The sequence below is a fragment of the Diceros bicornis genome, chromosome 14 (genome assembly GCF_020826845.1).
Source record: "Diceros bicornis minor isolate mBicDic1 chromosome 14, mDicBic1.mat.cur, whole genome shotgun sequence".
NCBI classification, from domain to species: Eukaryota; Metazoa; Chordata; class Mammalia; order Perissodactyla; family Rhinocerotidae; genus Diceros; species Diceros bicornis.
This window is the reverse complement of record NC_080753.1, coordinates 28,444,533-28,512,202: the sequence shown is the minus strand read 5'-3', so window position 1 is coordinate 28,512,202 and position 67,670 is coordinate 28,444,533. Positions and strand designations below refer to the sequence as shown.

General features: G+C 45.1%; 2 protein-coding genes across 2 annotated transcripts; both read right to left on the bottom strand.

Moving 5' to 3' along the window:
- Positions 1-4,780: 4,780 nt before the first annotated feature.
- ETV7 (ETS variant transcription factor 7) lies at positions 4,781-26,081 on the bottom strand. The gene is made up of 8 exons (XM_058554495.1): positions 25,891-26,081; positions 24,215-24,350; positions 13,536-13,700; positions 12,986-13,111; positions 10,602-10,832; positions 9,050-9,192; positions 7,338-7,438; positions 4,781-7,224 (listed from the first exon to the last, which is right to left on the bottom strand). Exons 1-8 carry the CDS (start codon positions 25,894-25,896, stop codon positions 7,107-7,109), a joined length of 1,026 nt encoding a protein of 341 aa, XP_058410478.1. The 5' UTR covers positions 25,897-26,081; the 3' UTR covers positions 4,781-7,106.
- A 2,063-nt stretch (positions 26,082-28,144) lies between these two features.
- Positions 28,145-52,897, bottom strand: PXT1 (peroxisomal testis enriched protein 1). The gene is made up of 3 exons (XM_058553965.1): positions 52,729-52,897; positions 36,966-37,096; positions 28,145-28,889 (listed from the first exon to the last, which is right to left on the bottom strand). The coding sequence occupies exons 1-3, from the start codon at positions 52,895-52,897 to the stop codon at positions 28,785-28,787; spliced, it is 405 nt and encodes a 134-aa protein (XP_058409948.1). The 3' UTR covers positions 28,145-28,784.
- Between the last annotated feature and the right edge of the window lie 14,773 nt (positions 52,898-67,670).

Below are 67,670 nucleotides of genomic sequence, written 5' to 3'. Positions count from 1 at the left end.
GCAATCCGTACAGGTCAGCCTCCTGGCCGCAGAGCAGGATGAAGAAGGGTGGAGAGCAGTGTGAATAAGGGTGAAAAGTCGCTCAGAAGGAGTAAGGGACATATTTGATATGTCACATGTCTGAGTCTGGCAATGGAATCTGGGCAGAAATGATGGATGCCTCTCCCCTTGGTCTAGCCCATAAAACACCCTCCCAATCCTCTATGCTCTCTCTCACCCCACCTGCTGGCTGGAGGCCCCCAACTTCCCACATGGAAATTACATGAAGAGATAGTAGCGCCTCCATCAGTCTGGGTCCCCAAATGTCTTCATGGAGAGGATCCCCTCCCGGTCCCACCAACCAAACTTTGCATGACAGAGAAACAAATGTCTATCATTGGAAGCCACTGAGAGTTCAGTTTATACGCCACAGCTACGACTAATACCATGGTTACTTTAACTAATACAGTGGAAACAGAATCATCAGGAGTGGCTTCCTTAGAAGAGGAGCTGGATTTTGATCTGGGCACATCTACCTCACTATAAAGTGGGATGAGTGAATTTGTATTATCAGAAAGGCACTTCATCTTGCTCAAAATAAAGATGTGGTTGAGCCACCAAGGTTTTGTTTCTGTCATGTCTTTGGGACCTTCTGCTGTTAGCCTAGTTCAGACCTCCTGCTCTGTCAAAGGCCCTTTTCTCTTTTTGTGACTCATCAAGACCCGAGTTGGTGAATTATTCACTGTTCAGCCAGGAGAACATAATGTTCTTTATTGCAAAGTTTGTGGAGGGCTAGAGTTGGCATGGTCTGTTCCAAAGCTTGGGAGGGGCTCTAGATGAAAGCCAGCATCCCAGACCCTTGGGGTGGCCTTTGACATCTTGGATCTTCAGTTTCCCGTCCTTAAAACTGGGTCAGATCATGATGCTCATGTGGGCTGGTGGGGGAAGAAGTGCCTTTGTCAGGAGCCTCAGATTCTCTGGAGATTCGCACACCATGTCCAGCACCCCCCGCCCCAGGTCATCTGCTCCCTGAGAATCTGATACGCACCCCCCATTCCACGCCACAGCCTGAGAGCCTGAGCATGTCACTGGCTGCAGTGTGTGATCATATGACCAAGGGGAAATCCCTTCCTGATCAATTGCTGGGATTTCAAGAGCCACGTTTAGAACTCCGGGGCTTTCCAGCCAGAGCACTTTCGACAATACACAGTGCTTCCTTGAGCTGGGGTGTTTAGACGGACGTGACCTAGAGCACTGAGGTCTGTTCGGGAGACTTTAGGATCTCACTCGTCTTAGCTTGTGGCTCCCCCACGGGCAAGGGTGGAAGACAGAGAGGGATAGCTCTGGGCCAAGTTGGTATTCCCCTCCCAGCCCTCCTGTCTACATTATTCACACCCATTAAGATTGCCTCTGACTGCACATGACAGACATAACAACAGTGTCTATCTCAGGTGTGACTTTCACGGTGGGAACCACAGGCCAAATAGAAGGAGGACAGACAGACAACAGGGGGAAAATCGATGTAGATGAAGATGACCTACTCCTCTTTTCACATGCTTTTCACATCTCTGCAGCTCAATTTAAAATTGGCCCCTTGCCTTGACTCTATTTCACTCTCCTTCATGGTGCCTATCACTGCCTGACATCGTATGCTGTGTTTACTGCTTACCTATCTGTCTCGGTTACCACTGTATCCCCAGTTTCTAGAACAGTGCCTAGCATACAGTAGGTGCTCAATAAATATTTGTTAAATAAATGAATACATTATTTCATTTGAGGTTTCTCAACAACTTAATGTGGCAAGCAGGGCAAAGGATACTGTTACCCATTTTACAGATGTGGAAACTTAGGCTCAAAAGGTGGACTTCACTAAACCCACCAGGAACTAGGGGAGACTCAGTCCTTTTCTTTCCTAATCAGGGGCTGCGTGGGGAAGAGGGGTGAGGGTAGAGAGGCTTTTGATACACCCTGGCCTGTGTCCCAGACCTGTGAAAGGTCTCCTCGTGGCCTCAGCTCAGAAATTTGATAAACCACTCAGGGATACAATGATAAGAAAATGAGATAATAAGTTCCTCCCAACAAAGAGACTGGGAAGATATGAATTTCAGAAACCAGTGGCCTGTGGGTTGGGAGAGGAAGGGTGACATTATCACTGAACAGGTGGCTTCTTGGTGCCATCAGCTGCATCCTCACTCCTGCTACTCCTCGTTCCTGGAGGTGTTCAAGCAGGGTCTGGATGTGTCCTTACAGAGTGTGCCTGAGTTGGAGAGCTGTACTCACATCCTAGTGGGAGAAGGCAGGCTTGCTGCGTCACAGAACAGGCACTGTTCCCAGACAGTGGTCCCCAATACCACTACAAAGGGGCTTTTGCACCACCTGGTGGACGTGGTTTTAAACTGCAGGCCTTTCCGTGGAGAGGAGCCCGCAGCCTGAGTGTCCCAGAATCCCTGGCAATGAAGCCAGAATAGAGGCTCTCACAGTTTCACCAGGACTCATCAGTTTTCAAGAGCTCAGCGGGGCCCCTGCAGTGGACCAAGCGTCACCAAGCCTCAGAGAGGCCACTGTTACAGGGAGGATTTATTAACGTGACTCGGGGGTTGCTGAGGCATGTCCCTGGGATTGGAGGGGACACAACACCCCAAACTTTACTCCAGATTCCTGGGATGACAAACTGGGAAGCCACCTGGGGTAGGGCAGGAGAAGGCTCATTTGTTCTGCTCATCTTCATATTTGGGAGTGACCTTGAATTGTCTTTGCCCAGAGGTAAAACTTCCCAATTCAGGTCAGTCCTGCATGAGCCTCCATGAAACCACCAAAAAAACAAAAACAAAAACCACCACAAAAAAAAACCCTGTAAGTTTTTGCCCCATGGACATCAGATTCCGAAAGATTTTGACTACCAAAGTGATATTTTCATTACATTTATTATACTACTATTTATGTTTATCTTACTGTATCACTTATTATTCACCATAGGGCTTTGCAACTGCTGGGAGAAGCCATGCTAATTACCACGTGGAGTTCACTTAATTTGAGCAAAATCGAAAACATCTGAGGGCTCAGGGGCCGGTGCAGCCCCGCTCGAGGCAAGTGCTGAACTCTGCTCAGCTTCCTGGGACACTGAGACGGGCTCCAGCTCCCGCCCCAGACTTTCTGCTCCAGCGTGACCCGCAGGGCTGAGCTGCCCCCAAGGTGAACACGCTGCCTGCCCCACGCTGAGCCCCCGCCCCAGGCCAGCTGCTCCCCGCACCATTTCTCCTTCCAGTTTCACTACATTTCTGAGAAAAGGGCATAGTTTTAATCAACGGTCCATCCCAAGCCTAGACCTGGGCGTCAGAGGCCGGGCTCCTGTGACGTGAGTGAAGCCCCCAGTGCAGCGCCTGGGACCACGCTCTGGGTCAAGTCTGTTGGGTGAACAACTGAAGGCGCCCTGTGGACTGGCTTCAAGCGATGCTTTTCTCCTCAAGCATCAGCTGCCCCGGGAAGTGGGTTATGTGCAGGTGCCGCCCTGGCGAGTTTCCTCTGGCTGCTCCACATGGGTCAGACAGCCCCTCCCTCTCCCCAAAGCCTCCCTCCTCACCCTTGGGAGGGGCTCGGCCCCTTCCCTGTCTCAGTGAGCCAGGCTGACCCAGGCATGAACCTCAAGACCCCTTTGCCCTCCCTCAGGGACGGGCCTCTGCAGTCAGCCCCGCTCCTGGTTCCCCTGCACCCCGCATTCTCCCTGACCCCTCATGATCAGAAGGCCCACAGCACCCCATTGCCTCCAGACCACACCCTCCAAAAGGGAAGGGGGGAAACAGCAGGAGCCTGTATGATCCTCCTTAGGGACACCTTTCCTGGTGCCTCCCAAGCAGAATTCACCAATGCCACTTTGTCCCCTGCTGACCCCACGGGCGTGCTCTCACTTCACGCCTCCCTGGGGACTGCGACAGCGACAGCGTCTGCTCACCAGCCAGCTCTGCTTCCCACACTGGCGTGTGAACTTCCCGAGGGCGGGGCCCTGCTCTCCTCTGTGTGCCACCCCCACCCCCAGCCCTCCCCATATGAGCGAGTATCCTACAAAGATTTGGGAATTTAAAAAATCAAGATCATGACTAAAATATTTTTGAAATATGCACATTCTGATTTCAGAACAACCCACTTTAAACTCCCCACCCAAATCTTGGGGCTGTCCGATTGGCGGCTAAGTTCAGAGGTCCCACCAAGTGGCCAAGCCAGTGCGGAGGAGGGGACCTGACACCAGCCTTCAACAAGCTCCTTCTGAGCCAGCACCACCCTCGCATTTACCACCAGACGCTGGGTAGATGGGCGGTATCGAGACCTTGCCCTGTAAATGTGTTTTCTGCACGTCACTATAAAACTGTGGAGAGAACACTTGAGTAGAAAATGTGAATTAACGTCATAGGGAGGGACCAGAGGAAGAAGCCAAGAAAGGTTGCCACCACTGGGATCCTGCAAGAGAAGGAGAACGGATCACCAGCATCAGCCCGGGCTGCCTGCAGTAAGAGCCCGAACGTGGCAGGGCCACCAGGATTAAAGAACGTGCCAGACGTCGTACACCTTAAACTTACACAATGTTACATGTCAATCGTGTCTCAATAAAGCTGGGGAGAGTGCTGGATCTGGAGCTTCCTTAGGAGGGAAAAAGATTTTCTCGGCAAGAATCCGTATAATCGAGAAGATGGGGAATATGGGAGCCCATGCTTCTGGGTTAATGTTGTCAGCCACTTGACTGGATGGAGACAGTGACTTGGACCATTGATTTAATTAACGAATTTCTTAACATACTCACTTTTTTTCATAAATTATTTATTGTGAGTTTAATATAATCTGGCAAAAAAAGAAAGACATGGTTGGCTACTTTTTCAAATCATGAGAATACATTTCCTGCTTTTTAAAATTGTGAGGAAGTTCATTTTGACATATGTAGTTTTCAGCGACCTACCACTTTTCAGGAATCTAGTTGTGTAAAGTGGATATAAACCCAGAGCCTCACCTGGTGCCAGGTACACAGCAGGTGCCGATTAATGTGCATGGAAGGAAGGGCTGAATGAATCCCTTTATTCCTGGCACCCAGGTGTCCAGCCCAGGCCAGGGCCTAATGGGCCTAGGGAGGTGGGGAAAGGTGGAGCTCAGCCCAGGGCCGAGTGGAGAGTCCAAGGATCTGGGATCCGGGGCGGTGGACCCTGCCTGAGCCCACGGCCCATTCCTGGCCCAAAGAGAGGTCTCCTGCTGGGTGAAGACATAGTCCCTGCGATTGACAACTATTAACACAGCAGCAGGCAAATGCCAACATTGTAACCTAAAGAAGTGACTTACGACACCATCGTCTTGTTTAAACCTCCACATCTTGGACCCATGAGCAAGATGCAAGACAAGAAACATGGCAGCATTAGAAGCTAGCATGCTGAGTCCGGCTGTGTGACTTTGAGGAAGTCACTCCCCCTCTCTGGCCTCAGTTGCCTTATCTATAAAAGAAAGGGCTGGGCAAGTGGATTTGGGCGGTCCTCCAGTCCAGTTATGTAGTTCTGGGCAGGGGACCATGAGAAAAGCTATGGGGTGTGGGTTCATCCTAGAGCAAAGTTAGGGATGGAACAGTCCCAGGGGAGATGAGCGGAGGCAAGGATTTTCCTATTGACCCTTTTTGCCAAGGCCACCTGGCTGGCCCCTCCTGGGGTGGAACTGCAGAGAACCCCAGGCAGGACTAAGCCAGGAGTTTCCCTGCTCATGAGCGGTCACAGCTTTGAGTCCCAAAGTCCAAGACCCTTATCAGCTTCTCCCGTCAGTGACTCATGGCCAGCTCAGGCTCACCACACGGGGGGTTTCCTGACTCGCTGGAGGGGAGAGGCAGAGGTGGTTTCCTCCCTCCAAGAAAGAAGATGCGAATCCAAGAAGTTCTGTTTTCGATTCAGTGATAGCACCCCCTTCCCTCGCTCCCCCCACCTCCCTGGGAGGCTGCAGGGCAGAGGCTCTGGCCCTCAGAGGCCCTGGCCAGCACTGGGGGTTGGGGAGCAGAGGGGAGAAGCTGAACTAACAGGACAGAGGCACGCTCATGCTTTAGAGCAGTTTTTGGTTTGCAGAGTTTTCTTAGCTAACACAGATTAAGTGCTCCTCACAGAGCACCTCACAAACATTGTGTTAGGGAAGTTTTCTGGCAATCCTGTGAGATCAGGTCGGGAGTAGCATCCCCATTTCACAGATGAGAAACCTGAGGCTCCGGAGAGTGTAACAGCTGCCCAAGGTCACGTTGCAGATACGGGTATGCGAGCATAGGGAGCCACGCGGGGGAGGGGCAATCTTCACTGGGTCATAGCCACAGAGTCACCAAAGGACTGAAAACTGAGGACAAGGGGGTTGGGCCAAGGGAAAGGAACTGTTCAGCAAAGACGCTGAGGGCAGAGAGCTGGGGCCGTGGCCTCTGATGAGAAGCGCCTGATACATTCTGAGGCACTGACAGAAAACAGGTGACATCACTGGGTTGTGGAGAGGCGCCCGGCTCTGCAACCCTCTGCCTCCACTTCCTCATCTTTAAATCTCAGGGGGCTGGTGTGTGAACTGAATGAGAGAAAATCTAGGCAGGACCCTTAGCACCAGGCCAGGCACACAGCCAGCACCTCAACGTCAGGTATCGTTGTTGCTATTAGTACCGAGGTTGACAAAGCAGTCGTTCTTTTTTCCATTTCATGCATCAGCCCCCTGAGGGCGCATTTCCTGAGCATGCCCCTTTTACAGATGAAGAAAGCTGAGGCTCAGCGAGGGACCTCTGCTTCCCTCCTCTGGAAGCTGAAGGAGTTGTGCTGGATCTCTCTCAGCGCCCGGCTGTCTCTCCCAAGCTAGGCAGGTACCGAGGGGCAGGGCAGGGAGAGAGCTCACTCCCTGTGTCCCCACTTACCCCAAGGCTGCGCAAAGAATGATGCCCCCCATAGTGTCCTGGATGTGGGGCCTCCCAGTTCTCAGCCCTCCCGGGTCCCCAGGCAGCTCTGAGGTCCGAGACAACAGCTGTGATCCCACAAGTACAAAACCCAGCTGCCCTGGGAGGAGGGAGGAGGCGCCGCGCAGCCAGCTGCCGTCATGGGAGACTCAGTCTCTGCCCCATCGGTGCCTGGTGCCCGGAGTCCACGTGCTCCTCATGGAGAGACTTCCTGAATCTTCTCCTTGAAATCCAGCCTGTCCTGCTCCTGGCTCTCCAGCTCCTCCAGGCGGCTGCCCTTGTCCCGGATGATCTTCCCAGGTGTCTTCAGAAATCTGGAAGCCAGGCTCCAGCTGCAAATCAGCCCCTGCCCCAGCTGCAGGGGGCTTCCAGCCCACCCAACCCCAGCCCCGCTTCCCCTTTGCACCTTGGCCCCTAGGTGGCTCACCTGAACAGGAGTTTCTGCCCCGGTTCCTTCTTAATGATGTTCAGCTTATAGTAGTGGCGCAGGGCACGGGACATCTTCTCGTAGGTCATGTTCACCCGGTTCTGGAAGGCAAAGCAGCCCTGTGTCACCCCCACTCCACCCCGCTCCTTCCAGGCCTCGGTTTCCACACTGGGAAGGGAGCAGCTTGGACTGGATGGTTTTTTAGCCCCTCAGCCCAGGGTGCTATGAGGGTGTAGGAGAGTCCTCTTGAGTGTGGAAGGAGAAAGGCAGGGGAAGGTCGGGGAGAAATAATGGGATGGTTCTCTCACCCACCTGGGTGAGAACCACAGGGCAGGAGTGAATCGCAGGCTGCTTTTAAATAGCGAATGTCACAAGTAGTAACAAATAAAGATATATTTAGTTGAAGACACAGCACGGTGGGTGGTACGAGGACCTTGCCACCAGCTGCGTGACTTTGGCCAAGGCATGGTTTCTTCTCTCTGGGGGGTGGGCAGTACAGAGTAGGAGCAAAGAGACTAGGCTTTGGGGTCAATGAAGCCCCAGCTCCTCCATCTGGCAGCTGTGTGACCTCGGATGAGTTTCTTTACCTCTCTGAATCTGCTTCCCCAGCAATAAAATGAGGATAAAAACACCCGTCTCACAGATTTGTTGCGAGGATTAAATTAGTTAATCCATGAGCGCACGCATTAAATGGAATTGCTACTCTCTGGGCCTCAGTTTCCCTCCCTGTACTATACGGGGATTTGACCAGATAAGGATGCCCAAACTTTAGTCATCTGCATCCTTCCAGCCACCAGCACTACTGAGAGGCAACAAAATAGAGCAGAGCACAGAGCTACAGGGGCTGGGTTCAAGTCCCTGCTCTGTCACCTACTCGCTGCAAACTCTTGGAGAGGTTGATAAGCCACTTTGGGCCTCAGTTTCCCCACCTGATAATATCTGCCTCACGAGGTTCTTGTGAGGATTGAATGAGTTAATACACGTAAAACCCTCAGAGTAGTGCTGGGCAATCGAATGCTGTACCAATTTAGGAAATGCTTGTACTACAGATTATCATTACTGTCAACAGTTTTCTTTACAAGATTCATTTTTTTAACTTAAGCGAATTTATTTACAGACAAGGACAGTTGCTTTATTTCACCACTGTAAATCATGAGATTAGCATCGCAGTTAAATTTTTTAATCCTAATTCTTACTAAAATAAATACTTAATTATTAGAATTTGGAGTAAAGCACCCAGAACCCCCGGCAGACGCCATTTAGGTATGGGCGTTCCTCACGTTGGGAACCCTGGCCTCCGTCGTCCCCAGGCCCTTCCAGCCCTGACACCCGATGCTCCTGCGGGCACTGAGACCTGGGTTTCTGTCCCAGCTTCCTCCAGGGAACAGCTTCCTCATCTGGCCTAATGGCCCCATAGCATGCGATGCTCAATTCACGTAAACAAGCTCTGAAAGGCTCAAACGCTGAGCAAAGGTGGGATTAAGCGATTAGAAGGCAAGATCCCTGAGTTCAGGGACAGCCTCCATCCTCAAGAAGTAACTGCCTATCCCTCGGGATTTCCCAAAATAAAATGATCCAAACACTTCTGGGGCTGCTGGTGAAGCCCCTGTCAGTTGAGGACTGTCCCCTAGTGCTGAGGGGTCCACTCTGACCCCCTGCTCTGTCCTCTTCTTGATATGTTGAGACCATCCCGCCTGCTGGCTGAGGTTCACCTTGTGGTTTCCCCAAAGTCTGGCGAGCCCATTTGGATCCACAACTCGGAAGATCTTGGCGTCCTTGTCTTCCCACCTGATGTAGGGCTCGTACCTGGTGTCAGAGAGCAGCTGGTACACGTAATCCCACAGCAGCCGGCAGTCTGCAATTGAGCACAGGGGGTGCAGACGGGGTGCTTTCCCGGCGCTGTGAGCACAAGAAAGGGGTGCTGGGGCTCTCGGGGCTGGGGCCCAGGCGTGCGGCAGGATGGTGAAGGTGACGGTATTAACAGGAACAGCTACTCGTGGGGCTCATTACTCAGTGTCTCACTCAATCTCCCTAAGTCTAGGTCATCCCCAGGGAGAGAAGAGGAAATGGGTTCAGAGGGGTACAGACATATCCCAAGGCCCCGAGCTCCTAACAGGCAGGCAGAGCAGGGAGTCTGACTCAGCTCTGCAGTCACCAACGCCCCCCTCACGTGGGGACAGGCAGCGGGGCAGGCGGTGTGGGTGCTGGCCGGTGGCCGGAGCCCTGTTTCCAAGTCCCTCTCTGCCCCTGGCCCAGTCACTCAGCCTCCTGGATCTCTGTTAAACCAGATACATGACATCCAGCTTCTCGAGCCCCTAACGGGAGGTTCAGGAAAACCAAATGTACCACCACAGAAGACAAACGGCAGAGGAAGCCTGGGAGCAAGACCTAAGTCCCACTCCCGGGGCGGCCTGGCTGGGTCATTTCCAGCCAGTCACCCAACCTCTTCCAACCCAGTTCCTCATATGGGGTGACGTGAGGATTAAGAACACAAGAGATGAAAGCACCCTCAGCATGGTGCCTGGGACAGAGTAAGTGCTCAAGGAATGCTAAGTATTATTATTAAAAAGACCAAATCATCGTGTTTTAGTGATTCCCAGCCATTTCCAACCAAGAAGCCAGGCTTCTGCCTTCTTGTCTTAGAATAAATGCAGTAGCCCCGCCAGACTAGAAAACACCCTTTGGAAAGGCGGGCAGCTTATCTGTCAGTCTGTCTGGTTGCCCGTCTGTTAGTCAATCTTTTAACAACGAATGTGGAGTGGGAGTGTATCACCTGGTTAGAGCTCAGGCTCTGGAGCCAGACCCACCTGGGCTCACATCCTGCCACTTACTGCTGTGTGATCATGGGGAAGTCACTTAACCTCTCTGTGCCTCATTTTTCCCTATCTGTAAAATGGGGCTAATAATAATACCAACCTCAAAGAGCTGTTGTGGGATTAAATAAAGGCCTTAGAACCATGCCGGCATGTAGTAAGCACTCAACTATTCAAAAATAAATAAAGTTTTAAAGGGGGGAAACTTCATACCAATCTGACTGTCTGACTGTTGTGACTGGCTAAACTGTCGCTGTCCTGGGGACAGGGTGGGCTTGGCGACCCAGATTGTGGCCAGTACACAGGACAGTCACCCCACACCCCCACCACCCGGCACAGACCCTCTCACCCCCGAGATGAAAACAACCTTCCTCTTCTTCACCTGTGACCCCTCTGGGACTTGGCCTCAGCACACCTCCCTACAGGCGGGGGGACACAGCCTCCTACTCACCTGCAATCTTGCCGTCGATGGGGGCCTGCGGCACTGGGGGGCAGGGGCAGGCCCCCTCAGCCCTGCAGCCGAGCTCCACACAGTGAGGTAGGTTGAGGGACTCCTCCGTGCCGAGGGGCCAGCTGGCCAGGCCAGGGGCATCCAGGTGGCTCAAGGAGCTGGCAAGCCCCAGGTCTGGTGGCTGCTGCAGGAGGTCCCTTTGGGGGGCCACCTGAGAAGGCCCGGTCCCCTCTGCAAGCAGATGAGCAACACTGATTCTGTGGTCCTCAGCCTCCCCCAGTCCAGACCCCCTCATGATGTGCCTGGGAGCCCCGTGCGAGCACTCCTAATGCTCTTCCTCCATCCAGCCCCCGGTCAGAAGGTCAGGAAGGTGGTGGAGGGCAGGAGTGGGGGCCAGACAGCCTGGTGCGAACTCCAGCTCCCCGACAAGTAACTTGATCTCTCAAACCTGTTCCCTCATCTGTACAATCTGTTCACAAAGCCAAGGGGTGACAGAGCCAGGCCCAGAACACAGGTGCCCTGATTCTCTGTCCAATGTCCTCTCCATCCACCCAATAAACATTTGCTGAGCAACTTCTACGAGCCAGGCATTGTTCTAAGAATCTTGAGGACACATCACTGAACTCAAAAATGCCCCTGCCTTCATGGAGCTTATATTTGCAGGGGGTGGGGGCGTGGATAGATGATTAAAATTTAAAAAAATAGGGGCCAGCCTGGTGGCATAGCGGTTAAGTTCATGCACTCCACTTTGGTGGCCCGGGGTTCGTGGGTTCGGATCCCAGGCGTGGACCAATGCCCCACTTGTCAAGCCATGCTGTGGTGGCATCCCATATAAAATAGAGGAATATGGGGCACAGATGTTAGCCCAGGGCCAATCTTCCTCAGCAAAAAGAGGAGGATTGGCAACAGATGTTAGCTCAGGGCTAATCTTCCTCACAAAAAAAAAAATAGAAATAGTATACAATATGCGGGGAACTAAAGCACTATAAGGCAGATAGGGAATCCTGGGAAAGGTGCAGGTGCATGCTGGTCAGGGAAGGCCTCACTGACATGTTAACATTTGAACAGACACCTGAAGGAGGTAGAGGAGTGAGCTCTGTGGGTATTTAGGGAAGGGAATGCCAAGCAAAGGGAATAGGAAGTGCAAAGGCCCTGAGGCAGGAGTGTCTCTGGCTTGTTCAATGAACAAGGAGGCCAGCGTGGCTGAGCAGCATGAGTAAAGGGGAGATGGGTGGGAGAGGACAGCAGAGGGCGGGGAGGTCATTGTTGGGACTGTGGGTTTGACTCTGCGTGAGACGGGAGTCTCACGGGTCATATGGAAGATTTGGAGCAGAGAAGTGACATGACCTGATTTATGACTCTCTCTGGCTGCTATTGAGAATAGATTGCAGGAGGTCAAGAGCGGAAGTAAGGAGACCAGCGAGGAGCTTCTCCAGAGGTGATGGGGGCTGGACATGGCAGCAGTGGAGGTGTGTGAAGCGGTTAGATTCTGGGTAGATTTTGAAGGTAGAGCCAACAGGATGTGTTGACAGTCGGGATGAGAGTGGGAGGGAAAACGTGAGCAAAGATGACATCCAGTGTTTTGGCCCGAGCAAACTGGAAGGATGGAGCTGTGTTTTGCTGAAGAGGGAAGACTGAGAGGAGCAGGGTTGGGGGTGGGGGAGCAGGAGTCAAGCATTTGCTTTGGGAGCCGTTAGGGCTGAGACGCCTGTTAGAGACCCGGTGTGGGGCAGGCAGTGAGGGGTGCGCAAGTCTGGAACTCAGAGAGGTCCGGGTCATATGGGAACCATCGGCACTAGGTGGTATTTGACACCCGAGACCCGATGAGATTACCCAGGTCTGAGTGTAGACAGAGAAGAGAAGAGGCCCCCTGAGCCCTGGGGCACCCCAATGTTTACAAGTAGGGGTAAGGGGAGAGACCAGGAGACTGAGAAGGAGCGATCGCGGGCTGTCCTGGAAGCCAGGGGAAGAGTCTGGGGGAGGAGGGTGGCCACTGGGTTGAAGGCTGTGAGAGGTCACAGTGAATAAGGACTGAGAGGGGATGTGGACATCCCTATGCTCAGGTCCCTGGAGACCCTGACCAGAGGGGTATCCGTGGAAAGATCAGGAGGAAGGGAAATGAGACACCGCACAACAACTCTTTGCGGAAAGGAGAGCAGAGAAACGAGGAGACAAGAGGCAAGTCTTCTCAGCCAGAGGGCCGCAGCACCAAGGGCCACCGGGAGTGTCCCAGAGGGCAGAAGGGAGGTGAGGAGGCAGGGCGGGGAGGAGGGGGGAGCTCGGCCACATCCCTCCTCTCTCGCTGCTTTGCCTGGAGGAAGCCCTGCCTCCCAATGAGGCCCGTTTGGAGGAGGGTCTCAGAGCTCCGCGAAGAGCCGCCTCACCTTCCAGGGGGCAGGGGCAGTGCCGAGGGGGTATCTTCTGCCTGAAGGCCCCTCCGAAAAAGGGCCCACACACCAGGGCTCGCCGCTGGGTCTTGATGTACTGGAGCAGCTCATACAGGACGTCACCTGGGGGTGGGGGCCAGAGGGCAGGCTGCTGAGCATGCTGGTGGGGAGGGCCAGCGCCTTCCCCTGCAGTCACCTGCCTCTCGGGTGAGGGCGGTCCTGTCCCGTCACAAGCTTACAAGCTTCGTGCTGATGGGCGTGAGAGGCGGTAGCGTGGAAATGGGTGGGGAGACCAGGGCCACAGGGAAGAGGAGGGGAACGTGAGAAAGCAGGACAGGCCCCTGCGACCCTGAAAACAACCCCCAAAGTGGCTCCTTTACTGCAGATTCTAGCTGCGAATTACCGGGCAAACATCATGGAAAGAGGGGCGTCTGCAGTGCTGGGAGGGGAGCATGATGCTCCCGCCGACGCCCCCTCCATCTCCCTCCTGGGCCCACCCAGGTGTCCATCAGAACGTTTCAGAGGGAAGCCAGCGAGTCTCCCTGACCTGAACCTGGCGCGCGGAGCCGGAAGTCATCCTTGGTGAGGATGCAGAGGGCGCGGCCGTTCATCTCGAACCCGTGCTCCCCGGTGCGCTGCAGAGCGTACTCCTGCTCGGCCCAGCGCAGCCAGTGCAGCACATCCTCCCTGCTCCAGAGCGCCGGCTGGATGCCTGCAACGCAAGGACTCAGGCTGGGGGGAGGGCACGGGGCAGGGCGGGAGCTCTCCTCCCATCAATCACTCCTCCTCCTCCATCAGGCCCTCACTTGAATGTCACCTCCTCGGAGAAGCCCACCCTGAACACTCCATCTGAGCAGATGCTCTCCTGTCCTGCTCCTCACGCCCAGTCATTTTCTCTGTCACTGTGTCCTGTTCTTTTCCCTCCTGGTACCTTCCTTTCTTTGTAATTACATTTTACATTTAATAAAATTATGTGTTCGTGTTTATCATTATCTACGCATTAAGTATGTCATCACTTATTTATTTTTGGTACTCCTTCCGCTCTCCCCCTGGCCTGTTTTCCAATTATTCACTCAACAAATGATTAATGAGGAACTACTATGTGCCAGGCACTGGGCTGGGTGTGCTGGGCACACAGCTGTATGTATTCAGCACCTAGGACAGTGTCTGGAATAGTAAGTGCTCGATAGACGTGTGTTGAGTAACTGTGTGAATGACTGAACAGTCCTACGGAGAAGGTGTCACTGTTACTGTTTTCCAAAAAGTGACTCACCCGAGGTCACACAGGTAGCATGCGGTACAGCCAGGCCTGGATCCCGGGTGTCTGACTGCTGTACTCTTTGCTCTGTTGTGCCAACTCAGACGTGGGTTTACTTGGGGAACAGCCCAGAGGACAACGGAGTCTCTTACACCCATATTCAGATCATGTGTTCTCGTCTCTGGCAACACTCAGAGGGGTGGCCGTTTTCCTTTATTCCCCTGACGCTTCTACTCTGCCTGGCCTGTTATGCTCCTAACACCAATTCTTTACCTCACCATCGGGGTCGTGTTTAGCAGGGCCTCATTATGACGCACATGGGCCCCTGTGTCTTGCCTTCATGGGCCCCTTCCTCCACTGAAAAAATATTTTAAATTGTATTTTATGGCTGCACTGGTATAAAGAGGAGTATATTGTTATATATTAAAACATTTTCTTCTGCCTAAAAGTTCATTTTTTTCTTCTGATTTTAAAAGAATTGGAACATTTTCATGGGCCCTTCACAGCATTGGGCCCCGGCACTGCGATGGCTCGGCCTGGTGGTTCGCTCTCAGTGGGGCTTCTCCTCCCAAGAGCTTCTCGTCCCTCTCAGAACCCCCAGCCACGAGAGAGTGGGAGGAGCTCAGGGCTCAGGGGGTCCAGTCTGACATGTAGGGAAACTGAGGCAGAGGGGAGCAGCGACTGTCCAAGGCCACACCTTGGCAGTGACAAAGACTAAACCAACCTCTGACTGCCTTGTACCCAAGACAACACAAGAGACAATACTAGTTTTCATGTTTGAAGAAAAAATGATGTGCTTCACCTACTCATTCATCCATCAGCCAGTATCTAACGAGCACCGGCCATGTGCCAGGCACTGTCCCACTGCTGGGGACACAGCACAGAGCTGGGCTGGCAGGAGGAGGGACCCCAACAACCAATGACTGTCTAAAGATGATCCTGGTAAGCAGCACAAAGGGAAGGTACACTGACTACAGATGCAGAAAGCAGAGCAATGGAGCCCAGCTCAGGAGGAAGGAGGGGCTTCCCTTACTTTATTGTGGGACCTAAGGATGAATAAGCAGGAAGAATAAACGTCTGAAATTGACCAAAAAGTTATTCGAGGGGAAAAAAAATGGAGATGACAACTGGCCTTTATGGTACCACATACCACAAAGCCGTGTAATCAAGATCTGACGGCATTAACCTAAGATCAACAGGTATCATTGGAAAAGAAGAGGGAGGCCAGAATTGTGTGTACGTGAGTGTGTGTGAGCGTGTGCGCGTGTTCAAAGTTAATACGTGACAGAGGTGGGATTTTAATTCAGTGGGAAACGATAGTTAATTTAAAATACAGTAAAACCACAACTGGCTCTCCCCCTGGAAAAAAATATATTTGGACCCTCACCTCCCACATTCACAAAAATCCATTTCAGATGGATTAAGGCCTAGTGAACAGAAAAATAGAAACCTCAATCGAAGAGGAAATAGGAAGCCACATGTCCCAAACAAGGGTGGGGGAGACCTCAACCATGACGGGAAACTCAGAGGCTATAATAAAAAATGAAAGATGCATTTGGCTACCTTAATTTTTGTATGTGTGGCAAAAGATACCGTAAACCAAACTAAAGGAGGACAGATTTGGGGGAAATATTTGGAATGCAGATGACAGATAAAGGGCTAATGCCTGTCATAGGTCAAACAGCATCTCAAAATTGATTTTTTTTTAAAAGACAAAAATACTTGCCAGCAATTCACAGTGGCGCAGGATTTCTCAGCCTCAGCACTATTGACACTTCAGGCCTGATAATTCCTTGCAGTGGGGCTGTCCTGAGCTTAGCAGAATGGTTAGCAGCATCTCAGGCCTCTACCCACTAGATGTCAGCAGCACATCCCCCCACGAGTTGTGACAACCAAAAATGTCTGCAGACATAGCCACTTGTCCCCAAGGAGCGGGGAGCAAAATCACTGTCCGCTGAGAACCTCTGCAGTAGAGCAGATCCACTAATAACCATGTGGCAAGATGTGACCTCAACAGTCAGGGACAGGCACAGAGAAGGAGATGTCATTTTCATGATAATACTACACCTGGCAGGAATGCAGGGAAAAGGTGGCCCTGCTGGTGGAGAGAGAAATTTAGAGCGTCCGTGGGAGATCAGTCCCGTGGTTACAGAATTGAGATGTAGAAAGCTGAATGGTGTAAAACTTAGAGACCACACGATGATGACGTTAGGTGTCGGGGTGGGCCTGCACTGCCAGCCAGGGCTTGCGGGGCTCCGAGCGCCACTGGCAATTGCTTTATTTGTGGGGTTGCCTATTTCATGATATTTGAGGCTGTCAGCCTGAAGATTCAAACCTACAACTCCTGAGTGAGGGGTACATTTTCCTGTGTTTGGGCAAAGGGTGGGGATGGATTCCACACCCCTGTGGCTGCTCTGCCTCCACGAAAACACTAAAATCAAACAAAGAGTGGAAAACCCTGAACTTTGCAGATATTATCAACCACAGGTGTGGTCCTGCTCCCAGGTCCAGAGAGATGGGCAGGGGACTTCACAAGCTGTCTCTGAGAGACCCTGAGGTCCCACATAGCCCACAGTAGCATCTGGAAACTTGAAGCCTGTCATCTTCCTGGAGTGGAATTTGGTTTTTCTTTCATTACCTCCTGCTCTCTCCTACCCTCACCTTTCAGCCCATTGCTGCCAGCACCTCCAGTCTAATCAACAAAGAAAGGGGACCTTTTTAAGACATGTTCCTCATGTCTTCAAAGAATACTAAGGCCAAAAGGCTTTTCCAATAGGGCTTGAGCCCCAGGAAAGAACCAAGTTCCAAGCAGTGGGTTAGCCACCAAGGTCTCAATCAAACCCAGCAGCAGGTCAAAGCCCCTCACACCAGTCAAACTGCCACTTACTGGATCAGCCACCTGGCTCTGGGCCAAATCCCCAGGCTCAAGGTCTGGTCTAGCTCAGCCCCTTGCTAGCCAAGTCACCTCATAAGCCACTCACCCTTTCTCAGCCTCAATTTCCCCCTCTGTGAAATAGGATAACAACATTGCCCCTCTGGGCTGCTATGCTGTTTGCAGGGCAGTGTGGTGCAGAGGTTAGGAGCCCAGGCTACATGCCACACAACCCGACATTTCCATTCCTAAGTAAAGACCTAAGAGACATGGTGAACGAATCCACCGAAAGACACGTATTCGAATGTCCACAGTGGCTCTGTTCACAATAGAAAAGAACTGGAAACATCTCAAATAGCCATCAGCCAGAGAATGGACAAATTGTCATGTTTTCATGCAACAGAACGCTGCGTGGCAATAAAACAGAAAGTACAAACGACGGCTACACACAACGCGTGGATAAAGCTCAAAGCTGTTAAGTTGAAAGAAACAAGCCAGACATAAAACTACGATCAACAGTTTACTGCTAACAGACAGTGCTAATTTAGGGACAGAAATCAGAATAGGGGTCACCCTTTGGAGGGGAATTGACTGGGAAGAGACACAAGGGAACTTCCTGGGGCATGGAAACAGCTAGATCTTGATCTAGATGCTCTCAGCTACACGCGCCAGTACATACATAAAAATTCATGGACCTGTACACTTAAGATTTGTACACTGGATTGTATGCAAATTACACCTAAAAAAAAAAGTAACAGTAATAACATACAACAACAAAAAGTACCGATGATGGTGCCAGGCCAGTTGTAAATGACTCGAACTAAATGATTGTGTCTCAGTTTCCTTATTGTCATGAGGACGATGACAAAAACAGCACTGGCCACACAGGGCTGTCACGAGGATTCTATGAGATAATCAGTTTAAGACCAGTGTCCAGCACGTGGGAAGCGCTTTCCAAGACAAAGACAGCTCCTGCTGTTCAATGAGGTAACACGTGTAAAACGCTTGGCAGGGGGCCCAGCACACCCGAGACCTCAACACACGGTGGCTGGTGAGAGTTACCTAAGGCGCCGACTCCCGGAGAAGTCTCCCTCCCAGTTCTGCTATGAGCCTTGCTGGGTCTCCGCTTCCCAATCTAACCCCACCCTTGGGGCGCCACCTGCAGACCAGCCCATGGCTTCTCCCTCTCCCGGCAATGATCCACAATGATCCACTGTATTTTTCAGTTCCTTCATGTCAACCATCTTGGGCTCTCAGGACTCCAGCCTGCTCTTACCTTACTCTCCGTGTCCCAGCGACTTGCTCACTGGGGATTTCCAGCTTGGCCGGCTCCCAGCTTCGGGGACAGATCTGGGCAGAGCCCCTGGCTGGGGGAGCCGGAGGAGCTGCCTGTCCAAGACACAGCTGGAAGGCTCAGGTGTCTCCCTGAAGAGTCAGCACTCTGTCCCCACACTCCCAGAGCAGGGCTGGACGTGGGGGGTCCCCTCCCCGTCCTCGGCTGTATTGCCCTCCACTGCCCTCATAGATACTCCATAAACTCCATAACTCCATAAATTGTCTAAATGAGGGAGCTGAGCAAGCAGTGACGGGCCTGAGAGACTTGTAGGCATCCTGACCAAGCCCCTTTCCAGCCCCAAGCCCCTCCCAGCCAGGTCTCTCTTTCCAGCACCCCTCTCACTCTCTTGCTCAAGAAACTAACATGGCTCCCAACTATCAACCCCATCAAGTCAAAACCCGTCTGTCCAGTTTCAAGGCCCCCTCAAGCTGCCCCTCCCCACCTGATCAAAGCTATTCCCACTACTCCTCACCAATCCCCTGCAGCTTACTAGGTCAAGTGGCCTCCAGGAGCCGACTGGCCTCCAGAGCTAGACTAACTTTTAGCAACCAAATCAGAACTAACTAACAGCTGGCTTCTACCTATGGACAGGGTCCCCAGGAGGAACGCAGGAGACATGCAAAGTGCTTGGTTAGTCTCCTAAAACGGGAGTTGTCGTCTTCTGATGCTGGAGGCTGCTCTCAGAGCGAATGGCAGCTGTGGGGTCTGAGGTGCGCAGGTTCTAACACCAGCTTCAGCATTTCACTTGTGAGCGACTATGGACAAGATAATTCACCTCACTCTAAGGCCAGTTTTCACAACTGTAAGGTGGGGATAATAAAAGAATCTACTTTCCAGGCCTATTTGAGTGTATTTAATCAGACAGTGTACACAGACGCCCAGCACAGTGGCTGAGTAAAAACCCAAGAAATGGCCTTTATTGTGATTATCAGCATCTTCACTGGTCGAGCTGCCTGAAAACAGAGGGACTAGCTTGTTTCTCTGCCATGACGACTGCAGTTTAGCAATTACCATTGTCCTTAGTTGATTGTGTGTCACTGTCCAGAGTCCCCTGAAATCCATCACCCATTGCTTGCCCTGGCTGTCTTGGCCAATATTGCTTCAACCTTGGTAATGACACTCGGCCTTAGGGTCGGCACCTGACTGTGGGGGCAGGGCCAGTGCACACAGTTGTGTTGTGTCTTGCACAAAGGCACCGTCTGGGGGAGGAATAGGAGGGTGGGGGTGTGGCCAAGTCAGGCCCTGGCTGGGTTTGACCTGACTTCTTCCCAAAGAAGGAGTCAGCTTAGGGACAGGGAGGCTCTTTGTCCTCAATTGTTGGTTTGGGGAATCTTTGATCGGTTTGTCGTCTGCCATGTTCACTTTCACAGTCAGGTGAGGGCACCACTGCCAATAGTCACAGCTTCGTTTCTAGCCTCCATCCTCCCCGCTCCACTGCCTCTCTCTTTCCAGCTGCATCCATCTGACTTTCTGCTTCCAATATGCCAGGATCTAGGGCAGCGTTTCTCAAAACATTCTTTTTTTTGAGGCAACATTGGTTTGTAACATTATATAAATTTTAAGTGTACATCATTATATTTCAATTTCATGTTTGTCTCAAACCATTCTGACTCAACCCACAGTAAAAAATACATTTTATACCATGACCCACACATGCATATAGATATAAATAGCCAAATCAAAGTATTCATGAAATCACAGCTACCTTCATTATTTATGATGTACTTTGATATGTTCTATTTCATTATGATTTTGTGTGTGTGTGTGTATGTGAGGAAGATTAGCCCTGAGCTAACATCCAATGCCAACCCTCCTCTTTTTGCAGAGGAAGACTGGCCCTGGGCTAACATCCGTGCCCATCGTCCTCTACTTTATACGGGACGCCGCCACAGCATGGCTTGATAAGCGGTGCATCGGTGTGCGCCCGGGATCTGAACCTGCAAACCCTCGGGCCGCCGCAGCGGAGCGTGCGCACTTAACCGCTATGCCCCCGGGGCGGCCCCTCTATTTCATTTTTTAACAGTACTTATCTTGACTCCTAAACTGATTTCACCTCCTTAGTGAGTCTTGACCAACACTTTGAAAATCACTATCAGGACTTAGCTGCATAAAATGAGGTCCTTGAACGCACTTCCAGCAGCAGCCGCACGGCACAGGAGTTTATGAGAGATGCGGAATCTCAGGCCCCACTGCAGACCTGCAGCATCAGAGTCTGCATTTCCACAAGGCTCCCAGAAGACTCACGTGCACAGGAAAACTTGAGACACTCTGGTCTGGGATACCCGGAGGCCACATTTGTGAGAGTTCTATCTAGTACTAAAATAAGTGCCGAGGACTCTCTCATCGGTGAAAGATGTGAACCTGAGCAGGGGCATGAAAGATCTGCTGGTGCTCCCCAAGGGCCCTTTTCTCTTGTTGTACACTGCCAGGGAGCTGCAGAGGGGTGCCACCCCTCTGCCCGTGACATCTGAAAATCAGAGGTGGCACTGGACATCTCCTCCTGTGGCCTAGTCACAGCCAGGAGCTCTGAAAGTCAGTTTCAAAACACCGAGATGTCTCAATCCCCCTACACCCAGCAGTGGAAAGTTCATGGAGCTTTTTTCCAGGAATAAGCTCCTGGAAAATGGAGAGACTTAGGACCTGGGTGTGAGGCCCTGCCTGGCCATTAGCACCACAGATGACTCTTGTTCTCTGTCATCGAATGAGGCCGTGCCGGTGACCATCTCTAAACTGCCCCCTCTTAAAATCCCCTGAGTTGTCCCTTGAGGTGGCATCACCTCCTCCCTGTGACCTCAGGCTGGGTCCTGCAAGTGGTCCTAGGGCCTGCACCGCCCTGCCTCACCCCAGCCTGGGCAGACCGTCATGGATGCAGACCCGGGGAGGGGAGGTGCGAATCCTCTTTCCCTGTCCACTTGCACAGAGGGAAGCATGGCTGTGAATCTCCTTTTCTGAGTGGCGGGCACTCTGCTGGAGCCCCCGTGGATCCCACCCCTCCATCCCAGCCCACCATCTGTCACTAGACATTGCAATCATCCTTAGAGTGGACTTTCCACTGCTTGACTGCACATCTTTGTTATTTCAGGCAAACATGGCAAAGTGAGCTCCGGCGGGAAATGGCTTATGTGCTCCATGTGGCGCCGATTCACAAAGGCAAGCAAGATTGGTTTTGTCTGTTCACCTTCCCGCAGAGGCAAATCAGCCCTGATGACTAGAATGGAAGCTGGAGGTGGAGGAGGGAATGGGGTGGGCGACTGGGAATAAATGTCAGAAAGATGCCCAGCGATGGAAACCCAATTTCCAGAAATGTGAGAAGCAGGCTGACATCATCCCAGCCATCTGAAAGGTCAAACCCTCATTGGGTGTCAGCAGTTTGCTTATTGAGGATGTTGTTTACAGGAAAATGAGTCATTTAATGTGCCCTATCTTTTAAGACTGTTAGATATTTACCAAGGGCAAGAACTATGTTGTCTGAATTTTTTCAGAAGTAAATATGAGTCATGGAATCTAAGACGAGAAGGACAGAAGACTCTGTTGGCGCCCCGCCCGTGGCCCTTGCTCTCACCTCTACCCTCTGAAGGCGGCAAATGCCAAACGCTGGCACCTGACTGCACTGACTCAGCCAGTGTCCAGGGCGCCTGGGAAAGCTGGGAGTCGACAACCCTGGTGGCAACACTCATCCCATCGTGCATGGGAAGTGGGTAGATGACGACCAGCTGCCTTCCCCCTGGGCTGGGATAACTCAGGGTATGCTCTCACTGTCCCCCAAGGTCCCCATTGGGACTGAGCTCCAGCTGCCCACAGTGCCACCTGGCCCGAGAGAACACTCTTGGCTTTCCTTCTCTCCTCTGTGGGGGAGTGTTTCAGAGTCTACTTCTGGAAAATTCTAACCCAAGGCAATAGGACTAGTACTTCAGGAGCTCTAAATAGGTCACAACGACCCTGCATCCAGAGTTGAGTAAGCAGGGAACAGGCTGGCTCAAGAGGGGAGGAAATTCCCATCACTGGAAATGTGCGGGAAGACTTGGTGACTATCTCAGAGGGGCCCCACTGATGGGGGGTTCAAAAAATTAAAAGGCTTGCATCATTGTATTTACCAAGGTGGTGACTGAACTTCCTAAATCCCCACTGCTCTTCCCGTACCCTCTCACCCAGTAACTTTGAGCTAGGTTCCCAGGGGGAAGGGACAGGACTGAAGGTTACATGACCTTGGGCAGAACACAACCTCCTGGGCCTCCATCTCCTTATTTGGGATACAAAGGAGTTACCTGAAGGGACATCTAGGGTCTCTACCAGGGCAAGCCGATTGTGGGATTGGTCTTTGAATACGGGGTGGGGGGAGGCAAGAGGGAACAATCCAGAGGGCCCTGCAGAGAAGACTCTCCCCCTCTGAGGCTCCATGTCCTGAGCTGCCCTGAGGGGACTGATTAGATGACCTGTAAGATCCTTCTCAGCAGCAACATTCAGGGCCTCAGGTCCACCTCAAAGTCCTGTTTTTCCTCATCACCACGGCTTGGGCTGGGAATGGAGCCCAAATCCTACTCTCTGTGTGACTGTTGCCAAACACCTCCTGGAGCAGCCCTGAGCCCCAAGCTACCGGTCAGGGTTGGCATCTGGACGAAACGAGGCAACAGAGATTCCTTACAGAGCTCCCCACCCCCTCCCCAAATCGCACTGCCGCTGGGGATCTCTTGTGTCCGTTGAGTCCCCGCCTTCCTTCTAACAGTGAAAAGACAGGCTCTGTTCCCCGTTAAAAGAATGCCAGGGAGTGGACGGCAGAAGTATTTGGGGGCAACAAGCTCTTCCCAAGGGCTGTGAAGTCATGCCCCACAGTCTGCTCAATCCTGTTGATGGCTCAAAAAGCAGGCTGTGGCCAGAAAATCGGAAGGATTTGAAATCAATAAAGCAGTGTTCCAGCCACCGGGCCAGCAGAGCAGGAAGTGGCCTGGATGCTTTACAACCCAGGTAAGATGTGCCTGCCCCAAGATCCCGACCCAGATTAAAGATCCCACCGGCAGTCAGCTAGCCGCCTAGCCTATGATTTCCATGGCTTAGGAAGTGCACTTAAACACCTCTTAGAAGATTATCAGCAGGACCAAGGTTTGGCCTTAGCATGGAAAGCCTGTGTGATCCGGAGCGTGTCATTTAGCTTTTCCACCTCTCAGCTTTGCCATTTGAAACAGGCTTAAATACATTAATCTACAGCCTGCTCCATGGTGATGAGTTTCCTCCGGCAAGAGCATTACTTAGGGAAATAAAATGAAACAATATGGCCAATACGTTTCCCATGGTTATCTCTGGGTGGATTTGATCGTTCTATATATTCTTCTCATGCTTCTCCGCCATTTCTCAATTTTTGACAATAGGCATATGTTACTTTTATAACAATAAAAGTTAAACATAATTATTTAAAAGAGGGCTCTACGTACACACAATTGTTCACTGTTTAGCCCCGTCCAGCTTCCTCACTGGCAACGTCTCCAATTCTTTGTTTTTAGGCTGGAAGGGACCCAATAGCTCATCCATCTTAACCCTCCTCCAACCAATGAGGAGACTGCCCACCCTCACGCACGGCCGTATCAGCTTTACTCCCCACAGGGAGAATTCACATTTACCGCCTCTGACTTCCTCACCAAGGCAAAGTTAAAGAAAATCTAGCAAAGAAATAGCAAATGGAGGGAAGGCAATTCCTTAGATCAAGAGGTTTATACATCACATTTATGTCCTTTAAAAACATCTGCCTTTCTCCTCCCCTCTACTCACGGAGTCTTCCTGGCAGCTTGCAGATTCCCCCCTCGCCCAGCAGGTTCACTCGAGAGGCACATCTGGCTTGGGCCTGGGTGCCTGGGGATGGTGTGGCTGCCTCGGGGCTCACAGGAGAACTGGCCAGTGCTCCCTCCTAGAGAGAGGAAAAGCCAGGGCAGTCAAAGACGAGCATCTTGGTGAAGGCTCGGTCATCCTTAAATGTATCAAGAGTTTTTTTTCAAAGGGAAAGAGCATCCATCTCCGCATCTACCTTAAAGGTAGGAACCACATATGTCTTCGGCTTGGGACTATCAACATCTTGTACAGAGTGGACACTTGATAAATTACATCTTTCCAATTCAAGCTTTTCATGCATGTGCCTAACCCCACCAGAGGGCTCCCCTGCCATTCTTGACTTGTAGGCTGGAAATCTGAGGGCCTGGGACTCACTGGAACCTTGGTAAGAGGACACAGGGAACCTGAGGGGCCAGGATAAAAAGACCTTCAATCAGAAATAAACAAACAAGTAAACACTATTTTCAAAAGAGAAAAAGAAAAGATAAATTTCTGAATACCAAGATCCCACCAAGGGAAGTCTGTATCTTTACGATTTTAGAAGCAGCCCAGCCCCCAGAGGGGATGTGGCTCATCCATCAGGAGGAGGGGATGAAAAGAGTGACAGGATTTTGTACAAACAGGGGGATCCTTGGGGCTCATGCCCAGCCATAGGCTGTCACATCGTGAAAAGTAAAAGTGAAACCAGTCCCAGCAAGGGTCACTTTCTCACTCTAGGATCTTCAAGAGCATTATGGTCATCTCTTGGTGTCTGAGGAGGGCCATCTGCAGAAAGACTGTGGATCTGGAGCCGGCACAGCAAACTCCAGAAGCCTTGGCCACTGCAGAAGAGGTACTCCCTATCGGGGTAGTTCTCACTGCATTTCTGGCCAGCGCCCCACTCCCCTGCCCCCCTGCCCCCCTGCCTCAGTTGGTGCTGTCTCCCAGGTAACCCAGCATCAGAGGCTGCCGCCGGGCAGTGGGGGTTTGCCAAGCTAGAGAAGGGGCTCAAGGCCTAGGACTTGCAGGAAGCTCCCTGTCTGCGCCTCCATCCTCTTCCAAGCATGAGGAACGGGGAATTCCGGGCCTGCCACTGCCTGGAAAACTCCAGCCAGGGAGGCGCTGAGGGTTAGAGCTCTGGGTTTCAGCACGAAGGCCAGGGAGAGGTCTGATAAAATTAGGATGTGAATGTGGATCTTAGAGAGGCGGGAGTGGAGAAAGGCTGGAGGTGGGAAGGGGGCCCAATTCTGGGGGCAGTTCTGAGGCTCCTAGGGGAACATGACAAATGGAGGGGGCAGTGCTGAGGAGGGGAGGCCTGTGTGGTGGCCTTTGCCAGCTGTGAGGGTCTGGCTTGTGTAGGGGCTTCACATCTGGTTGCTGTAGGGATGAGGAGGGGGTAGGAGGAGCAGTACGTAACACAGAGGGTTTCAAAGAGAGAGGGAAAGACTGGAGGTGAGTGAGGTGGAGGAGCGCGAGGGGCGGTGAAGGATGGATGGTGAGGTTGGGAACGTGTTGGAAAGTAAGATTCCAGCCAGGGAAAAGATCTGATAAAATGGGTATGGAATTTGAGGTGGTGGAGAAGGGATGGGGAGCAGGTGGCTCCGCGTGCGCGCTGCCTGGTTCGGCCATCGGGCTCTTACCTGCATTACAGGTGGAGGCGAGGGAGCCACTCGGCCGGCCGTCGTGAGCGCTCCACTGGCTGCGGCTGCTGGGCCCTAGGCTGGCGCTCTCAGGCGCTCCTTCCCCAAACCCCTAACTTGGCCCCGAACACTGAAAGGTCGCGTGGGAGGAAATTCTTTCGAGAAGCGCGGCGTAGCCTGCGCTTGGGTTCCCGGGGCGAGCAGGCGCGCAGGGCTCTCCGGTAATCGCTATCCTTCCGGGAAACGAAAACGAAAGAGCGGGATCCGCTTCCCCTACGGCCCCGGCGGGCTCGGGGGAGGGCAGGGGCTGGCCCCCGCGGGCGCAGAGCCCCAGGGCTCTGTCCCCTCGCCGACAGGGAGGCGTTAGTCTTGCTAGCATCCTTCCGCCGGTGGACAGCCCCTCGGGGAGCCTGGCCCTGGCTCCCAGGGGGACGGAGGAGGGGTTCTGAGGAAACTGGGGAGCCGAGGGAACCCCTGGTCCTGCGCTCCGGGCAGCGACAGACCAACTTCATGTCACCCTTGTGCATCGCGCAGATGGATGAGAGGGGGCTTCCCATGCTGTCTGCCTGGACCAGGTGCCTTTCCCCTTAGGAGGTGAGTGACCTTCCTAGCCCAACCCGGCCGCTGCCTGCCATTTGGCGTTTGGCCCACCGGAGGCCCCACCGCCCTGGGTCCAGCGCCACCGTCAGAGCGCCTGTGGTGCTCCTCCTGACCTAGACCTGAGTACTCAGTGGCTCCCCACTGGCACCTTTCCCCAGGCCTCTGGCTGTGCCAGGTGTGGCGCCCATCTGCCCATCACCCATGTGCACCTGCCTCAACTCCCCCTGCCTTGAGGGGAAGCCGAGAGAGGTTGTAAGCACTAAAGCAAACCCACCACCTGCCAAAGAAAAGGAGGGAAGAAGCCTTAATAACCTGCCAAAAATCTGAGGGTGTAGATGCTGTTATAAAGAAGGCTTAGCACTGATATTTCATGAGCTCCTAGAAACCAGTAAGAACAAGCCAAAAACCCAATAGAAAAATGAGCAAAGGATATAAATAGACAGTGCACATGAAACAAAAAGCCAAATGGCCCCTGAACATAGAAAAGGATGCTCAGACTCACTCACTATAAAAGATGTGCAAATTAATTATTGATATCACTTTTTACCCATTAATTTGTCAAAAATTCAAAATTTTAATAACATAATCTGCTGGAGAGGCTGCGAAGAACAGGCTTCACTGGATGTATAAAGTGGTACAATCCATGGAGAGCAGTATGGCAGGATCTAGCAAACTCACGGATGACATGCACCCTTCACCCAGCAATCCCATGGAAATTTATTCAACAAATATACCTGTACCTATTCAAAATGTACATGGCTATTTATTTCAGCATGGCTCATAATGCCAAATGATTAGAAACAACCCAGGCATCCATTAAAAGGGGGATGATGAAATAAATTATGGTACATTTGTTTAGCAGAACGCTGTGCAGCATCTGACCATGAGCTCTCTGAGGACCATGGCACACTCTCCAAGGGGCAGTACAGCATAGCAGTTAGGGACCTGGACTCTGAGGACAGGCAGCCTGGCTGGGAATACCAGCTATGTCACTTACTGGCTGTGTGCCCTTGAGCAAGTTAGTTAACCTCTCTACTGCCCCTCTCTGCTAGCTATTATCTCTGTCTCCTTAACCACAAAATAGAGCTAATAACAATACCTGTCTCAAAAGGTTGTTATGAAGAGTAAATGAATTAACATTTATAAGATACTAGAACAGTGCCTAACCACCATGCTAAGCAAAAAAATCAAGGTACAGAACAGTTTGTATTACATGACACCTTTTGTGTGGAAATATATGTATAAATTTTTTTAACTGGTATTTGTAAAGAAATTCTGGAAGGATACATAACAAACTAATAAACATAATTAGGATTCAGGGTAGAAAATAAGAGCAAGGGTTTTCATTGTAAACCTTTTTATATTGTTTTGATTTTTGAACCATATGAATAAATACCTATTCAAAAGAATTAAATAAATAAATAAGAAGGAAGTTTTAGGACCTGTTCCATGCCAGCAAGCCAAAACCTAGGTGATGATGGAAATAAATAGGCATTGCCTGAGACAGACTAAAAAAACGGGGACATCTCCCTTGGGAAGGACAAAGGGCATGCAACATATGATCAAAGTCTACAAAATGATGAACCCATATGAGCAGGAATAAACGAAATCCCTCCTTCACAAAAGAAATATGCACGGGTGTTTCATGCTCAATAAAATAACATTTATTTCATATTTTAAGTTATTAACTTTTTAAATAACACTTTTCCTACAAAGAAACCAGAATGCATATATGAAACTTATAATTTATAACAACAAACTCTCTTAATACTTGTAATACTTCTAAAAGCGGGGAGACAGGGACTACGAGGTAGACAGAAAGGTGAAGGAGAAGACCAGGCACTGCAGATTTGGACCTGGGCAACAAGAGGGGGCCAACAGGTCACTGGAGAGCCTGGTCCACAGGAAGAGACCTGGGAGCAAGCGCCCATTTCTGTGACCGCCTGTTTGAGGACAAGGTTCAATTTCTCTCATGGAAGGAAATGTTCAAGGTGTCCTCACAAGGAGCGCTGGGACCATCCACAGCGCTGGTGTTTCCTGAGTGGCGAGCCCCCCTGGGTTCCTAAGGACTCCCTGGCCTCTACCATGAGGCACACACAGACATCTCAGAGCTGCTTGGTCTGAACAGACAAATGGCCAGTGAGTCCACAGTTCTCCAACAAACCAGGCAAAAACCAACAGTGATGGGTAACAAGAAAGGGGGATGGTGAAGGGTCTTCATCCCATCTGTGCCTGTGGGATTCACATTTTCTCAGAGGGTAGAAGGAAAGCAGAACTTGACGTTTATATTCCTTCTACATCAAATGGTTGTCCCAGAGGAAGTGCAGCAACACGTGAACTCCTCCAAAGAAAACGAAGACAAAACGAGCCAGTGCGTCTCTGCCTTCCTGTTGAAGATCCTGTTTAAAAAGAGAGAGAGGTTCAAAAAAAAAAGCAATAGAATAAGCCAAAGTTAGAAATGCAACATTCATATTAATTCAGTCGATGGCTGCAAACAGGTTTCTGGGGCTGCTGTATGAACTGTATAGAGCGGAAGGAGACTATCTTGTCTGTTCTATAACATCCGTATTCTCCACGCGGCCTTGGGAAGTTTTCCTCTGGACATGTTTTCCCATCCTCACTATCAGCAAATTGGGGCACTCTTTTCAGGACTGATAACCTCGTCCTCTGGCTTCCCAGAGCACTTTCTTAGTCCTCTCAAAGAAGCAAGGAGATTTGCTTTGGGGTTGGAAGAATGGATAGGACATAGATGGGTGAAGAGGAGAGTGAATATGAGCAAAGTTGGAAGTGACAGGGAGCCAGCTCGGTGGCATAGTGGTTAAGTTTACACGCTCTGCTTTGCTGGCCCAGGGTTCACAGGTTCGGATCCAGGCTCTGACCTAAGCACTGCTTATCAAGCCATGCTGTGGCAGGCGTCCCACATATAAAGCAGAGGGAGATGGGCACGGATGTTAGCCCAAGGCTAATCTTCCCTATACACACAAAAAAGTTGGAGGTGACGAAGAGCACAGCAGGTTTGTGGAGCAGTTACTAAATATGGGAACGAACATCAGGAGAAGGAGGCCAAGGGTCAGATACAAATGGCTGTCCCCGTCCCTGCCTCTCCTCCTGCCATCTGTTCTCGACACAGCAGCCTTGGTGGACTGTTGAAATGTGGCTCTTCTGCTCAGGGCTCTCGGATGGTTCAGCCTCTATCAGAAGAAAAGTCCTTAGGTGACCTCAAGGCCCTACCTAATCTACCCCCCACCACCTCTCTGACCGTATCTTTTACCACTTTCTCTCTTGCTCAACTGCAGCCATACTGGCCTCCTTACTATATTCTTCAAACATGCCAGACACTCTCCTGCCTCAGAGTCTTGGCTATCCACCTGCCTCCACTGCTCCCCCCAGACGTCCACGGCTCCCTCTCCTACCTCAGCGGTCTGCTGCCCTGTGAGGCCTTCCTGTAACTCCTCTACTTAAAATTACAAACCCCTCAATACTCCTCATCCCTTTCCTTGCTTTATTTTTCTCCAAAACATTTATCACTATCTGATAAGCTATATACTTTACTTATTTGTTTACTGTTTGTCTCCCTTCTAGAATATAAACTCCATGAGGCTAGGGAGTTTTGTCTCTTTCGATCATTGCCATATCTCCAGTACTTAAATGGAGCCTGACACGCAGTAGGTACTCAATAAATATTAGTTGAATAAATGAATGAACGAATGAATGATAAACGATCAGCAGCAGGCTAAGAATTTAGACTTTGTCCTATCGGTAACTGGGAATCATTAAAGGGTTTTTTCCCTTTTATAGTTGGTATCACTTAGGAAAGTGAATGCATTTCCTTCCAGTAAGGCAGACAAGCAATTGTCTAGAGCACTGAGTCACATGCTCATATATTTAAGTTCCAGTGCTGCCACTTCGTTGCTGAGTGACCTGAGATAGGTTACCTAACCTCTCTGAACCGCAACTGCTTCTCTTGAAACACTTATGATAGTAACTCATAGGGTAATGGGGAAAATTAAATGAAACGTAAGAGTATCTCAAAGAGTACCTGGAAGAAATTGTTTAATAAATGTTAGTTTCCCTTCCTTTTTTCTAACAAACTAAGAAATTTCTATGCATTACTGCATCAGTTAGGGCCCCAGAGAAAACAAATGGCACACTCAAATTAGGAGGATTCAGGGAGAGTTAAACAGAGAGACAATCTACAAAGACTGGGGAGACCACAGAGGGTGGTGCAAACCAGAGCTGATAACATCAGTGTTACCACTCCCAGGCCTGTAAGGACAGAGGGGGCCAGTTTCTAGAACCCAGAAGGAGAGTCCTGTGGAGAAAAATTTCAAAGACACATTTAAGATCCTAAAAGTGATGGGAAGACTATTTTAAAACACATTTTATATCTAGGAAAATTACATGCTCTAGATTTAAAAAAAAAAAAAAACAGACAAGGTCCTTGAATAAAAACCCTTCATAACTAAATAGCACAATAGAAGATGTTATTTTAAGAATCAAGGCCTGTTTGAAAACACAGAACACTTGCCTAGTGAAAAGAACGAGAAAACAAGCTATGTGGCCGATTAAGAACAATCAGTTCAGCAGACAAAAATATGACTTGGTGAGCTCCTTCTAGGGAGTTCCAAGAGCAAGAATAAAAGTTTTAAAAACATCAAAAGCAGGAAGGCATCTGGAGAATCAATGTGACCACTTAATTAAAGAGTACAAAACATGAACAGATGATGACTATATGTGAAGAAATACGTGACAGATTTGAAATTTTGTTAAAGTTGCTTGATTTAAGGCTTGCAGCCGCAGAGTAAAGCCTTTAGCATTTCAGAGCCAAACTTAGAAGGAATTTTTAAAATTATTTTTTAAATGTGCTGTGGTCTATTTAAAAGCGTTCTAAAATGCAATTTTGTGGTACAGGACAAGATATTTTTAAAAGTCTAGGTCAAAGCTGGCTTTGTAAAATGCTGCAAGAAAAGCTGGGGCTGGCATTAGGACAGACATATAGATCAATGGAATAGAATTGAGAGTCCAGAAATAAACCTTCACATTTACAGTCAATTGATTTTCGACAAAGGTGATAAGACAATTTCAATAGGGAAAGAATAATCTTTTCAACAAAGAGTGCTGGGACAAATGGATCTCCATATGCAAAAGAATGAAGACAGACTTTTAACTCACACCATATACAAAAATTAACTCCAAATGGATCAAAGACCTCAATTTAAGGGCTAAAATTATAAATCTCTTAGAAGGAAACAGAGGTGTAAATCTTTATGACTTTGGATTAGGCAATGGTTTCTTAGATATGACACCAAAAGCACTAGCAACAAAAGAAAAATACAGTCAGGAATAACCACATTTTGGTCAACAACGGACTGCGTATACAATTCATTCACAACTTCAAAGGATTTGCCAAGGATGAGGAGGTTGCAAAAATCAACAAGGCTGTGGTTGAGAGGGCAAGCAACTTGAACCTGTGTGTGGATGAGGATGACATTGAGGAGCTCCTAGAGGTGGTTCCTGAGGAATTGACTAATGAGGACTTCTTGGAACTAGAACAGGAACGTATAGCTGAAGAAGGGGCAAGAGAGGAAACTGCGGAGAAGAACCTTCAAGAAAAATTCACAGTCAAGGCTTTAGCGGAAGCTTTGGAAGACCTCAACAAGCTCCTTAAAAATTCTGAAAACATGGACTCCAACACTGAAAGGTTTTCATTAATAGAGAGGAATGTTCATGGTGCATTATCTGCTCACAAGTAAATCTATGATGAAAAAAAGAAGCAAACTACCATGGACTTATTTCTGAAAAGAATGACACCTCCTCAAGAAGAGCCTCAGGCAGGTCCTTCAGGAGGTATTCCAGAAGAAGGCATTGTTATCCTAGGAGATGACAGCTCCATGCATATTACTGCCCCTGAAGACCTTCCAGTGGGACAAGACGTGGAGGTGGAAGACAGTGATATTGATGATCCTAACTCTATGTAATCCTAGGCTAATGTGCGTGCTTGTGTCTTAGTTTTTAACAAAAAAGTTTAAAAAGTAAAAAAAAAAAAATTAAAATTTTTAAAAATAGAAAAAGCTTATAGAATAAGGACACAAAGAAAAATTTTTTTTCAGTGAGGAAGATTGTCCCTGAGCTAACATCTGTTGCCAATCTTCCTTTTTTTGCTTGAGGAAGATTGTCCCTGAGCTAACATCTGTGCCAGCCTTCCTCTATTTTGTATGTGGAATGCCGCCACAGAATGGCTTGACAAGGGGTGCGTAGGTCCACACCTGGGATCTCAACCCACAAACCCCTGGCCGCTGAAGCGGAGCATGAGAACTTAACCACTGTGCCACAGGGCCAGCCCCAAGAAAATATTTTTGTACAGCTGTACAGTGTATTTGTGTTTTAAGCTAAGTGTTATTATAAGAGTCAAAAAGTTAAAAAAAGAATTCTAAAGTTACAAAGTAAAAAAGTTACAGTAAGCTAAGGTTTATTTATTTACTTTGTGAGGCAGCTTAGCCCTGAGCTAACATCCGTTGCCAATCCTCCTCTTTTTTGCTGAGGAAGATTGGCCCTGGGCTAACATCCATGCCCATCTTCCTCTACTTTACATAGATGCTGCCACAGCATGGCTTGACAAGTGGTGCATCGGTCCACACCCGGGATCCAAACCTGCGAACCCTGGGCCCACCGAAGCAGAGCACGTGAACTTAACCGCTATGCCACAGGGCCGGCCCCCAAGGTTAATTTATTATTGAAGAAAAATATTTTTTATAAATTTAGCATAGCCTAAGTGTAAGGCGTTTGTAAAATCTACAGCAGTGTACGTAATGTCCCAGCCTTCACACTCTCCACTCACTCACTGACTCACTTCCAGAGCAGCTTCCAGGCCCGCAAGCTCCATTTACGGTGAGTGCCCTATACAGAGTTTTATCTTTTATACTGTTTTTTTACTGTAACTTTTCTATGTTTAGATACACAAATACCATTGTGTTACAACTGCCTACAGTATTCAGTACAGTAACCTGCTGCACAGGTTTGTAGCCTAGGAGCAATAGGCTATACCATATAGCCTACGTGTGTAGTAGGCTATACCATCTAGGTTTGTGTACGTACGCTCTGTGATGTTCCCACAATGATGAAACCACCTAATGACACATTTCTCAGAACATATCCCCATGGCTAAGCAACGCATGCCTGTAGATAAATTGAGCTTCATGGGAATTAAAAACTTTTGTGCTTTAAAGAACACCATCAAGAAAGTGCAACGACAACCTACAGAATGGGACAAAATATTTGCAAATAATATATCTGAAAAGGAACTTACATCTAGAAGACATAAAGAACATCTACAACTCAATAATAAAAAGACAAATACCCCAATTTAAAAATGGGCAAAGGATCTGAATAGACGTTTCTCTGAAGAGATATACAAATAAGCACATGAAAAGATGTACAACACTAGACATCAGCGATATGCAAATCAAAGCCACAATGAGATACCACTTCACACCCATTAGGCTAGTATAATCAACAAGACAATTAACAACAAATGTTGGCAAGGATGTAGAGAAACCGGAACCCTCATTCACTGCTGGTGGGCCACAATGTAAAGTGGTGCAGCCACTTTAGAAAACAGTCTGGGAGTTCCTCAAAAAGTTAAACATAGAGTTGTCATATGACCTGGCAATTCCACCCCTAGGGATGCACACAAAAGAATTAAAAACATATGTCTACACAAAAACTTCTACACAAATGTTCACAGCATCATTATTCATAATAGTCAAAAAAGGGAAACAACCCAAATGTCCATCAACTAATGAATGCATAAACAAAATGTGATATATACATACAATGGAATATTATTCAGCAATAAAAAGAAATGAGGTACTGATACATGCTACAACATGTGTTACCCAGCCCCAGGCCCCATAAGATATTAACTACAACCCTGCCCGGAGCAAGCCTAAGATGTTACCTTCAGTTTACAGGAAACCACAGTGACAGGAGAGAGCAGATGGCTGAGATATGGTAACACATGGATGAACCTTGAAAAAAAACATTATGCTAAGTGAAAGAAGCCAGACACAAAAGGCCACGTATTATATTAGTCCACTTACATGAACTGTCCAAAATAGGCAAATCCATAGAGACAGAAAGTAGATTAGTGGGGCTGGGAAGAAATGAGAAGTGACTATTGGGTTTGGGGTGTCTTTCTGGGGTGATGAAAATATTCTACAATTGATTGTGATGATGGTTGTACAACTCTGTGAATATACTAAATACCATTAATTGCACAGTTTAAATGATTGTGAATTTTATTTGTATGGTATGTGAATTTCATTTCTCAATAGTATGTGAATTTTATTTCTCAGTAGTTATTTAAAAAAAAAAAAGAAAGAAAAGCTGGGGCAGTTCAGTGTCAATTTATTAAGCTGCAGAGGTAAATTTAAGACTTAAAAGTAAATTACAACCTAAAAGGTAAGGGAAAGAAAGAAAAAGAGAAAAATGGAAAAGGAGGTTACGTAGAGCAGTGACCTCTTGACTGGGTTGAGGCAGACGTAGAAAATAGGTGGTTATGATTTGTCCTACTCCGTTCTCTCCTCTTCAGAGAAAAAAAATTAGAAGGAACCATGAGTATTCAGAGAATTAGCTGATAGAGAAGCAGGGAAGCTGAACTAAGGACTTTCCTAGAATCCAAGTATAGTCATCAGTAAAAGCTTTCCTATGGAAGAAACTACAGCACAGGAGGAGGGTGAATATCATGAGTATGCTGGAATAAAGGACACAGAGCAAAGAGGTGTTCAACCCCAGATATCGAAAGGGCAAAGACAAAAACTAATCATTTGATTCAGATAACATTTATTGATCATTTTCTGTGGGTCAGGCTCTGTTCTAAGTGATTTACATAGATTCTCTCATTTAATTTTCACAACAGCCTACTCTCTGCACGCAGCCAGTTTCCATTCCAAATGCAAATCAGCTCACGGCACTCTCTGGCTCTCCCTCTCCAGAAGCTTCCCTCGTACTTAGGGTAAAACCCAAACACCTTACCACAGCGTCAAAGACCAAGGCCAACTCCCAGACCTCACCTCACTCCACTCCAGCCATTCTGGCCTCTTCGCTCTTCCTTAAGCCTGTTCCTGTCACAAGGGCCTTACACTTGCTCTTCCCTCTGCCTGGAACACTTTCCCCATAGGTGTTCCCATGGCTTGCTCCCTCACTTCCAGTCTCTGCTCAAATATCACCTCCCCAGAGAGGCCTCCCCTGATCGCCCATCCAAGTCACTCTCCATCACTCGGTGTCCTCTAATCCCTGTCTGACTAGACTGTTTATTGGTTCATCTGTCTCCTTCCTGGATTATGAGTTCTCTGAGAGCAGGCTCATCTCTGTCCTGCTCTCTGCTCCAGCTACCAAAGCCTGGAACTGAGTCTGGTGTATAGTAGGCACTCAATAAATATTTGTTTGAATGAAATTGCTATATCAAATATTTTACTTGATTGTGTTTATTTCCTGTTTCCTTCTTGCTTTTAGTAGCATTGTTGTTGGGACCTTCCATTCATGTTTTATCTCAGGGAATGTACTGTTTGAGGGAGAGGCTGTCCACATTTGGACCAGAGTGTGAAAAGGATATGGCACTCCTGAAGCTCACATGGTGGTAGCATCAGTGATGAACAAGAAATCATCACAGGACACGTGAATTTAAGGGCAAGAAGTTAGGCTCTGAGGGGCAGCCACCCTTCCGACCACAGAGCCCCAAGGGATCAATCTCCCTCTGCTGCCAACTACAGGTTGTTCTGGAGGAAAACTAAGTTGGCTGTGGATTTCATCACCCCTAAGATTTCAAACAGTAATTATTATTTCCCGTTTTCCCTTCTTTTATACTAATCAGGAGAAACTAACAAATTGGTGGGAGTGGGGCTTAGATCACAACTTCTGGGTTGGTTCAGGAGGACAACCACAATCTTAGGCAGAGTTTCTCCTCCCTGACTGAGCATTAGATTCACCTGGGAAGCTTTTAAAATGCCTGATGCGCAGGCCACACCTCATGCCAATTAAATCAGAGTCTCTCAAGGTGGGGCCCAGGCATCTGTAGTTTGTACAACTTCACAGGTGATTCTAATATGCATCCTAGTTGAGGGTGTGGAGCAAAGTTTCTCACACTGTAATGTGCACACAAATCCTCTGGGGTGTGTGTAAACAGGCGATACTGATTCCAGCATCGTGGGCTGGGACCTGAAATTTTGCACATCTAACCAGCCGGCAAATGATGCTGATGCTGCTAGTCCATGGACCACGGTTTGAGTAGCAAGTGTGAGATCAAATACTGGCTTTGACTCAGGTTCACAATTTTCAGATCTAATGTTTGGTAATCCGGACATTAGTAATCCATGTGTTCTGCTAATTCCTGGGCATCCCAGCCACTTGGCAGCCGTTGTTCTGTTTGCTCTTTCCTCCTACCTGACAAGCCCTTGCTGGGGAAACTGAAGTCTCACCTCTTGAACCATCCTATGATCAATGCTGTCTCCAATGTTTCTCAGTTGCATGGCCATCTTGCGGATTACTTCCTCCTGGTGATGGTTCTGGCCAATGCTATTCTCCTTGGGCTGAGAAGGTGGATTTTGATCTGCATTGACAGAAAAGAGTTCAAAAGAGATAATTCCATTAAGTCTCTGTAAATCACTCACCCCTAGTCACTAAAAACTGTCTCAGACGATGACAGGGTTGAAATCCTATCATCATAATGATTATCAAAAAGCAAAGCCTTGTATTGGAATGGATCAGCTCTGTCCAACAGAAATACAATTCAAGTTGCATATTAATTTTAAATTTTCTAGTAGTAAAATCAGGTAAAATTAATTTTAGCAATATGTTTTAGTTAAGCCAATATATCCAAAATACTATCATTACAACGTATAATCAATATGAAATTATTAATGATATGTTTTGCATTCTTTTTATTATACCTACGTCTTTGAAATCCAGTGTTTATTTTATACTTACAGCACATCTCAATTCAGGTACTAACTTTTCATTGGAAACCCTTGATCTGTATTTAGATTCTGTGAAGTTTACAGTTAAAAAAGTAGATTCACATATCTAAGTTGTTCCAAACATACTTAAAATTTTTCCAACAATTATCAGTTTTTAAACTTTAATCAAAATTAAATAAAACTTAAAGTTCATTTCCATAATTTCACCTGCCACATTTCAATAACCAAATGTGGTCAGTAGTTACTGTACTGGGCAACACAGGTCTAAGTTTTTTAAAATAGATTTTTCCATTTAATGTTTTTACCCATGATCCTTGAATGAGTTCCTCCAAACCTTATTTGCTTCCAGCAACTGATGAATGTTTTTAAGCGATACTATGAGTAAACTACTGTGCTGGTGCTTTGGGGAACTTATAAAAAATAAAGACAAGATTTTGGTCCTTAAGTTGCTTACAACCCACTGATTAGAGATGAAACAATTCCCAAGTGCTTTAGGAATACAGAAGACGATGAAATAAATTTGGGCTAAAGTAGATATAAATATGGCTTCACAGACACAGCAAGTTTTGCGTTGACCCTGTTTCATTTCAATAAAATTTGAGGACTTTGATTTTTCAGGCTTTATACTGAGAGAATAAGCCCTGTCCTCCAAGAGTCTAGTGGGAGAGAGACACAAACTACAACTCAACATGTTACAGTAAGAGCAAGGTCCGCACGGAGGAGTCAGGGAAGACGTCCCAAAGAAGAGGATATCTGAGTTCAGTCTTGAAAGACGAAGGATGAATAAGAATTAGCCAGAAGAAGAAGAGAGGGATGGGGGCGGGGACCAAATGGGAGGGAGTGGCAAAGAGGACTTTCCAAGCAGAAGGATCACGTGAGCAAAGGCAGGGGGGTGACAGACAGTGAGGTTTTGTGCATAAACTGTAGGTAGTGCCATTGTTGAAAGGCAGGGAGACAGCTAAGGGAGACAGCTAATAGAGTAGGCAAGAGCAAAATCATGAAGGCACAGTAAGTGGCGTGGGCTTTATCCAGTAGAGCAGGGGACCCACTGAAGGGTTTTAAGTAGGAAATGACATGATCAGATTTGCTTTCTAGCTATTTCCATCTGGGATCAGAGTGGAGACTAGTAAGACTTAAGGCAGGGAATGCATGTAGAGGCTACTGCAAAAGTCCTGGGGAGAGATGATAGGCGTTGCCTAACAATAACTAGCATGCTTACCACATGCCATGCCATACATGCATTATTTTACTGACTACTCCCTCACCATGACCCCCACGAGGTCGTTACCCTATATTACAGATGAGAGAGCTGTGGTTTACAGCAGTGCTTTTCAAACTTGGTTCCACCTTGGTATCCCTTGGGGAGGCTTTTAAAATTCCCAATGCTCAGGCCTTGCTCCATTCCAATGAAATGAGAATCCTGGGAGTTGGACCAAGCATTAGTATTTTTTTTAGAGCTCCCCAGGTGGTCCTCATGTGCAGCCAAGTTTGAGAACTGGTGGTTTAGAGGGGTTGAGTAACTTTCCTGGGGTTCGAAAGCCAATGAATGTGAGAGCCAGGACTTAAACCCGGGTCTGTCTGGCTGCAAAGCCCATGCTCTTAACCTCAGCATACAGAGCCTGAACTGAAGCAGTACTAACAGGGGTGGAGTGGTCAGAACAGATTCTATAAATATTTAGGAAGCAGAATAGGCTGGAATTCGGTAACAGATTAGATCAGAAAAGTGAAAGAAAAGGAAATTCCTACTTTTCTGGCTTAGGAGACTGAAAATGTGATGATACCATCAGCCTGCACAGAGAATGGGGGTCAGGGGAGGACAGGAAGGGCAGGTGGAGGAAGCGGGTAGAAAGAGAAAGAAGAAAATTCAAATTTATTTACAAATTTAAGGTACCTGTAGGACATCTTAGCAGGCATCTGGATAATATCTGAAGCTAGCGGATGTCAGAAATTGAGGTCAAGATTTAAGAGTCATCATTCATTCATTCATTTATTCAATAAAAATGCAGGAGAGTGGATGAGATATTTCAGAGTTTGTATAGCTGATAGACCCTCTGGATAACACTGATGGTTAACAAGGTAGGCAAAGGAACAAAAGCCCACAAAAATGACTGAGAAGGACGAGTCAGAGAGCGAAAAGGGAAATCACGAAAAATGGTGTTTCAGAACCACCTGTCAACTCTTGTAGAAAATTTCCTTCTGAAATGTACTAGCAGGCATTGTTACCTGGTTAACTATGGTATACAGAATATAACAGTGTGTGTGTGTGTGTGTGTGTGTGTGTGTGTGCGCGCGCGCGCACTCGTGTGTTGATGATGATGATGATGATGATTCAGAATCCTGAAACATGCCTTAAGGTCCTTGTGTTAAAGATGCCAATCATTGTTTGACTTGCCCATACCCCCTTCCAAGAGAATCTGTCCTGTTGCCTAAGCAATCAGGTTCTTGCCTACATGTCCCCACCCCAACCCCAGGCCACAGTTGATTGGATCAGAGATGGACACCTGACCCAAGAACAAATAATCCATTGGCTGGTCAGGTACTCAGAACCTAGTTCCAAAACAGGAACAGGGTCCCTTCCTCTCTGTTCAATGTCAGCTTCTTCTCTGTTCAACGTAGACTCAGGAGACAAAGGAAAAAGTTGGCAGTGGGGCCAGGAATGCCACAGGCTTATGTCGGGCCCAGGATAAGCCAAAACCATTTGCAAGTGAAAATTATGAAGGGGAAGGAAACATTTAAAGGGGGGGGGAAGGGGGGGGAGCTGGCTGACAGAGAAGAACTGAGCAGACACTCAGAAAGAAACCAAGACAAAAAAAAAAAAAAACCAGACTGGCCCTCAGAACTGCCTCAGAACCTGAACCCTCCAAGTTCAGTTTTTTTCCATAAGCATCCTCATCAGAAACCACAGCTTTCTGGAGGTGACCGCAGTAGGTTTCTCTTCCTTGCAACCAAACAAATAATCATAAATATCTACATCAATTACCATTGTCCAGAGATGTCTAATGTAGATAAAACTGTGTAGGAGATTGTGTTGGCTATAAATCAGCTTCAGCACAGACTCTGAAAGTGAAATTTAAAAATTAAGTTCCTGACACTAGTGGCTTGTATTTTTGGTTCTGGTCATTTACCCATTTCTCATAAAAGTTGAAAGCAAAATGGATTGAGAGCTCTGCTGTACTCAATCTATACATGGCATTATTTGCTGGCTAAAGAGAGTTGGTGCACCTGTCCCACAGACACTTATAAAATAAAATAGCTATACTACCATATTATAAGAAATATTATAAGATAAATAACAGGAAAGACATCATTAAATCAAAGCTCTAAAGTCATCATATATTGAAGTGAGAAGTCTTGTGACAAGATCATCAAAATGAATGAAATTAAAAAGTAAAACTCTGTATTATTTTCCAAGTATTGAATTTTTAATATCCAGAGGAAAAAAGTATCTCACTTCATGCTAAAAAGTTGTGTGAATATGTATATATCCACACAGAGTTCAGAAAAGAAAATCATAATCCAAATGACCTAGTGGAGAATTTGGAAAAATGTCATGGTTGATCTTTTTGCAAGAATAATTCCTTCATAAAGCAAATAATAAGCCTCAAAGCATTGGAACTTTTAAAAATATTGTTGTATGTTGAGAATTTGGTATGAGAAACTTGACCAGCTGTCACTTCAGTTGCATTTAGAAAAACTTGTAAGCAAACATGCTCTTAAGGTTTTGTAAGTGCTTTTCCACTGCTGGCTATAATGTGAAAATTTTATTTTCTCATATGTTGGTCATCCTTTTATAATCTTGATTGTGTTCACTGAAAATAGAGGTCTAGGGACTTCTGGTTCAAGACTGAGCATAAGCATTGGCCTCTCCATTTCTCCTAATTCCTCCCAAGATGTCACCAAAATGAAAGTAAAAAAAAAAAGAATAAACCACAAAGGCGAAGAGAATGGGAGGCAAGGTCAACAGTAGATGAGAGATCTCTACATGTTTCTGGAAGGCAGAAAGTAGATGAGACAAGATATGGACAAATGAGCCAGGCAGAGAAAGCACCAAGAACCCACCACAGGTGCCCTGAGGCTTGGAAGCCCATTTACTCCACCAAGACGCCGAGGCTGGGGGAGAGGGACACCATAGACTGGAAATCTGATGGGGATCAGCTGCACCACTTGATCCCTTGACACCTCCAGCCCACTGTACCCAGCACAGATTTCAGGCAGAAGAAAAAACAGACCACTCTTCCCTAATGGAAGAGAACAAATCTTGTGGAGAAAGCTAGAGCTTCTTTACGAATGTTGGTGCCTCAGATTAAAGGTCTTCTCATTCTGGCATTTGGGGCACCTGGGGCCAGAAAGCCAGTTCCCTAACTCATCTCCCTAAAGCACCCCCAACTCAGAGCCCACCTATGCCCCATTTGAGTCCCCACTCAGCGGGGAGCCCTGGAGAGGCAGTTAGGCATAATGGCAAAATTCTGAAGCCAGATCACTCGGAGTCAAATGGAAAATCTGCTACAGATTAAACTATGTAACCTGGGGCGAGTTATTTAATCTCTCTATGCCTCAGTTTCTTCAACTGTAAGATGGGAATTGTAATGTATGTATTATTTCATCAATTCTAAGATTTTTTTAATGCCTCCAAAATCAGGATGTGTTTTATAACCTATGGCATGCCATATTTCAACAGCATTGTTTACTTTCTTGGTAGTAAACAAAATAATGGTACATCTTACAATTGATGGAATACTAAACTTAATAAAGGGGCCGGCCCAGTGGCACCGAAGTTAAGTTCCCGCATTCCATTTCAGTGGCCCAGGGTACGCCAGTTCTGATCCTGGGCACGGACATACTCATCCCTTGTCAAGCCATGCTGAGGCAGCATCCCACATAGAAGAGCTACAACTCTATAACTGTGATACACAACTATGTACTGGGGCTTTGAGGAGGAAAAAGAAAGAGAGGAAGATTGGCAACAGATGTTAGCACAAGGCCGAGCTTCCTCAAAAATAAATAAATAAATAAACTTAATAAAATGCCATAGTAACTACCTCATAGAGGGGTTGTTGAGACGATTAAATGAGACAATATATTTAACCTGCACAAACCAGTGCCTGGAACATGGATAAACACGATATAAATGTTAGCTACTGCTACCACCTGAGAAAACAGTCCCACTCACATACCAGCAGACAAAACCCATACCAGCTACCCAGGTCACATTTCTTTAAAATAACAAAGGGTCACCACGCAATTGAGAAGAACCACAGAATGAAAGAGATATACCAGATAAACACACAAAACAGTAATCCTGAAGAAAACAGATATAATTTCAGGAAACAGAAGAGAATGCTCACAAATTCTAATGTATATGTTTAGAGAGATTTAAGAAAATACTACATTCAGGAAACACAAGAGAAAGCTATGAAAAAAGAATAATCCTAGAACAAAATCTTGCAGATTTTAAAAATATGATTGCCAAAATTAAAAATACAATTGATGAAAAAATAAAGTCAAGAAAATCACTCAGAAAAACATCAGAAATTAAAAAATATGAGAGAACAAATAGGCGATATAGAGGGCCAATATGGAAAGACCAGTATCTGATTAATAGGAATCCCAGGAAGAGAGAAATAGAGGGGGGAAATGATCAAAACAAACAGTACAAGACAGCTTCCCACAGCTGAAAGACAGCAAACTTCAGATTAGAAAAGTCCCACCAAAAAAAAAAACACCCACCAAGTTCTCAGACAACAAATGAGGAAATAAAAACCTCACCTCTAGAACATAGTGAAATTCCAAAACACCAAGCATAAGGAGGTGCTAAAAATCTCCAAAGAGAAACATGGATTAGTTTGGCGACTGACTTCCCGTCGACAATGGATCCTGGAATATAATGGAACAATTAATGCCCTCCAAGATTTTATTAAAACCCCTTTCTAACCTAGAATTCTATGCCTCGCTAAACTCAATAATATACAAGAGGTGAATAAAGACATTTGCAGACGTGCAAGGACTCAGGAAGTTTCTCTCCCATACACAATTTCTTAGGAAGCCTCTTGAGGAAGTATTCCAGAGTCAAACGGAGTATGACTAACCAAGAAAGAAGAGGACAGACGATTTAGCAGAAGGTAGATCCAACCCATGTGAAGTCCCAAGACGAATGGCGCAATAGGGCCTCAAGAGTAACTACAATGGAGCAGAACAGCTCTAGAGGGAAGTCCCCAGGGAAGGGAGATTTGATAGAAGAGATAATATTTAAAAATTTGGGGAAACTTAAGGATATCATAACTACAAATCATGTAGGGGAGAGGAGGAAAGGCAATGGGAAAGTCCAGAAAACAATAAAAGGTCATACCGGAAGTTTATGGTCCAAATATGAAGCAAATTAAAATGTGGCTTAAGTTTAAATTGCTTTATAGTTCCTTTCAAAAGGCTATTCCTCTGCGTTAAACTTCGCAGTACTTTAGCTGTATGACTAGCATAATTTTAAGCAATTGCAGATTTAGTCCCTTGTTTCATCCTTAGGAGGTGACTATTCTCAGGGAAAATCAGTCCAGTACTTACAGACTTTATTGCTGGTGCCACCACCCCTAAATCCCAGAGCCTTAAGAGAGTTTGAAGAGAGTGTTTGCACAACATTTTACCTTTGGAATGCTGACACAACAGGTGGACAAAAATGAGGATGAGGGTACTGGAAGTCTCGGCCGCTCCACATGCTGGACCATCTGCTTCCTGATTGGAAAACACACGCCTCCCTTTTTCAGAGACAAACCACCTCACCAGAACTCAAGGCTTCACCTCAAACTCAGCGTGACCTCTTCTTTTCGTCGAGGAAAGTGGCTTCGTTTAGGAGGGCATTAAGCCGTTAGCTAGTGCTTCAAATTCAATCACTTTGAACACTTAAATCTTTCTATTACAAAATCAACAGTAATTGCCCCATCTCAAAGGACACACCTTCTCATAATCAAGTAAACATTTTATAGTTGAATGTTCAATTGCTGACAATACCTAATCTGAATAATAATTTCAAAATAGTTGGCTTACATTTAGCAGGACTACTAATCAATCTCAGGAAGGCTCAAAGTCTCTGACCAAGGACAGACTGCTCCTTTAAAAAAGGATTGCTGGTATCACCCAGGATTGAAGTATAGCACAAGAGAATTGGTCACGCAGTAAGGATGAAAGGAAGTCTGAACAGTGTGGCGTGAATCTGAGCTACCAGACTGACTTGGCATCAGTAAGTGTAGACTACTCTTCCAAGAGGTGCCCTGATGAAGAAATGAGAGAGAAGGTGCAGCAGCAAGAGGAAGAGGTGTTGAAGGAACTTTGTAAGTTGAAAGCCTTGAGCAGGTTTGTATCGTGAGGAGAGGAATTAGAGCAGGAATAATGGAAAATGGAAGATAGAGTAGCACAAATTGTTGAGGCCAAGTCCCAGAGGTTTAGGAGCAATGAGGATGAAAACACGGGAAGGATTAGCTTTGAACAAGTGGGGGGTCCCCCCTTCCTTTGAGATAGGACAGAAAGAGATAAGGAGTGGTGCTCACGTGAGGAAGCCTGGAGTAAGCAGGAAGGAGATTCAGGTGTTTACCCCTGGTGACGTCAATTTCGTACATGAAGCAGAAGACTAGCCCATCCGCTGAGAAAGACGGGGATCCTGAAGTGGCTGAAATTAGTCATCAACAGAAATGGAAAAAAGAAAATTGACCAGAGTACAACAGGAGCTGAAGACCACCATCACTCCCCAAGAAAAGAGAAAGAAAAAATATGCATATGACCTTGATGTGCATTCTCTTTCCAGCTACCAAGGGTCCTAAGCTTGTATCTAAAGAAAATTTTATCCGAATCTCCCATATGGAAGGGCTCAAGTCTTGGCTCAGTTACTTTCTAATTTCCTGTTCTTAGGCAAGTTACTTAGCTTTTCTGTGCCTCAGTTTCCCCATTTGTTAAAAGAGACTTTAAGATTATTATGAATATTAAACAGTGATGTTCACAAAGCACCTGGTATACAATAAGCCCTATATTATATGTCTTAGCTACTACGATTGGACTTGGTGTCAGACACTATTTATTTAGATACAATAATGTAAACTGAGGTTATTGGGTTTTAACTTTTAGAATCAACTGATGGACAAAGCATGGAAGAGTTGGTTGTGGCTGGAGGTCAGGATGTAAATGTTAACAACTCTGGCTATATAAAAATAAAAAAGTATAGGGGACAAATAGCAGGTTGTGGAAGGCTGAGCGAGAAGAGGGCAGGGAAGTTAGTATCTTCATCTTATAAAATAGAGAGTTGTGGTATTGCTGAAAATATATGAAATAAGAAATAGGAGTTTAAATTATTTAAGTTCACAAAGACAACAAATGGAAGTATTAAAATAATAATTTAACCATCAAACATGAGAAGAGAGGGTATAGTTTGAGCTACACCTCATCTGTCATGTCAACGAATCAATGGATGGCATCAATTTGATAAACCAAGAGATAAAGGAATAAATACATTATTTAGAACAGTGGTTCTCAGCTCTGGCTGCACATAACTATCAGCTTGTAGACAAAAAAAAAACCATTTTGTTGGTCTGTGAATAAAACTACACATAGGTCTTTTTTTAAAGCTCCCCAGGTGATTCTAACATGCAGCCAGGGTTGAGAATCACTCTAAAAAACTGGAAAACATGGCCAGTTAAAGAGTTTTCCTTCTGGGAATGGGACAGTGTGATGCGATAGAGGTGAAAGGTAGAGGCTGGCTACCTACTTTGCATTCATTCATTCATTCAACAAATATTGTAGAAGGCCTTCTATGTGCCAGGCACTGCTTCGGCCCTTTTTCACCGTACTCTCCAGTAGTCCTTGATTTGTTTTCATGGACATGAGTGCTTGGATAAAAAGAAAATTTAATGCAACAAAAACACAGCATCATTACCTGAGTCCACACATTTAAATACACTGGGCAGCTAGCAGGACCCACTTCTGCCTGAGCAGAAAGTGTATTACCTATGCAGGGCGACACAGTTGGAAGAAACAACCTTTCACAAGGGGCAGCCAGGCTGCAAGCTGACTAGGAGAAGAGACAGGGAAGAGGGCCTAAGGGCACTGGAGAACCCCCACCCCACTTCACAGCGCCCCCTCCTATTGCCGGATGCCACTGAGCCAGGGCTGCCCGGCTAGGTTCAAAAGTAAAGAGTTTTGAGGGCAACCATCCCCAGGACCCTACAACTGAGTAAAGAGCGGGAGGGAGAAGATGCGGGGGGGGAGGGGCGTTGAGAGGGCCAGGGTCTCAGTGCATTAACTGACCTCAGCCAAGGGCAAGCCCCTAAGTAGGTAGCTTAAATAGAAGGGGAAATACATGGCCCTTTGATCAAAAGTGCATCCCTAGTGACTGTCATTTCAGTTTCTATTCCTGTTTTCAAGAGTATCTTGAAACATACACATATTAATGCGAGTCTCACCTCAGGCCATTCTGAAGTAACATCCTAATGATTAGTTGACACCCAGCAAGGATCATTTGACAATTTCCTGAGGCAAAGTGAGGGTACCAGTGAGGGGCTGAGAGCTCCCCCAGGAGAGAAGGTGCCCAGAGAGAAGAAAGGGCAACCAAATGGGGAGACCCTCCAAACGAATGTCACCTACTTCAAAATGGGATTAGGGCCAGCCCTGCCTGTGCCAATCAAAAGCATAATGATTTGCAACGATTAGTTTAACTGATTAACTAATTGTTACCCAGGAAATACAAAATCTAGTATCTGCATTAGGAAGATGGAATACGAATTGGATAAGTTTGAGTGATGGACGTTGGGAGAAATGAAGGAGCTGTAAGGAAGCCAACTAGCCTTGGGTAACTCAGTTAAATAGGCAAAAGGGCAGAGAATGAAGGACCTGGAGACAGGATGCAACAAAGGACTGAGTGCGCCAAAAGAAAGAGGTGTGTTTTGCATTCTGGAACTCAACGTAATAACTATTTATATTTTGTGTGTATCTGACCACCTAAATGGTGAAACCTTAAGGACATGAATCTATTACATAACTCTGGGACCCCGCTCCATGTCCTACACATAGAAGGTACTCAACAAATATCGTTAATTATGACTATAAAGATGCAGCTGCCTAAAGGAATGGAGAGAATGGAACAGAAAAGAACATTAGGGTTGGATGAAAAACGTCAGCAACTCTGTAAGTTTATCTAAGGACAGACCTACCTCTTAGTTTGTTCTGAAGACAGCTCTTCTTTCATTGACAGTTGTAAAATAGCAACCATAATGCACATTCACACATTCTAAACTCTTGGTATAGAACCTTATCAAAAGCCTGGAGATACTCTCGCAGTTAGTGGGAGTGTAAACTGGTACAACTCCTGGGGGGGGCAATGTATCTATTCATCAAGTTTTACAAATGCAAATTTTACAAAAACCTTTGAACATAGAAATGTTCAAGGTTATTTGTTGTAGCATTGGTTTCAATATTAAGTGAGTGGAAACAACCCAAATGTACATCAACAGGAAACTATTTAAATAAATTGTGGTGTATCCACACAATGGAAAATTATGCCGCTGTAAACGAGAATGAGGAAGCTTTCTAAGTATTAATGCAGAAAGATCTCCAAATAATATTGTACATGAGAAAGCAAGTAAGAACAGCGTGCTTAATATGCTATCTTTTGTCTAAAAAGGGCGGGGGTATAAAACTCTATATTCACAATTGTTCATATTTGCATAAAGAGCCCCTAGAAGGGTACCCAAGAATCTAAGAACAATGGTTCCCTACGATAAGGAGTGATGAGAGTGGGAACTCAGCTGATGGGGGACAAGAAGGCAGGAAAGACTTTTCACTATATGCCTTGTCACATTCTTCAGTTGTCCAACCATCAAAATGATTTGTGTGTGTGTGTGTGTGAGGAAGATTGGCCCTGAGCTAACATCTGTGCTCATCTTCCTCTATTTTGCACGTGGGACGCTGCCACAGCATGGCTTGATGGGCGGTGCGCAGGTCCGAGCGCCAGATTTGAACCTGCAGATGCCCTGGAGGCAGAGCACACAAATTTAACCACTACGCCCCTGGGCCGGCCCGAAAATGTACTTTTCTAAGCAAACACTTACATAGCACTTACAATATGTCAGGCACTGTTGCAAGCCATTTAAATTAGTAACTCATTTATCATTATTATTTAGTAATATGAATACTTATTCAAACTTTAATTTAAAGAGTATCTCAGAAGTGTCATAATTGTACTGTGGTTATGCAGAGAAATATCTTTGTTCTTAGGAGACAATATGTGTAATTATTTAGAGATGAAGTTCGCATATCTGCAACTTTATCTCAAACGGTTTAGCAAAGAAAAACATCTGTGCGTGCATTTGTGAGTGTGTATGGGTGTCTGTGTGTGTGTGTGGGGAGAGAGAGAGAGAGAGAGATAAAAAGATAACGCAAATGTGGCCCAAAAAAAAAAAGGTAAATCCACGCAAAGGTTATATGTGTACCCATAGGCTTATATGTGCAACTTTTTTGTAGATTTAAAATTTTCCAAGGTAAACATCGGAGGGGAAAAAGTATCTCAAAAACATCCTTAAAACTTAAATAAGAGGCTGGCCCACTGGTGCAAGCGGTTAAGTGCGTGTGCTCTGCTGCGGCGGCCCGGGGTTTGCAGGTTCGGATCCCGGGCGTGCACCAACGCACCACTTGGCAAGCCATGCTGTGGCAGCGTCCCATAGAAAGTGGAGGAAGATGGGCATGGATGTTAGCCCAGGGCCAGTCTTCCTCAGCAAAAAGAGGAGGATTGGCAGATGTTAGCTCAGGGCCAGTCTTCCTCACAAAAAAAAAAAAAAAAACTTAAATAAGAGGCCAACCTAGTGATGTAGTGGTTAAGTTTGTGCGCTCTGCTTTGGCAGCCCAGGGTTCGAGGGTTTGGATCCCAGGCGCAGATCTACACACCACTCTTCAGGCCACGCTGTGGCAGTGACCCACATACAAAATAGAGGAATATTGGCACAGATGTTAGCTCAGGGCCAATCTTCCTCACCAAAAACAAAACAAAACAAAATTAAATAAAACGTTTCTATTTAGTTTCTACAAGCTCTTTGGACTGGATTTCAAGGCCCTTAGAATATATCTCAATTTATCTGTCCAGCCTCCTTACTTTTCTTGAACCCTATGCTCAAACTAAACTGTCTCCATTTGACCAAATCTTACCTATGAAGCATATCTCAAAAATCACTTTCTTTAAGATGACTTTTTTGAGTCTTCCAAAATAATGTGATCTCTCACCATTTTGAATATCTATAGCACCCTTAGTTCTACTGAGATACATTATATTCTACATTTTGTCATAATCATTGCATGTTTTTATTATGTAAAACAACAGAAATGATCATGCATATTAGATGTGTATAGTAGTATACTTACCTATTGGATATACACTATCTATAACAATAATTATAGGTTATGAGTTATTCCCTAAGAACTTGGAATTGAAAGAAAAAAGTGTCTTCTGAGAACTAAGAGGCAAGATTAATGTATGTATAGTGGAAAAGGGTGACACGGGCAGTCATTGGAAGGGGACAGGCTACCAGCTCCCCCTTGCACAACCTGCTCCCTCTGCTGCAACCCTCATTTCCCTTAACCCCTTCAGGTCTCAGTCCAGGGTTACACCTTGAGGGAAGGATTCTCCAAACTCCCTGCTGGTCAAAGCCCCATTACATCATCTGAACCTCCTCTTAGCACTTATCACATTATTATTAACATTGGTACATGTAATTGACCTCTATCTGCCTCCTCTACCAGACTGTACACTCCAGGAAGGAAGGGACTGTTACTGTTTTTGTTCACCATTGTCACCCCAGTACTTAGCACAGTACCTGGAAAATAGTAGGCCCTAGTATTTTTTTGAATGAATAAAAAAAGAAAATGTGTCCATCTAGAGGAGGAGGGAGAAGAGTTGCTGAGCCTAGGAGGCAAAAAAATAAAAAAGAGGCAAAAATGAACATCCATGCACTCTCAAAGGGAGAAAGAAGCTGAAGAATTGGACTCTACTGACTTCTACAATTAATAAATCCCATTCACACTACATATACTCATACATATATACATATATATATGTTTTTAATTCTGCCCTTTCTTATTAATAATTATTACGTTTTTAGAGCTGGGCAGGGCCTCTTGTTGTTTTTACTCATTTTCGTTTTCCCAAGAGTTTCTAATTTCTCTTAAATGACGTATCAGGATGGTTGCTCTGGACTTCCCAAGTTCTTACCCACCCCCTCAACTTTTCTGAGAAAAAGTGGCTTTAAGTTCCCCATACAAAAATTATGGTTTTTTTCCCAAAGAGTTATGTTCATACGTGTAGATTTCCCCCAAGCAACAGAGATAAATTTTGGCTTCAGCGGGTCACTTTCCACTCAATAATGGCTTGTGATTTCCATTTTCAGGTCTGTGTTGCAGCCTGGGACAAAACCCACTGAGGGAGTAACGCGACATTCTCAGTAATCAGCTTCCTCAGTAAGAGTTTTACTTTGGGATGTACTTAGGGCCTTTTTTTTTTTAAGGTGCCCGGCGGAAGAGCTTCCCTGGGCCGTCTAAGCAACCTTCCACACCTCGCCGCGACCCGCGACCCGCCGCACCGCCCAGGCCAGCTCACCGGCGGGAAAAGCGCGCGCTCCGCGGGGCGGTTTCGGCGGGCGAGGTCACGTGGCCCCCTGTGGCCAATGGGGAGCGCGTGGGGTGCGCGCGCGGCCGGGGGCGGTCTCCGGCAGGGGCGCGCTTGGCTCGCTTCCAGCCACTGACCCGAGCGGGAGGCGGGGAGACCCGGTCCCCGGAGTACGCAGCCGGGCGCCTGATTAGCCTGGCTTTGGCCTTCTCGAGTCTATAGTAGTTAACTCCACGTCCCTCTCACACCGCCCCCTCAGTCTGCACATCCCCCACTTCTTCAGCGATATCCTAAAGTATAAAGGGAGAAAGGCGCTGCTGCCTCCTGGGCCAGGAAAAGCGTGGGGAGGAAAAGGGAGGCTTGTGTCCGCTACCACCTCTAATGGGGGGGGGGCCCTTGTTTCTGATTGACAGTCGTTGAACGCACACTGGTGGCCCACCCGACTAAAATACCAGTCACAAAGAAGATTTTACATACACAGTAAAGCGAGCGTTCTAGGCATGAAAAACGTGTAGATTAAGTAGTTGGCTGTTACTTATTATTTATAATCAAAGGTAGTAGCATTATTAATTCTTCACCCTGCTTCTGCTTTTGAAGTGAAACTGTAATTACGAAAGCATTTTGGGTAAATGTGGCAACCGCCCACAGGGCACCTCAGAAGGTACCCATCAGCTTTAGGAGCAATCTGAGGATCAAGTGGTATAGCGAGTGAGAAAACATGTTGGAAAAGGTTTACAATAAAATATAAGTTCTAGAAGACTGGTGACGATTGCACACCTTTGTGAATATACTAAAAACCACTGAATTGTGCACTTTAACAAGTTGAACTTTATGGTGTATGAATTACATCTCAAAAAAAAATATATGTTCTAGAAGGTACGCATAGGTGACAATCTCAGGCTTTGAGACATAACTGTTGACACTTGCACAGATGAAAATTCAAAACTTTAGTCAATTGAGTTCTTTCTAGAAAACGGATACCACATTTGATATGGTGGCAAGAGACGCTCAGGATGCTTGAAATTTCCACTTTCTCAGTGGCATGTAAATCTTTTTAAGTTGGAGAGTAGTTTGAGATTAGTTTTAATAATTCCTTTCAGGTGTTTAGCATATTTTTAATCTAAAAGTCTAAAACTCCATAAATTTAACCCCAACATTTTTTAATGCTCTTCAAAACAAAAGACTTTAATTTTCCAACATTCTAAGACATTTAGGAATCATACATTTTTGCAAAACAAAATTTCAAGTTTATCGTTCCTTCATGTTCTTTCCTATACTGGCAAAATCAAGAAGGAACCTAAACTGAATTTTCCCCACCTTACCAATGCAGACACCGTCAGGTCAAGTGTAAAGACAAATTTTTATTAAAAAATAAATTTGATCTATTTCAGTAGATTTGAGATCATCCTAATTAGTTGTAACATCAATGATTCGGCGTTAACAGAAACTAAGAGATTTAATACCAGGAAGCAAAGTCGGTTTTACATTTTTACCTCCTAAAAACTTTGATGAATAGATTTACCACTCTCTTCTTACAGTTAATGTTTAAATAATCTAATGCCCAATTTTATGTCCTCAATATCAAGAAAAATGTACCCTAAGCAGAAGATTTATCTTAGTTTAATACAAATAATATCTTACCGGCGTTCCTTGACATGGCTGAAACTTGCTGGGAGCTGACAAGTTGGGTCATGTATGCCTTCTGAAAACTGTATTTCACCCAGGGTGATTTGCAACAATTTGTTACTTTGGGAGAGGGATTCAGAAGTTCTTTAGGTTCACAAACAGTGGCATCATATATTTTCTTCATGTTTTTTCCCTGTTGAAAAATACATTTTCAGAGGATTTTCCCCATTTCTCAGTATATATTTGGTATGTTAGGTGAAAATTGGTGTTCTAACAATACAAGCAGCCTTTATTCCATACATAAAAGGGTTATAGATTTGGGTGGAAGATGGAACAGGGGGATCTCTAAGGTCTTTTTCAACTTAGATAAACATCTTTCTGTGTTGCTTGGTCTTTAGATCTGCTACACCACCCACATCCTCATCTCCCCGCAGTTTTTCTTCATCTTTTCAATAGCCACATTCCATCAAGGGAACAGTCTAAATTAGTACACACAGAAAAAGGAGAGACAAATTAGTGTAACCAAAAGAAAAACAGATCAAAAATCCAAAGTGAGGAGGTTTGGAGATGGGATACATTCTTTGTCTTACTCCCTGGTATGTGCGTGTGTGTGTGTGTGTGTGTGTGTGTGTGTGTGTGTGTGTGTGTGTGTGTTTCCTACCCAGAATGATTCTGGTATTCTCTCTTTAATCCTCCACATACATAAACACACAGTCCACCTCTACAGACACTAATGAAGGCTATTCTCCAGCCCCTTCCGTTTTTTCCTAACATTGTAGTACCAATCCAATAAATTGAAGAATTGAACTAAGACTTTCATTGTCTACCAGGGCACTTAATTCTCTCTACTTAAAGGTTGGCCACAGGGTTTGACTTTCTATTTTACCTTCTAAATCTAAGCAGTTACTGGAAAGGGAAGAAATGGATAAGAGAGGTCAGACCGTGGATAAGAAAGGATAAGAATGACTAAAGAAGGTAACGGGGGAGGACTTCAGGAGCCTTAGATCAGTGCTATCCAATAAAAACATATGAACCACATATGTAATTTTAAGTTTTCTAGTAGCTGCATTAAAAAAGTAAAAAGAAACAGGTAAAACTAATTTTGACGATATATTTTATGTAACCAAATATATCCCAAAATAAATCCAAATGATGTTATTTCAATAGGCAATCAATATAAAAAATTATTAATGAAATATTTTATATTTTCATTAATATAAGTCTTCAAAATCTGACATGTATTTTACACTTAGAATACATCTCAATTCAGACTAGCCACATTTCAGGTGCTCAGTAGCTACACGTGGCTAGTGGCTACTGCATTGGACAGTAAATACAGTAAAGCTGTATTGCACCTTCAGAGGAAGAAGCAAGAATTGAAAAGAAATGACTGAGAGAAAGGCAATACGCAGCTGTCTCAGCTACATAAAATAAGAGGGGGGAATCATCAAGCAGAATTCTGACTCATCATTTTTCAAATGTACCACATTTTCCTGTGTAGAATGCTACTTCAATATTTTGATTATTGTAATTTGGGCCAGATTAGGGGAGAGGGTTGTGGGATGAAGGGGTGTGAGTGCCTGGGCATTCTTGATGTCTTAGGCAGCCTGACGTTTTAACTATACTCGTCAGGCAACCTTCTGACCTTAAATTTGGTTTCTCAAATAAATTTTCCAGTGAGAAAATGACATGCTCTCCGGCTAACGCATCAGAGCCAGATCAGCCCTGGATAAAATTATTAAATTACTAAGTGGGCAAAGTTGATAGTCAAGATGCAGTTATGGGGTGAGGTTCTTATCTGAAAGAGCCAACTGACAGCTTTACCCATCAGCCCATTGTGAAACTGTCATTTTGTACTAGTTATTCACATGACATTGCTAGATAACAGAGAATAAAATATCTAACCATGGTCTTTTAAATTAAACGATCAAGAATGTTGGACTTGATTTTCCCCAAATAGGTTTTTATTATAATATAATTTTTCCCAAACAATTCTGCAGGATGTTGAGGTATTTATTGAAAAATAATCAATGCTAATTATATTTTTCATCTAAATTTTATTTTTAAATGTATGTAAAAAAAACACTATGCTCTTTTATATAGTATAATTAGTTAGTATAATTAGATAATTGCCTTTAAGACATGGTGTGCCTACCTGAAAATACCAGGAAACCCCAGGATTTACAAAAGCATATAATGGATTTGCACATGGAAGCCTAGGCAACCATTGAACTCATATATGTTGTCTATCTAATAATCATTGGTTTATGTTAGGTATCTTGTCCTATTATTTCAATATATATTTATGATATTTTTCACTTAATAAAATTATTTTATCTACTTTGCTTGAAGGTTGTTCCGACATAAAGTTTAAAATATATATGAGTGAAGCTTTTATCATTTCTTGCAGCAACTAATTCATCTATGGGTTCACACTGCTGTCTATATCTGGTAGGCTGAATAATGGCCCCTCAAAGATGTCCACATCCTAATCCCCAGAACCCATGAATATTTTACCTTACATGGCAAAAAGGACTTTGTAGGTGTGGTTAAATTAAGGCTGTTGAGAAGTGGAGATTATCCTGGATTATCTGGGCCCAGCCTAATCATATGTGTTCTTATAAGAGGAAGGCAGGAGGGCCAGAGTCAAAGAAGGAGGTGTAACAATGGAAGCAGAGGTCAGAGTGATGTGAGAAACGGTCTATGAGTCAAGGAACAAAGGAAGCCTCTAGGAGCTAAAAAAGGCAAGGAAACCAATTCTCCCCTAGAGCCTCCAGAAGGAACACCAACCCATTTTAGACTTCTGACCTCCAGCACTATAAGATAATAAATTTGTGTTGTTTTAGGCCACTTAGTCTGTGGTAATTTCTAAGAGCAGGAATAGAAAATTTACACCCTATGTTGATCTGAGTGCATATTATATTATTGTCAGTACGTTATAATTTTAAAAGTGTTCATTGTAAAATAAACTTGGAGATGGACAAGAGTCCATATTTACAGTATAGTGTTTCCATAACAATAACTAGGATTGTTGAACTCTAAGTGACTACTTATTGATGGTGGCAACTGTCAATTAAGCTACGAGTCTTTATAGCAAACAATATATATTGATCAATAGTGAAAAATATATATTAATCCCTAACTGAATGCCAGACATTGTACTAGACACCGGGGATATAGCGGTCAACAGGTCAGAAATGATCCCTTCCCTCATGGGGGTGACAGTCTAGCAGGAGAGACAGGCATATACACCTAATTAGAGTCGTGGCATGTGTTATGAAAATATACCATGGGGAGTGGACCTAACCTAGGCTGGGTGGTCAGGAAGGACTCATCTAGGAATGATGTTTAAGCTGGGACCTAAAAGATGACTTGGAATTGGCCAGGAGGGAAGATGAGGAAGGGAAAAGAACATGTTTCAGAGAGCTGGAACACCAAACGCAAAAGCCCAAAGGCAGTAAAAAACTCAAGGCATTGGAAGAACTAAAAATAAAAACACTGAAGACTTTCCAGTTCAAGATAGCTGAGATCTTTTCTGCACCACTTCTCTCAAAAATAACAAGGAGGGGGGAAAAAGACCCCACAAACACAAATTTCATTTTTATTGAACTGGTAGTCATCCCAAACCACAATGCATGAAAATGGAAAATGGATGAAGGATGGCAAAGGACTTAGCAGACCCAAGAGAAGGAGAAACCAAGGAGAAGCAAGGCAGGTCACCCTGAGGAACTCTGGGAAGACTCAGGAAATGGAAGCCAGTCAAGTGCAGAAAGAACTTACAAGAGTGGAGATGGAAGGAGTGTAGTGCTGAAGAGGGAGATTTGTTTGAAAATCTGTTTAATAAGTGGTCAGATCCCCAGGTCCCCACTGCACCTGATAGAATTGGGCTACTACTTTTACCGCTATAGGAAACAGGAAATGTCACCTCTGGAGAAAGTAAACCAAAGAAGTTCTAGATGTGGGGACACCGGGCATAGATCAGAGTGGGAGTGAGACATCGTCCTGCAAAGAGAGGAATTAAGTCTGAAACTGAGAATGAGACACCCAAGCTTCTCCTCCTGCTCACATACAGAACTTCGCAGCCAAGTTGTACTCTCTAGCAGAAAATAGAGTACTTTTCAGGAAAAAATGAACCATACCAGAAAAAAGAGCCACCAATACTGACATTTGGGCGTCTCCATAGGAAAAGCCTACAGTGAATCCCTTCAATTGACAAGACTCAAATGTGCACTCAGGCCTCCAGTCAGCTTTTAGGACTTCACTCTTAAAATATGAATGGACAAAAATCACTAGATACCAGAGTAAAACCTTCAACATGAAAAAATAAAAAATCTCCAACATGTAAGCATCAGGGGGGAAAAAGGAACCACAAGAAATAGAGACAATGCAGGGAGCATAAAAATAATTCAAAGTATCATCAGAAAAATATTGTATCCATGAAACAAGAACAGGATCCTACAAGAAGAAATAATCTAAGAGCAAGCAAGAACAGTTGGAAATTACAAATACTATAACTAATTAAAATTCAGTAAAAAATTATTTATTGAAAGATAAAGACAAAGAAATATCCAAGGTAGAATGACCTCGAAAATTGTTACACGTCAGAAAAAGTCATGAGGACATTCTACAAGATAACTGGCTAATCTTTTTTAAAAATCAGTATTATAGGGAGATAAAATGGTGGGCAGATGGGGAGTACTGCTCTAGATTAAAAGAGGCTAAAGAGGGGCTGGCCCCGGGGCCTAGCGGTTAAGTGCATGCACTCCGCTGCTGGCGGCCCGGGTTCGGATCCCAGGCGCGCACCAACATACCGCTTATCAGGCCATGCTGTGGCAGCGTCCCACATAAAGTGGAAGAAGATCAGCACGGATGTTAGCTCAGGGCCAGTCTTCCTCAGCAAAAAGAGGAGGATCGGCATGGATGTCAGCTCAGGGCTGATCTTCCTCACAGAAAAAAAAAAAGAGGCTAAAGAGATAAAATAACGAAATGCAATATGTGAATTTTGGATACTGGTTTAAAAAAAACTGCTATAAAAAATGGTATTAAGGAATTATTATTACTTTTCCTAGGTACAATAATGCTATTATAGGCATGCAGAGAATGTCCTTATTTTTAGGAGTTGAATCCTAAAGTATTCTGGTGTGAAATATCATGTTGTCTGCCACTTACTTTCAAATAGTTCAGCAAAATTGTTAAATAAATAGATAAAGCAAATATGGGGAAATGTTAACAATTGTTTAATCTTAATAGTGGGTATATTAGTGTTGATCATACTAGTCACTCATTTTTTTTTATGTTTGAAATTTTTCATAATAAATAGCGATAAAAATAAAGCAAATATGTCAAAATGTTGATTATCGTCACACCTAAGTAGTGGGTATACTCATGTTGAATATACTATACCCTCAACATTTCTTTATGTTTGAAATTTTTCATAATAAAAACTTGGGGGGACTGGCCCCATGGCCTAGTGGTTAAGTTTGGTGCACTTTGCTTTGGCAGCCTGGGTTCGGTTCCTGGGCATGGACCTACACCACTCGTCAGTGGCCATGCTGTGGCAGTGACCCACATACAAAATAGAGGAAGATGGGCACAGATGTTAGCTCAGGGCCAATCTTCCTCAAGCAAAAAAACAAAAAACAACTCACTTGTAGAAGACAAATATATGGATAATAGAAGAAAAAGATAAGATTAGAGGATCCAGTAAGTACAATATCTGAACAACAGGAATTCCAGGGGAAAAAAAGAAAAAACAGCAAAAGCTTTAGAGAAGAAATTATCAAAGAAACAAACGTGGGAAAAATTCCTAAAACCTAAGGACATATGTCTTCAGAATGTAAAGGCCCACTGAGTTCCCAGAATGACAAATTAAAAAGACCTACACCAAGGTCCACATACGCATCTTGAAATTTCAAACATCAATGATAAATAGCAGATCCTAAAAACTTCCAGATTGAAAAAAAAAAAATGGATTAGGAACAAACTCCACAGCACTATTGGAAGCTAGAAGACAATAGAACCTTCAAAATCCTGAAAGAAAATGTTTTCTAATCTAGGACTATACATCAACTCAAACTAACAAGTGAGACTAAAATAAGCCCCTTTTTCCTGCAACATCTCAAAAAATTAGCCTCCCATGCATCCTTTCTCAGGAAACTACTGGAGAAGGGGAAGGCTTCACCAAAAGAAAAGGAGTGAACCAACAGCAATGAAAGCAGGGATCCTGGAACAAAAGGCTTTTGTCATAAACCATTTAGCAATGGTTGGCTTTTAAATTATGTGCCTGGATTAGTTTAATAAAAATTAAAATTAATTTTTAAAAAAAGAAGCAAAGCAAAAGAAAGCCAGTGTGATTGAAGAATAGTGGGTAAGTGGCCCAAAATAAGAAAAGATACATAGACAGGAGCCAAATCATTCCAGGTCTTATATGCCCTGCTAAGCATTTCAGATTTTATCCTAAAAGAAGTGAGAAACCATTTAAGGGATTTAAATGGGAGTGACATGATCAGATTTCTGTTTTAAAAGATCTCTCTGGCTCCTGAAGGAAGCAAGAGACCGTAGTAATTCAGTAATCCACTAGGAGGCTAGCACTGGAGGTGGAGAGAAGTGGATATTGAGAAGACTGAAGAACTAGAATTGATTGATTAGAAAATGGGATGCTAGGGAGAGAATAATCATGGATAATGCCCAGGTTTTTGGTGAGCAAATAAGTGGATTATGGTGGCATTTATTAAACCAGAGAACACCAACATAGAATTAATATTTTGCCTTGTTGTTTGGTAGCAGGTTTTACTTAGGAGAGGGGTGCAGTGGCAGGAAATGATGAGTTGGATATATTCAATGTTCGAGGTATCTGAAAATTATTCAAGTGGAGATGTTAAGTGAGCATTTGCCAAAACAAATTTTGGAGCTCAGAAGAGAGATCAGGGCTGTAAATTTAAATTTGTGAGTCATCATTACAGAGAAGATGAAAAATGCTGTGTGAGCTAAAAGAACACCCTTTTGTTCATTCACTGAAGAAATATTTATTAAACTCCTACTATGTGCCAGGCGCTGTGCTGGATGCTAGGTTACAATAGTGAGCAAAAACTTTACAGTACAGGATATCTAAGTGGCCTTCACTGAGGGTGGTACCAGTGTATTTGTATAGTTATATTAACTGGGGGTTATATTCAGATTTAATAGTCAGTATCAGGTAAACTTGACCTACTCCAATGTCTGTCAAGGTCCTACTCCCCCTGCAAAAAAATTGTCCTACATCGTATATAACTTTGTACTGTTCCTCTGTATATTCATGTAGGTAAAAAATCCATCTATAATTATCTGAGTTTAGAACTTAAGTCTGTTTCACATATAAACACAAAGATTTTTTTGCATAGGTTTAATATACACTGGATTTTCTAGGAATTCATCTACAGTCTAAATCAAGAGAAATCAAGACAAAATTATACTTTTATTGTTATTTTATGTTTTTCTAAACTTTACCAAGATTGGTTTATTATATCAGAAAATCAGAGCATTGACTGCAATGCCACACGTGGTAATAGAATTACTAATTTAATTTACCTTATCAGACTGTATTTGTGGCTGTCACATTCACAGTGATTCTATGTATAGGTGCAAGCAAATGACTACTTAATTGAGTCTTCTCGTGTATTATGCCTGAGTATTAACATACTGAAATATATATTATTTTATGGTAACTACTATTGTAAACTACTTTCCTTCTCATTCTTCTCTATGGGAAGGACATTATATAGATTTAAAAATTGGATTTGTATGCAGTTCCTATTAACCATACATGTCATTCCATAAGAGGAGGTGTGACAACATATTTGTTTTAAAAAGTGACTTTCAAAGTGTTCTAAGGTCCTTGCATTGTCCCAGAAGAGGTAAAAGTACAAATTTACATTCACTTTATACTTAGAAAGTTATGCTTTTTATATGATATAAAATTAGATATATATGATTATTGGCCCCCCCCCTTTTTTTTTTTTTGCTGAGGAAGATTTGCCCTGAGCTAACATCTGTGCCATTCTTCCTCTATTTTATATGTGGGTCGCCACCACAGCATGGCTGCTGACGAGTAGTGTAGGTCTGCACCTGGGAACCAAACCCGAACCCAAGCCGCAGAAGCAGAGCACGCCGATCTTAACCACTAGCCCATGGGACCAGTCCTGGCCCCATTTCTTTACCCCGCATCCACATCTCTGCAATGCCTTCTCGAGACTGGGGCAGTAGTGACAGTGTGCTAGTTCCAAGCCTAGGCCTGAGAGGCCTGGTGTGTTTCTGCTTGCCCTTTTGCACCTCTGCCGTCTCCATGAGAAGAGTGTTCCCTGGGTAGCTGCTGCCCTTCAAACTGAGCACCAGAAAGAACACACACACACAAAGACAGCAAAATATCAATAGGCTAGAATTAGAGACTCCTTTTTTCTTTTTACCCTCTTTCTCCCAGAGAAAGAGAATTAGAGATTCTTTATTCTACTCTCTATTTCCCAAATTTTCTAAATGAACACAAATTACTTTTCATTCTCAGGAAAAAAAAAAGCTTGCTAAAGAAATGAAGAAATGAAACCATTAACTCTTCTTGAAGTACAGTAATTTTTTCTCCTAGGACATGAATTCATCAGAGTGCCTTGCACACAGTGGGTGGCCAATAAATATTTGCTGAAGAAAAAAAGGAACTCCCTTAACACAGCTCTCCTGCCTTCCACTGCGATCCTCCTCTGTTCTTAGTCTCTCCCTTCTGAGACCAGCTCCTTCCTTTTTTCCCACTTTCTCTCTCCCTCTCTGATTCCTCCTCCTCCTCCCCTAACGCTTCTTCGTGATTCTCTCTTCTTTTCCTTCTCCCCAACTCTAACTTTTTCTTCCTATATTTTCTCTCCTTATCTTTTTTCTTCCTCCTTTTTTCTCTTTAATTTAGTATTACCTAGCCCTTTCTTTCTTTTCTCCTGTCCCCTTCTCCTTCCATGGGATTTTTCCCTCTTAGCTAGCCATAATAAATAATTACTCATTATGTTTATTGAAAGTTTATTATTTACAGAAATTTATCATGTTTTTAGTGTTTAAATAATTTCAAAATGTAAAAATATGTCTATGTTTGTGTTTAATTTTTAAGAACTACTTTAATAATACATTAAAAGCTAAAATTAAGTTGCTTTTTAATTCTGCTTTGATTTTTCAGTGGTTCTGTGTGGAAAAGTTTCACCACCCTTATTTTATACCTTTCCAAAGAAAAGGAATGTCCTCCAGTGACCTTCCACTCTTGGAAATCTGCTTATTTGGACAGACAATATCTACACACATAACCAAGGTCATCTTTAGGACAAATTCCACTTCCTGACCCACCTTCCCACATATATTCCTATCCAGGTAGAATCAGCTTACAATGAGCATTATGAGCAAACCTGAAAGAGAAAATAAATCACAACCATGGGCTGGTCACCGATCCTCTTTGGACTTTAGATTCCTTCCTAACAAGTGAAAAACCTGGGACTGATGATTTCTAAGGCCCTTTCCACATTTGGCATTTCATGACTGAATCCCAAACAATGACATTTCTAAAAGGGAAATGTGAAGCCCAAAGGGTAGATTTTCTCTCTAAGGAATCTTAGAATGTCAAAGCTGAAATGGTTCCCTGGAGTTCACCTAACATGACCTGAAATGATAACTCATCTCTTTGAGCCTTGATTTCTATATCTGTAATATGAGACTAATAAGGCCTTTCTTGCCAGGCCCCAAGGAGAATTAGAGCTAGTACCTGCCAACCGTCAAAAAACAGGACAACGGTCCCAAAATGGAATCACGCTAAGCCCCATGTCACCAAATCATGTCACTTAACTTAATTACAGTTTCGGCTCTCCCAGAAATGGAAACTTAAACCAGTCAACCAAGAATTGCCTGATCAGCACTAGTCAGGTAACCTGCCTGACAGACCCCTGCCATCCCCTAGAGGAAAGTGACTTTGCAATAACCAACCCACTTTTTTGCCAGTATAACTTCCTTATCCCTTCTCCCTTCTGCCTATGAGTCTTTCATTGTATTCAGCTCCTCAGAGCTCCTTTCTATCTGCTAGATTGTATGCTGCCTGGTTCCAATCGATTTTTGCTCAGATAAACTCTTAAAATTCTTAATATGCCCCAGTTTATCTTTCAACGCTACCATACGGAAAGCAGTCAACAAACGGCAGCTATCGTTTGGTCCAAACTTCCTAATTTTTAGATTAAAAAAAAATGAGACAGAGAGGTAATGACTGGCCCAAAGGTGACCAAGCTGGTCCTAGATGCCAGATCTCCCTAATCCCTGTTCAGCCTTCTCTCACCCGACTCCTTCTCAAAGTCAAATTCTAAGTATATGGGCCGGCCCCGTGGCTTGGCGGTTGAGTGCGCGCGCTCCGATGCTGGCGGCCCGGGTTGGGATCCCGGGCGCGCACCGACGCGCCGCTTCTCCGGCGATGCTGGGGCCGCGTCCCACATGCAGCAACTGGAGGGATGTGCAGCTGTGACATGCGGCTATCTACTGGGGCTTTGGGGGGAAAAATAAATAAATAAAATCTTTAAAAAAAAAAATTTCTAAGTATATGATTTCTACTCCAAGGCTGAACATCTACTAATTTTCAGCATCTTAGTGGCCTACCTCCATGTACAATAAATAAAAAACAAGAGAGAACAACTCAAATTATTAGCTAAACTTAAGTGTTAAGGCTATAGAGATTCAGAGCAAGCAGAGGAACTTTCTGAAATTGCTCTCTTCAACCTGTTCATATGTTGCTATCATGTGGTTTATTAAAAATCAAAGGGCAGCTAATGAAGGACTGGGTTAGTAACTCCTCATGATTCCTTCCAGATCTAGTCAAGGGGTATGTGGGGGGGGGGGGTGGGGGGGGCAATCTTTTATGAATAAGAATCTATGAGGGCAAATACTTACTGTATCAAAAAAATGCACTAAAAAGGACACATTTAATAGAGAACCAAATGTCTCGTTAAGAAAAGATGTTAAAAGTCTCTTTAAAATAGTAACTCCATCGTTATGAATCATTGTAGATAAAAGGAGAATATTTTGTCACTGACGTGTTTTTATTTCCATTCAAATTGCATAATAAATGTTAAGGAAACCAGTATATTTTGGTATACAAACCATTTACAGTTGACATTAAAGAGGGCCATTTTATCTCACAAGGAAGTCTTTGGGTGTTTCTTGTAAAGATAATATCGGTTTGGATGGAACGTGTGTATAACATCAATCCTAATACTACCTTAAATTTCTCGAGTGTTTTGAGGTTATAAAATACTTTTGCATACATTTTGATTATGTTTTCTTCCTCATAACAACCTCATGGCAAAGGTAGGTCAGTTACCATCTTACAGATTAGGAAACCGAAGCTTATGGCTGACGTGCTCAGTCAGTAACTGGTGGGATGGCCTCAAACAGAGGTCATCTGGCTCTTTTTCCAATGTTTTTTTCACTACATCATACTTCCTTATGAATCTAACATCATTTCATGTTTTTATACTTCCTTTTTCATATACTTTGTATGTTCACAATACTGACTTATCGCCAAGTAGGCATCACAACTCCAAATAAGCAAGGAGAACACTTTGTTTGGGCTTTTGGTTAACAAACAAAAGAAGCCTTTCTGAATTTGCCTAGTTCCTGTTATTTATCTTATTGTTTATCTGGATGTTTTTCATTATAAAGTTTCTCAGAAAGTAGGGGTACGAGGTCAGGACACGTGCTTTGGTAAAAAGATTCTGCCTTTTTTCAGTTATTGAAAGTTTGGGGAGAAGAGGAGGTGTGGGGGCCAGCCCAGCGGTGTGGTGGTGAGGTTCGCACACTCCACTTCAGCGGGCCTGGGGTTTGGGGGTTCAGATCCCAGGTGTGGACCTACACACCACTGATCAAGTCATGCTGTGGCCGTGTCCCACATACAAAATAGGGGAAGACTGGCACAGATTTTAGCTCAGGGACAATCTTCCACAAGGAAAAAGAGGATTACTGGCAACAGATGTTAGCTCAGGGACAATCTTCCTCACCAAAAAAAAAAAAAAAAAAAAAAAAAAAGAGGAGGTGTGATTTGAACAAGGTAAAAGATTTGAACAAGGTGAAAGAACCTCATGCTTTCTTCTGTGGTGGCTCAGTGGGCAACTAGGGACTATTTTGTAAGCCTAAAGTTCACTGGTTCAAATCCTAGTTTGAAGAATGTATATTTTCGGTCTTGTTTGTTTTCTTTTTAAATGCAGTTTATTTATTTTTTATTTATTTTTTGTGTGTGTGTGAGGAAGATAAGCCCTGAGCTAACATCCGTGCTAATCCTCCTCTTTTTGCTGAGGAAGACCGGCTCTGAGCTGACATCAATTGCCAATCCTCCTCCTTTTTTTTTCCCCAAAGCCCCAGTGGATAGTTGTATGTCATAGTTGCACATCCTTCTAGTTGCTGTATGTGGGACGCGGCCCCAGCATGGCCCGAGAAGCAGTGCGTCAGTGCGCACCCGGGATCCCAACCTGGGCGGCCAGTAGCGGAGCGCGCGTACTTAACTGATAAGGCACGGGGCCGGCCCCTAAATGCAGTTTATTTCAAACTCATATAAGGTTAAAAAAAAAATCCCACCATTCTCAGTATTGGGTTCAAAATGAGACTTGGGTGTTGACAAACAGGCAATGTGAACTGTCAGAGACGGGACATGGGACTGGGAGGTCAGAGTCTGTTTGTAAACAGGAGTCACAGGAGTAATGACAGATAAACATATTATCAGTTTACACCCAGCCTCTGCTAAAGCCCAAGGTAACATACTTCTCCATTTTCTGACTCACTCATGGTGACTCCCCACAGGACTTCTATTTAAAGAGGTTTATTTGATTCTTGAATCTCAAGCTGAGCATTCTACTTACTTTTAAAAAGTCATACAGTTCTGAGATGAATTATCTCAGATCAATGGCATGTGGGTGGGAAAGGCAGGGAGCTCATGCCCTCATCAAAATCCCAGTGGGAAATGTTTATAGATTACTTTCCTGGTCATTATTAGAATTTAACCATTAGGCTTCAAGAAATTGTTCTAGGGCCGGCCCCGTGGCTTAGCGGTTAAGTGCGCACGCTCCGCTGCTGGTGGCCCAGGTTCGAATCCCGGGCGCGCACCGACGCACGGCTTCTCCGGCCATGCTGAGGCCGCGTCCCACGTACAGCAACTAGAAGGATGTGCAGCTATGACATACAACTATCTACTGGGGCTTTGGGGGGGAAAAATAAATAAATAAAATCTTTAAAAAAAAAAAAAGAAATTGTTCTAGTCTCCTTATCTTCCATCATTCCATTTTGTCTTTTCTCTAACACTCAAAATACACACTACTACCTACTTGCCCATTACCTTCTAAAAAAAGACAGACTATCTAAACAAAATTCTAAAATTTTATTGCAACATAGAATATCTTTCAGAGGATTTGGGGGTTTTTTTAATCATTTATTTTTCTTTTTAAAGTAATTTAACCTTAATATTGTCCCAGGAAACCAAATGGATACATTTGCTAATAGCTCAGTGTGGAGAAAATACATTTCAGCTCTTGGGTAGGACTGGCCTCTCCCGCTTTTATTTTAAAATCTTTTTATCATAAAACACGGAAACAGAAGACTACAAAAGGAAATGTTTATGTTAATGAATTGTTCTAAGGCAAACACCCTTGTAACCACCACCAGATCCAGAAACAGAACTTCGGTACCCACCCTTAGAAGCCCTTTCCATATGTCCCTTCTCAATCACAACCATTCCCACCTCCCACCCCCGCCTACCACCACCACCTAATACGTAACTATTATCCTAACTCTTATAGAAATCACTTTCACCTCCTTTTCTCTTTAATGGTTTTGCCACCCAAGTGTTTGCCCCTAGATAGTATAGTCTCCCACACACACATACGTACACTTTTTAAAATTTGAAATATCTTTTAAGTCTTTTTTTTTTTTAACTTTACAATTGATCTCTCAAAGAACAGAGGCTTTTTGAGCTGTAACATCTCCCAAAGGCAGGACTTTGCAGATTGCATGATCATGGTGCAGCTCAACATGTTCCTCTGTTCCCCGTGTTTCCTACAAATTGGCAGCTGGATCTCAAGTCTCGATCAGACTTAGGTTGGATCCCTTTAGCAGCATTTTGGGTGGTGGTGTGGTCTTCCCTTGGGAGGCATATAATGTCTAGTTCTCTCTCTTTTTAAGATCTTAGGGGCCGGTCTGGTGGCATAGCGGTTAAGTGCACGTGCTCCGCTTTGGCAGCCCAGGGTTTGCACGTTCGGATCCCAGGCACGCACCGACGCACCACTTGTCAAGCCATGCTGTGGCCGTGTCCCATATAAAGTAGAGGAAGATGGGCACAGATGTTAGCCCAGGGCCAATCTTCCTCAGCAAAAAGAGGAGGATTGGCAACAGATGTTAGCTCAGGGCTGATCTTCCTCACAAAAAAAAAAAAGAAGATCTTAGGAGCTATTGATACATAATGCCTGTATCTATTAACTCACAGGGGGTTGCAAAATTGGGATATTCTATCATTTCTTTTTTACCTAACAGGGGAATACTTTTATGTAGATTCACTTCCTTTTATCTCCTATTTGGTTACCCAAATAACCTAACTTAACTTTTTAAAGTTCTTTTAGAGGAGAGATCCTGCAATCATCACCTACATGGTTCTCTTGGGGTCCTACTCCTTTGGACTATGGCTACACGTTTGTTCAATTTGCAGATGAGACATTCCCTATAAATGAGACTAAAAGGCACACTGAAGTTGTATGTAAAGCAGATATATATTAACAAAGATTTCATAGCAAATTCCAGCCACTAGAAACTTAGAATTCTTGATTCTCTGGTTGATTATGTATTCAAAGTTCAGTCTCTGTTTCCTGCTGGTCATAAGCCTTTGTGACTTTCACAAAGAAATTGTTAGCAAAGGTGAACTGATGAAGGTAAAAAGAAGATAA

Excerpts from the sequence above, each read along its gene's own strand:
- PXT1 (XM_058553965.1), bottom strand. The coding sequence starts at position 52,897 with ATGAAGAAAATATATGATGCCACTGTTTGTGAACCTAAAGAACTTCTG. Across the intron at positions 37,097-52,728 it reads AGCCATGTCAAGGAACGCCG|ATCAAAATCCACCTTCTCAG; the intron begins GTAAGATATTAT and ends CTGTCAATGCAG. Across the intron at positions 28,890-36,965 it reads ATCATAGGATGGTTCAAGAG|GATCTTCAACAGGAAGGCAG; the intron begins GTGAGACTTCAG and ends CTTTTTAAACAG.
- ETV7 (XM_058554495.1), bottom strand. Across the intron at positions 13,112-13,535 it reads GCTCCGCGCGCCAGGTTCAG|GTGACGTCCTGTATGAGCTG; the intron begins GTCAGGGAGACT and ends CCCCACCCCCAG. Across the intron at positions 7,439-9,049 it reads GACTTTGGGGAAACCACAAG|AACCGGGTGAACATGACCTA; the intron begins GTGAACCTCAGC and ends TTTGCCTTCCAG.